General features: G+C 36.0%; 3 protein-coding genes and 1 pseudogene across 3 annotated transcripts; 3 read left to right on the top strand and 1 right to left on the bottom strand.

Moving 5' to 3' along the window:
* LOC113689243 (zinc finger CCCH domain-containing protein 14-like) overlaps window positions 1-99 on the top strand; it is an 865-nt pseudogene extending 766 nt beyond the window's left edge.
* Window positions 100-40,171: 40,072 nt separating this feature from the next.
* LOC113689244 (indole-3-glycerol phosphate synthase, chloroplastic-like) lies at window positions 40,172-44,630 on the top strand. The gene is made up of 8 exons (XM_072050652.1): window positions 40,172-40,391; window positions 41,935-42,008; window positions 42,162-42,202; window positions 42,295-42,459; window positions 42,866-42,944; window positions 43,638-43,720; window positions 43,865-43,933; window positions 44,356-44,630. Exons 2-8 carry the CDS (start codon window positions 41,954-41,956, stop codon window positions 44,413-44,415), a joined length of 552 nt encoding a protein of 183 aa, XP_071906753.1. The 5' UTR covers window positions 40,172-40,391; window positions 41,935-41,953; the 3' UTR covers window positions 44,416-44,630.
* An 11,525-nt stretch (window positions 44,631-56,155) lies between these two features.
* On the top strand, window positions 56,156-57,022 carry LOC140007226 (protein FAR1-RELATED SEQUENCE 5-like). The gene is made up of 2 exons (XM_072049924.1): window positions 56,156-56,392; window positions 56,573-57,022. The coding sequence occupies exons 1-2, from the start codon at window positions 56,156-56,158 to the stop codon at window positions 57,020-57,022; spliced, it is 687 nt and encodes a 228-aa protein (XP_071906025.1).
* Window positions 57,023-67,752: 10,730 nt separating this feature from the next.
* LOC140007455 (uncharacterized) lies at window positions 67,753-69,726 on the bottom strand. The gene is made up of 4 exons (XM_072050178.1): window positions 69,351-69,726; window positions 68,657-69,262; window positions 68,356-68,499; window positions 67,753-68,248 (listed from the first exon to the last, which is right to left on the bottom strand). Exons 1-2 carry the CDS (start codon window positions 69,525-69,527, stop codon window positions 68,693-68,695), a joined length of 747 nt encoding a protein of 248 aa, XP_071906279.1. The 5' UTR covers window positions 69,528-69,726; the 3' UTR covers window positions 67,753-68,248; window positions 68,356-68,499; window positions 68,657-68,692.
* Window positions 69,727-72,089: the final 2,363 nt, after the last annotated feature.

Raw genomic sequence — 72,089 nt, 5'->3', positions numbered from 1 at the left:
GTCTGTGAGAACTTTGTCAAGGGATCTTGTACTTTTGGGGATAGGTGTCACTTTGCACATGAAGAAGAAGAATTGCGATCATCTGGGATATGTATATAAATTCTTGCTATCATGGGGAAGAAGATGTTGCTTCCTTGTTTTGAGTTTTGTGTATTCAGTTTTAGATGATATGAGAGTTACTCTGGCTTTTTTGACTTCTTCTAGTTTAGACATTTTTCGTAAACTTTTTGTCTGGCTTCATGGTTGCATATTGTCACAGTTTCTGAGGCTTTAGTAGTGCATATTATGGAGCAATTCACCTGTTAAATTCTGCAGTTTTTAATCTTCCTGTTGACCTGTGGTTTGTTTTCCTTCTCATTTCTTTTTTTTTTCTTAGTTTTTTATTTTATTAAACTTGCTTCATTATTCTTTTATCATTCTTCATTGCCCTTTTTAATTGCAATACAATTCCAATTATCTCCTTTCTATCCCAAGAAAAGTTATAAATTCACTAAATCCTACCTCATTTCATACTGTGTAGTCTCCCCCTTCTAAACCTCGTCTTATAATATTTGCACTCTGACCTCTCGAACAGACTTCATCTGTTGTATTTGTGTATTGTCACATTTACCCCTTAGTGAAATATCCAGTTGACAAATACAACTTTTTTAAGGGGGAGGATAGTTCAGTCTTTTTAATTGTTGCCTAGGAAAATGATTATCAGCCTCATCTTTCTTTTTGCTGGGCTTTATTTGCGTTGCGTGACAGCGCCACAAGCATGGGTTTGTTTGGATTGTGTTTTATTTCCCCAATTTTATCTGCTTACATCATCATTATAATTTTCAATACACCTTTTTATCTTCCCAATTACCTTTTTTTCTCACACACATCACATCACAAAAAGTGCTACAGTAAAAATATTCCAAATAAAACACAATCCAAACAAACCCATGTGTGGTAAAAACAAGATTCCCCAGTGTAGCTGGCAACCAGCCCAATAAATTAAATCAAAAAATTGAAAATGGGTAGGAGACATTTATGCTACATCATTACAAGTGTATTCTACGAGCAATTATTTAATGGGTTAATCACAAGATGTATTCAACACTATAGGGGTTATGTAAAAAAAAACTATATCATAGGAAGGTAAAGTGTAATTTGCCCTTATAGTCAATATATTAAGGAAATTAAGGAACAATAAATGAGTTTGAACTAATTCTGAATTAGATTCACAGCTCAAATATTTTGTGAGTCAAATATAAGTTTTTTATTTATCAATCCGAAACTTATAATTCGAAATCCTAAAATGATACTAACAACATGAGACGAATATAAATTTGTTAAAATCTGACTCAAATGGCCTGATTGATAGGCCTATGGTTAGAGAGCTTTATTGTTTCCATGCAATCTAGACCACCTATTTCAAATATAGACTACACAGTGCAACTATGTTGGGGCTTATTAACAGTTCAGATCGCATGGAATAATAAGACAAAATGTAACTCCTGCAACCTACCAATGAACTAATTTTCTATGTACACTCAGGCATTTGGAATTCTTAAGATGATAAAATAAAAAAGGAATATGAAAGACAAATAGTATTACTATTTGCCAGCCAAGGGAACAAGTAAAAGATAGTTTGGTGTTAAGAATATGAAGTGATTTGCTACCTTTGAATTTGATACATTAAGCAGTATAATAAATGGTGGGTGACAATTGACAAAAGGATATGATAACTACTGTTTGTCATTTGATTTTTTTTTTGGTTTAGAAGTTTGTAGAACCTGAATCTGATTTATCATGATGGAAAAATCATGTTAATCAAATAAAATTGGGTTGGTTATTATCATTCACCAACTGTGAGAAGTTGCTCAGTTCAAAAAAGATATTGTATTTCTGAGTTCAGAAGGGCAAAGAAATTTGTTTTGAAATTTGAACCATCGAAGCAAACCAAGAGACAAGTGACGTGACAAACTATAGACTCAATCCAAGAACGCGGACTGAAATTGATGTTAGTGAAAGTAGTAGACAAACTGTAGACTCAATCCAACAACGTGGACAGAAATTGATGTCAGCGAAAGTAGTAGCAATGCTGGTACACTTGCTAGAGACAGTTATCCTGTTGGTTCATCTTCTGCATCTACAAGAAGGAGAGCAACATCTCCATTTTTGGAGAAGGCTTATGATATGTTGAGGAAACCTAAAACTGATTCCATCATATCTTAAAATTCCACAGGCAACAGTTTCATTGTATGGGATTGCCATAAATTTGCTGCTGAGATTCTTGGAAAGTATTTCAGGCACAACAACTTCTCAAGCTTCATTTGTCAACTCAACACATATGAGTATCCTTGACCTGATATTTCTTACTGTTTTCTTTCGTTTTCTCATTTTTGTTTAGTCTTCTTTAATGAGTTAATAATCTTTTGCCTTGTGTATGTGATTTCTGGACCGATCTTTTCTGTAGTAGCAATTTGTAGTGCTATATTAAGAGTTCTCTCTATGCACTTCAAAGTTGCATATTTGAAGCAACAAGTCTAGAATGCCAAATGAATTGCCTACTAATATTAATGGAATGTGTTTGAGGCATCATTTTTTGCATCTTCTGTGCAATCTTCTCTCACTAAATGGTCCACTATCTTAGTTCTTTCCTTTTCAGTCTTTTTTTTTTTACTTAGTGATATGAGCCAAGTAACGCAGTATTCTTGGAATTAAGTTTCCGATATTAGAAAGATTGAGAGATAGCTGATTGGTTCTATTTTAACATTCTAGAGTTCAAAAAGATCAATTGGGATAGGTTGGCATACCAGGATGAATGGTTTCAAAAAGGGAAGAAGAGTTTGGTTAAAGAAGATTAAAAAAAGATATCAAGGAACTCAAAACATGTATCATCCTAGGACAACAGAATCTGTAGGGGATTCGAATTTGTGTGAAAAGCAGAAGAAATAGGAAAATTGAATGCACGAACATGATGCATTGAAGGTGGAAATGATGAATTTAAAAGAGATGCAAGAAACTTTAGAGAGTGAAATTCTACTCCTTTAGAAACATGCTCAAAGTATTGTGTTCAAGCAACAAAAAGTGCTAAAGTATATGTTCAAATAAGTTATTATGACAAAAAAGGGCCTGCAGAGCACTGATGCTGTAAATGAACAAGGATCAAATGGACAAAAATGCACTGAGAGCTTGGAAGGGCACCTGTATGAAGGTGAAACATCACATAGAAGCTCGGGAAAGTCTCCAATGATAGAATCAGGTATGGAAAATGTACTGTCAAATATTGACTTGAGCACTCTTAACTCACAAAAAGGAAAAATGCACGATTTCTTGATATCACTATTGTAGATTATTCATTGCTGGAGAAGTAGCTAATGGATTATCTAAACTTTGAGAGTGTATCTGAACTTTGAGAGTGTGTCTGAGGAGGAAAGAGCAAAGCTTCAAGAGAACCATGTCATTCCTTTGGAAGATTTGATTAAAAGATCTGTAGATTGGGTTGGTTTGTGAAAGGCCTGAGCAAGAAAGCAAGGAGTTGAAGAGTTTATTAAAATGGTATTATCTCGAAAAAATGTCCTGTTATTTCTTTTTCACAATGTGAACACTAGTATCTCTGGATTGCTTTTATCTGCTAATCTGTGTCAGTGAATAATCTTGGAGGTTTACTGGATTGTCAAAACATCTCTTGCAAAACTAGTTCAGGAGCAATTTAATTCCTTTAGGGATATCAGATTATGTTCAACTTTTATTTTGTGTCTCGTTTTCTTTATTTCTCCTTTCTTGTATTTCTTTCCTCATGTGAGCATTTGAACTTTTGCACCACTGAATTTGTACTTCTCAAGACCTGCTTTAGTTTTAAGGTAAACGATGCCTTGATTAGTTGAAGCAATATTTGTTTCCAGCTCTTTTTGAATGCCTTATAACTGTAAAACTTTGAATCTATGAATCAAATTTATTTTTATTTATCTGTTAGGATTCTATTGTCCATAGCAGTACTGTTAACTTGAATAAAAGAACTTCAATTGATAAAAGCTAGTATTTTGTTATATACAAATATGTATCAATCAATTATAGTTGCATTACACCTTTTCTTTGAACCAAACAAAGCATAATTGTAAGTTTCTTTCTGTCCTGATCAGCCCATCTCTTATACTATTGCAAAAGCTCCCATTTTTCAGAGGAAATGTTCCCAAGTCATGGTCTGAACCCTACTGCAGTAAACATTCTGAACTAAGATGACCAGGGCAACGAGTCAAATGCTTTTGTTGAATTACATGGACCAAGAATACTAGTTTGAGCTGGAGAGGGTTGCTTATAAAATTATACATGAATTTGTACCTTGTTTAAAAAATATGATTAATCTTTTATACACTGACAGTGTATTCATCATCACCATTGAATGTATGACAACTCATCTGAATTTAAAATTAAAATTCAAATTTTGCTCATGTGTCATACATCCAACCGTGATAGTGTATGCATCATTCCAATTTAACTCGTCCAATATAATTCCAATCTCCACCTCATATATATATATAAATTTATTATTCAGCCCCCACATCTAGGCATCTTCAATCTGGTATGTTCACCATTAAGATACAAAAATGACGCAATAAGGGATTAAGAAGGCCTTGGCACAAAAGATAGCAACATCAAAATCACTTGCTTGTTTTCTATTGATACTTGGAATGGCAAGAAAACTAGATAAGTTAATTGTTGATCTAGGAAAGCCTAGAGTACACCATTTGGGTAACTTCCTCTATTAACAACCCATATGATTTCCAAGAGGAATCATCTTTTGGTGAAATAAGGCAGTAAATAAATGTATCAGTATCATTCTTGCTAATTTACGTTTGGAAAATATAGTAAATTGGCGTTTGTGATTTCATCACAAAGGCGTATAACTTTCTTGATGATTTTCCACTTAAGAACAGCCACTGCAAGTAAGGGAAACTTGTTCTGTCCATTTGAACTTCTCTAAACAGAAATACTTTGGCTGAATCTTCCAACTACCCCAAAGAAGTTGAACCATCTAATCAGTGAACAATGGAAGAATGCAGTGGAGGAATGGTAGGTAACGGTGGAAGCGTTAGGCCATCACTGCCCTCTAAGGAAGCCTCAAAGAAGATGGAATTTGTGGAGAGAGTATGTGGTTCTTCTCCACCCCCTTTGTTGACAAAGACCTTCACGATGGCTGATGATCCGGAAATAAACAACGTGATATCTTGGAATTCCGAATGTACCAGCTTAATAGTCCGGGACCATCTCAAGTTTGCCGTGGAAGTTCTACCTATAACATTTTAGGGATAGAAATTTTTAGAGCTTCATTTGCCAACTTAATAACCATGTAAGTTTACACATTTCTTGTTTATTACATACCTTAGCGTACATAGTTTTCACAGTATGCACATGCCATATCATAGCTGACCTTGGATGATCACGATTTTAAGTCCATACAAGGATTTGACAAGTCTGTCATAACTCATAAACCTTGGTAAAGGCCATTTTTGTGACGCCCCCACTTCTCCCTAAGGCGAACCAAAGGGTATCCGCGGGACGCCTGCCTAGCTCTCGTCAGGACTCAAGCAATTCCATTCAACTTATATCCGGACCACACAAAAAAAATACAAATCGATAACTTAGATGCAATAATTGCGGGAGTGTTCAAACTTAATAACAGTTATCCATTCTTCAAACCACCCGTCAATATACATAATACATTTCGTCCAAAGGTTACGTTTCCATACCAAAAGTACAATCCAAAGCCAAAGGCATAAACAAAAGTAATAGCAACCCTAAAACAAAAGCACATCAGGAGGGCTGCTCCATTTTACCTCCGAACTCAACCTGTTAAGGAAAACAAATCTACAGGGTGAGCAAAACGCTCGTGAGGCCAAGAACACACATGCAACCACATAGTTCAGATAACAAGCCCAATAACAATTCAGGTATTATCTTGCAAGTAATTAATAACACCAATAAACTGTAACCAGAAACAATTCAAGGATATAGAAGCTCTCAGGAGCTAAGTTCCACATTTGCCGATACCGTTTATATATCTTTCCGTGATGACTCTCCGTCAACCGGATTGATATTTTCATATCCGTAGTTCACCACTTACTTCCCATCCGTCCACCATACACCACTTCGGGCCCGCACTACATTTATAAGGCGATACTATACGAGTATGCCAAGCGAGATCTCTCAATAGATCAAGCTTATCATTTGAGTCTCATGGCTCACCGAGGTTCCCGACCAAACTCATGCCGGCTCGAGTTCCAAGGTCGGCCTATGAGTTTGGGCGTCCCCCATTTGTCATGTAAATGTCGAGGAGATTCACTCCATCGACGTATGCAATCATAGCATACCATTTCATGTATTCAAGCATTTGATAGGTTTAAGCAGACATTTCAAGTCATGTAAACCAAGCAAATCATGTTAAGCATGAGTCATTCGTTTCAAATGAGAACGAGTGCGATCAAGTACACACTCGACTCCATTTTGTCAAAATCAGTTAAGCTAAGCATGAAATCAGGTGAATCAAGTATGAATCAAGACTTTAGGGTTCAAGTAGGCATACACTTGACACTCACCAAGTTATGCAAGCAAGTAAATTGGAGGAAGAGTTCAAACTTCCACAGTAGGGTCCTCTTGGAGGTCCTCGTGCGTGCCTGAGCAAATAATAGTGAATTATCACCCATATCCCAAATATCGAGGAATAATTCGTTCACTAGTATTACTTTAGGAAATTCCGTGAAAATGAACCTCAATTACTCGTAAATCGAGGTTCGAGAGAGGTTTGATAACATTCAACAATATTTAAGTCTTTATCTAGGAAATCGGGGATAAAACGTTTAGATAATATCAAAAGAATAAAGAGTTCTTGAAAAACTCTATTTCCTTGAAAGTTGGAAAATTTTCAGTTTTGTTATGAATCTTTGAAAAATCGTAACTCACTCAGCATAAGTCGAGAATTGGAAAACTTTATACCGTTGAAAACCTCTTAGAAAGTACTGCAAGTTCCTAGAAGACACTTTTCCATGAATCGAAGTGAATAGTGCTCAAAAATGAGCCTAAAGTTGCTGTTCCAAATCACCCAGGATTGAGCCGGGGTTGATTTTTCGCTAACTTTGAAAATTCGGCAGAATTCACTCGTTGCAAAACAGCCCTTGAAATTGATAGCTCAATTAGAGGTGCAAGTAAGATTTAGGTCGGAACAAACGGATCGAGAATCGGAGTTTCGAGCACCAAGATATGGTAGCTCAAAGTTGGGAAAAATTCAAGACTGTTACAAAATTTCCAGATTTGGTTCCAACTTTGGACCTTTAGTTAAGTGCCGAAACGGACTTGGATTGACACAAAATTTTGCAGTATAATACTTCCATATGAAGGTTATCTCTCTATCAAATTTCACGGAAAAATACCCTCGGGAGGGGGGTCATTCAATCAACCAAAGTTTGGAAAAATCCTTAAGGCAATCTGTCCAAATCTAAGATTTTCAAAACGAGCAGTCACCGTATTTTGATCATAACTCTCTCAATTTAACTCGGAATTGGGAATGGTTGATAGTGTTAGAAAATAAATTCATAGGGCTACAATTTCACAGAAGAAATCGTTCAAGTTTCAGCATGCAACTGGTTCAAAATCAAGGCTCAAGTTGTAGCATCATCAAATCATTTCGGCAGAACGGAGAAACAGGACAGCCGACTTCAGATGAATGGTGTGGCTCACACACATAAAACCAGGACGTGCATTATACACCGATAAAAACATGGAAACGTCTAGTTTCAAATGCCGCTAACGACACCTAATTTTGAGTGGAGTACGGAGTTATGGACGAAATACAACCACTGGTCTGAATTACGGCGAAACCGTTTTCCAGTTTACTAGTTTTTGAAATAAATTCGTTTGAGCAACCAAAACTCAATATTTTTCAACGAAATTTTGTACACAACTTCTACAACATGTAAACTACACAATCAAGCCATTAAATCCTCAATTTCTGCAATAAAATGACCGAACAGAGCAGGGGCAAAATGGTCAAGTTTGGCCCTTGCTCTCTACGTGAGTTTCCTGCAGTTTTTCTTCAACGAAACACTAACTTAAACACTAATCCGTCATCATAAACTTCATCAAGCACAGAATCAGCAACAACCCAAGAGTGGGAATTCATAGAGCCTACTTTTTCCAACAATACAAGCTACTAAAGTAAAGATTCCAACTCAAATGCGTAAATCAAACTCCATAAACAAGTTTAAGAAGTTAGATGGCTACCTACTTTGATGGCTGTTCAAATCAGAAAATTTCGGTCCCTATGAAGCCTGAAGACAGCCGTGAAACTCCTCCCTTTTCCAGCCTAAGTTGTTGTCCAAGTGAAAAGCTAAACGAATGTGAAGTTTGGTGAGAATCTATGGAAGTTTTGGTAGGAATTTGGTTGAGTTTTAGAAGAAAAGAAATTGTGACTTTGGTTGTTCCTTTGCTGCAGTCTAGCCGGCCATTGTAGCAGAGAAAAGGAAATGAATTTCGGCTCTGTAGCCTTTGCGTACAAAAGACGCTTGACGTCAAATCCTTTGATACGTCAAATCAATTTTAACTAGTACCCTACGCGCGCGTTTTGTATCCGATTTCTCTTACGTTTGTTGCACTAGTGCACTAAACCTCTAGGGCCCTTACATTCATATAAATATTATTCATTTTTAATTGTCCCAAAATAGTGGTCCAAAGTCCCTCAATTAAGCGCGCACGTGAAAACACGTATTTCTAATTTAGGCGTAATAAAAATTAAAACCTTTGAAAAATTCTTATAACGATCGTACCACTAGTTATTACTTGTGTGTTTAAACCTAAAATTGTCTATTTTAGGTCCATTGTATAGGTCTTAAATTTTTAGCTTATTGTAATCCCAATTGGCTAAAGTTTTTAGACACGTTTCCACTTTTTCGCTAAATAGGCTTATAAGAAAATACTTGTTTATTTATCTATATTTTTATTTTATTATTTTTAAAATGAGACACTTTAGAAATATAACGAACTATAAAATCATGTACTTAGGTCTAATAGGCTAGAAAATATTATTCGTGGCAAAAATCCAAATAAATAATTATTTTAGCCAAAATTATGGATTTTAAAATAATGGAATTTTCGAATCCTCACATTTTTCTTGTACCTTTTGCCGCAATTCAAACCAAGACTTTAGGCATGTATCTATGACATGCTTACCACCAGACCACTTTGCCATATGTTAGTTAACTACCCTTCTTACACTATATGAAAGTTTTGTCAATTTTATCTTTATTCTTTTTTTGTCTAAAACAAATTTATTTGGAATCCTTTAATAAAACTTATGACCCCCCAAATTCTATAAATTATAAAATGGATTTAAAAAATAACATATTACATAATTTACTTTAAAGAAAAATACTATTTTTAATAATTTTTTGCACTTGAAATTCATAAATAATCTAGATAATTACACCAAACATAGATAAAATTTTATACTTGAAATTTGGTGGATTACTAATTAAATCTATGTTTTGCTGATTCTTATATGAATTAATTATTCTATAGCGAATTAAATCAAGTGAGCATTTGCTATGACATTGTTTATTACAATTTATATCATATATCCTATATCAAAAATTATGAGACATAATATTTAAGGGATAATTTTGCAAACCTCCCCCGATGTTTTTAACAATTACAAAGAGCTCCTCTCAGGTTTTAAAAATTACATATACCTCCCCTACTTTTAATGTTTAGTAACAATGTAGGTCCAATAAGCTAGATTTTCTCTCAAAAATTCTAAATCGTCCTTTGTACAAAACTAAGAAAGAAAAATATAATATATTCAATCATTTTTTTCACTCTTTGCATAAATCAATAAGTCTAATCCCCAACAATCGTCCAAGTATAAGTTGTAAAATCAAGTAGCCAACCAAAATATCCCAAATTGCATGTACAGTATCATTACTTGCCACACTGAAAAACAAAAAAGAAAAAAAACACATGAAACCCCATTGACAACCAATTTTATACCCTCAAATTAAATGTCAATACTCAAATACTTTTTTAATACAAGTTAATTTGGCCTAAAACTACCATTACAACCCTTCTATGACTTTAAAAATATTAATATTTCAAAAGTAGAGATTAAATTCTAGCTCCACAATAAAATCATAATAAAAAATTTCTAATCCAATGAAAGAAATTCTTATATAATTATTGACATTTTATAAAAGTTTTTCTTGATAACAAATAAAACATGAAAATTCAACATTTTTAGATCTTTTTCCTATTTCAATAATCAATTTCATTATTTATTTCTCTATTACTATGAGCCTCTTCATTTTCTTCTAGTTTGACACATAATCTACTCCTTTAGTGATTTTGTAATTTTAATTTGCTAATATACAGAAAAGTAAAGATAATAACAAGAGATTATATTAACTAGAAAATAGACAAGCAAAAATAAACTGAAGATGTTTTTAGTTTTGTAAATTTATTGCCTTAAATTTAAAATTGTCTACTAAGTGGAGGACATTATAGGTATTTTACTATGTCAAGGAAAGTAAGTGTAATTTCTTAAACTTGAGGGGAGTCGAGTGAAATTATCAAAAATCTCAAGAGAGGTTTCTGAATTTAAATATATTTAATGACCCGCTGATTCAACCACTCAACCACTGATTGAACTAATAACTCGTTGACTCACCTCTTTCGCCGAATTCCTTTTTGAACCGGGTTTAATAACTATGGTCTAAACCTTGCAGGGGTTCTAGAAGATAGTACTGAGTCAATATGAATACCAAAATAAATGCTTTTAGGCAGGGCATAAAAATTTGCTTATGAAGATTATGTTTGGAAAGAGATACCGATGCAAGCACACAATATCAGAGTTAATCCAGAACAAATTACTCTTTTCCCAGATATCAGTTAAAATAAAAATAAACCAAATCACCAAATAATGATGCCAACAGTAATAATAAAATGCAGAAAAAATAAAAGGCACAGGACACCAATATTTTTATGTGAAAAATCCAATTTGAAAAAAATCACGGAACGTAATCCAGTCGAAAAATCTCCATTACCACAATAATGAGAATATACAAGTTTACCCGAAATATTCGAATGACAACAATATCACCAATATCAATCAAGTTAAATCGCTATAAAATCACTCTCAAAAACTACAACTGTCAAAGAAGTAGGTTTGAAAGGGTGCTACCGAAAAAAGGAAATTCAAAATTTGAACCAATAGATGGGTAGAGTTTAACGAGAGGATCACGTGGTTAAAATTTAGTCTCAATGGGGTTTTGAATCACCCTCCAATCAAGACCTTAAAACTATTTCTCTCTCTCTAGTTTCTCTCCCAATTTCTCTCTCTTCGTTTCTCTCCAAACCAATGGCTGCACCTTTTTCTTTCCTTGGTTGATGAATCATGCGGTTGAAGCTTTTCTTTGTGTTTCCAAGAAAGAAAGGTATTAGTCAACCTAATGGATTTTGTTTTGTGGTTTAGCCCAGCAAATGGGTTGGACCACACAAACCCAATAATCTCCCCCTCCAGCTCATTTGGGAGGTTCCACAATACCTATTTCTTATATGTAAAACAAGAGTTTTTCTTCAAACAATGTCTTAATCAACATAGCAGCACCATTGTCATCAGTATGAACTTTGTCAAGTATCAACAACTTGGAATCCAACATCTCGAATCCAATAATACCTCACATCAATGTATTTGAACCGAGAGTAAAATGTAGAATTCTTATACAAATGAATGGTACTCTGACTGTCACAGTGAAGACTGTACTTCTCTTGTTTCATACCCAACTCCTAAAGAAATTTCTACAATCAAAGAGTCTCTTTGCATGTTTTAGTGGTTACGATATAGTTTGCCTCCGTACTAGAAAGAGCGATACACTTCTGTAACTTACTTTATTGTGACACTGCTCCCCCTGTAAAAATCATCAAATACCAAGATGTGGATTTTCTATTGTCGAGATCATCTACCATAGCTGTATTTGTGTACTCATCTAATATAGTTCTGCCATTGTTGAATCACAAACATAATTTGAAAGTTCTCTTGAGATACCTGGGAATCCATTTGACAGCATTCCACTACTCCTTACTAGGATTAGAGAGATATCAATTGACTACCCAAAATGCATGAGCTATATCTGGTCTAGTGCAAATCATAACATACATCAAACTACTAACGGCTGACACATAAGGAATCTTTTTCATTTTTTTTTATTTTTCTCACTTGTAGGACATTGCTTAATGCTTAATTTGAAGTGACCTGCAAGTAGAGTAGAGACTTCCTTAGTTTTACTTATGTTAAACCTGTCAAGCACCTTCTCAATGTACTTTTCCTTTGACAACCAAAGTTTTCCATTTTGCCTATCCCAAGAATCTGTCGAGCTGGACCCAAATCTTTTGATCTTTCATTGCAAAAGATTTACTTAAATTCTTTTTCAACCTGTCTATTTTCATAGCATCACAGCTAACAATCAGTATGTCATCAACATATAATAAGAGAATAATAAAATCATCATCAGAAAAATTTTTCACATAGACACAATGATCAGATGTAGTTCTATGGTACTCGCGGCCTGTCATAAAGGAGTCAAACTTCTTGTACTACTGTCTTGGCACCTGTTTCGATCCATATAAATTCTTTTTGAGACGATATACAAGGTTTCTTTGCCACTTTCTTTGAACCCTTTCAGTTGCTCCATATAAATTTCTTCTTCCAAATCACCATGTAGGAAAGCTATCTTTACATCAAGTTGCTCCATCTCTAGATTCAAACTAACTAAAATTCCAAGAACAACCCGGATTGACGACATCTTTACCACATGAGAGAAAATTTCATCAAAGTCTACACCTTTCTTCTGACTGAATCCTTTCACAACTAATCTTGCCTTGTACTTTGGCTACGAACTATGTTCTTGAGTTTTCAACCTATAGACTCGTTTGTTTTTGAGTGCTCTCTTACCCTTAAGCTGTTTCATCAAGTGATAAGTATGATCTCATATAAAGACATTATCTTCTCTTGCATAACTTGCAATTACTCTTCTTTCCTCTCGTGCTTTAGAGACTCACTATAGGATTCTGGTTCTCCTCCATCTATCAACACACATATTCATTAGAATTATATCTGCTAGAAGGTCTCCCTTTTTCGCTAGATCTCCTAAACTCATCTTGTGGTGGTGGTGGAGTTGGTGGTGTCTCTTACTCAAAATCATTAGTAGCAATGTCATTACCATAAATATCCTCTCTTTGTTGCCAACTCCCCCATGATCACAATCAACTGGTTGTGGAAGTGGTTTTGGATCTAGATTTGAACTAGCAGGATTATCATCTGAGAATTTTGGATTGTCACCTTTATCAATATCCTCAATGGTTTGATTTTCAATGAAGACAACATCTCTGCTCCTGATCACCTTCTTTTCAACAGGATCATATACCCTATAGCCAAAATCTTCATACCCATAATCCGAGAAAATACACTATTTTGATTTTACATTAAATTTTGACCTCTCATCTTTGGAAATATGAACAAATGTCCGGCACCAAAAAATTCTCAAGTGTTTAAAGGACACATTTTTCCCTATCCATACTCTCTGTGGGATATTACCATCCAAAGAAACCGATAGAGAAAGATTAATCAAATCAACTGCAGTCCTGATTGTCTCACCCCAAAATGATTTTGGTAGTTTAGCATTAGAGAGCATTCATCTAACCCTTTCAGTAATGGATCTGTTCATCCTTTCTGCTACTCAATTCTCTTGAGGAGTTTTTGGTAGTGTCTTTTCTAGCCTGATCCCATGGGACTTTCAATAACTTTCAAATGATTCCCTATATTCATCACCATTGTCAATACGAGCACACTTTAACTGCTTGCCAGTTTCCCTCTCAACTTTGTTATGAAAATTTTTGAACACATCCAAAACCTGATCTTTGGATTTCAAAGCAAAATACCATATTTTTCTAGCAAAGTCATCAATAAAGTTTACAAAATAAACAACACCACCAAGAGACCTATCTTTCATATAGCAAACATTAATGTGCTTCAATTCTAATGGATTCAATTTTCAAGATGGAAAATTTTTTTTGAAATGCAACTCTGTGTTGTTTCCCATAAACGCAGTCAGTATAAGATTTAAGTGCATTACCTCTAACTTCAGGTAGGAGTTGTTTACGAACAAGTGTCTGAATCCCCTTTCACCCATGTGCCCAAATCTCCTATGCCAAAGGTCAATTGAGGAATCACAAACTGCATTCACTTCTCTCTTCCCTAACTTGGCTTGCATCAAGTAGAGGGTACTCTGCTTCTTTCCTCTGACAACAACAAGATTTTGGGCCTGTTTGGAACCTGAGTTTTTTGGAAGTTTGTCTAAAATTTTACTGTAGTGTACTGTAGAAGTTTTTGAAAAATTTTTGTAAAAATTTTTGTAAGATGAAAAAATTTGTAGAAATTTTTGTAAGGTTTTTTTTCCTTTCTTTTTTTTTTCTTTTTCTCTTTCTCTTTCTTTTTCTTTTTCTTTCTTTCCTTTTTCTTTTTTTTTTTTCTTCTTCTTCTTCCCCGTTACCTCCGCCGCCCCCTGCAAAAGCTCCCCCGTCGCTCCCCTCTGCCCGCAACCCCCTCCCCCACCCCCTGCAAAAGCTCCCCCTCTCTCTCCCTCTGCCCGCCACCCCTCTGCCCGCAACCCCCCTCCCCCACCCCCTGCAAAAGCTCCCCCACTCCAATACTGCCAACGACCTTTCTGCCATTGCACCCTCCAAATCCGCCATTGCGTCCACCACAACCCCAACTGCCCCCGCTTCGACTGCGCCGACTTCCCATATCATGCCACCGCATCTCCACCGTCCGCAACTGCGCGTGGGTTTGGAACGAGTGACTTTTCTAGCAAGTGTAACGCGCCGAGCTTGTCTTCATCCGATCCAGAGCTGAAACGAAGCTCCGCAACGTGAAAAGTTTCTTCCAACTTGGTAGCGGATAGTTGCGGCGGTGGCAGAGAATCATGCGCTTTTCTTGGTGGGGTGGGCTCCGAAATCTTCGGCTTTTCTTGAGTTTGCTGATACGGGTGTATAAAATGGTGAGAGATGGGGGAGTTAGTCAGCGGGAACCTCCATTGGGTGAAGCTCTGAGAGGTGTTTGAGGAAGATGAGGATGATTCTGAATCGGGTTTGGTAGGTGCATGTGGTGGATGAGAGGAAGACGGTGGAGGAGGGAGAGGAGGAGGAGGAGGAGGTGCTGGTGGTGGTGATGTTGGTTTTGGCGGTGGCTGATCAAAGATGGCTGGGAAAGGGAGTGCTGGAGAAGTGGTGGTGGTCGGACTGAGCACTGTTTGAGTACAGTTGCGAAAAAACCCGCAAGAAAAAAGTGGACGTGGGTGCAATTTTTAGCTTGGGGTGTTGAGATTTCATTACCGGCGCCGGAAGCGGTGGTGGAGGTTGTGGCCGGTTGGGTAGGGGAGAAAAAAGAAGAAAAATTGAAGGGAAAGTTTTTTGTGTATTATTTTAAAATGTGTAGGTAAAAAACTTTGATAAGTTTTTTGGGGTTCCTGTAGCAAAAGTTGTTAAAAAACTAGTAGGTAAAAAACTTGGCCAAAAACTTCACTTCCAAACAAGCCCTTTATTTGCTGAGTTTTTATTGCCTCTACCTTGTGAGTTATGGTAACCCTTGTCATCAAGTTTTCTTGTAGAAACAAGATTAGAGCGAATATCAGGAACATGTCGAGCAATTCTTAAGATCAGCTGGTACCTGGTATTTGTGTTCAAATATATGTCTCCCATGCCAACAACTTTGCACGAGAGTTCATTTTCCATCCTAACATAGCCAAAGTCTCCTTTGGTATAGGTTAAGAAGAAATGCCTGTAACGAGTAACATGGTATGAAGCACCTGAATCAACTACCCAATCATTGTAATAACAAATAATATTCATATGGCAATCATCACATAACACAAACATATCATCATGAGTTACTACAATTGCTGTGGTCTCCTCATCATCTTTTTCCTTCGTTTTACCATTTTTCTCAACTTGTTTCCGTTTTAAAATTCTGCACTCATTCATATCATGCCCATTTTTTTTTGCAATAAAAGCATGCAATATGTTTTCACGACTCAGACTTGCCTCTGGATTTGTCATTCCTGTTGTGGAGTCCTCTGCTTTTGCTTCTCTCCCTTCTTTCTTTCTTTTCTATCACTACGGTCTGGGATTCGTTTACAATTTCTTGTTCCTTCCTCCTAAGTTCTTCATTCATTACTGCTTCTTTTGTCATATCCATAGTTAACACACCATTTGGAACTGAATTACTAATAAAGACCACCATTGTCTCCCAACTATCTGGCATTGAACTGAACAATAGCAAAACATGCATCTCATCATCCAAGTTCAAGTTCAATGTAGTTGCTTGGTTTATTAAGCTCAGAAAATTACTGAGATATTCAGTCATATCTGTACCATTTTTGTATCTCATCAGAGTAATTTGTTTCAGACAAGAGACTTTATTTAAATTGGTCTTTCTTTTGTACATTCTAACTTTTTCCAAAGTACATCAGCTTTAATTTCATTAGCAAAGTGCTAAAAAATATTTTGATCAATCCACTTTCTAATATTACCAACAATTTTTCTTTGCATAACAGTCCACTTTTCATCACTCATGTCACTTGGTCTACCCTTATCCCCTAGAACAGATTCAAACAAATCTCTACAATACAGGTAGTATTTCATTCTACATTTTCAAATCGAATAATTAGTTGTATTCAATTTTATCATACAATCACTATCCAAATCATCCATTTTAATCAGTACAAGTGAGTAGCCCAACCTGATAGCTTTGATACCATTTTGTTGGGAAAGGGATACCGTTGTAGGCACATAATATTAGAGTTAACTCAAAACAAATTACTCTTTTCTCAAGTACCAGTTAAAATAGAAATAAACCAAATCACCAAACAACGATGCCAACAATAATAATAAAATGCAGAAAAAATAAAAGACACATGATACCAAGATTTTTACGTGAAAAATCTAAATTGAAAAAAATCACGAGATCTAATCCAGTCAAAATATCTCCACTATTACAATAATGGGAATACACAGGTCTATCCGAAATATTCGGATGACAATAATATCACCAACCAAATTAAATCACTACAAAATTACTTCCAAAACTACAACTGTCAAAGAAGTAGGTTTGAAAAGGTATTACCAAAAGAAGAGGAAATCCAAAATTTGAACAAATAGATGAGTAGAGTTTGACGAGAGGATCATGTGGGTAAAATTTCATCTCAATCGAGTTTCGAATCATCCTCTAATCAAGACCTTAAAGCTATTTCTCTCTCTTTCTCTCTCTCTAGTTTCTCTTCCAATTTCTCTCTCTTTGTTTCTCTCCAAACCAAGACCTTTTTCTTTCTTCGGTTGATGAATGATGCAGCTGAAGTGTTTCTTTTTGTTTCCAAGAATGAAAAGTATTAGTCAATCTAATGGGTTTTGTTTTGTGGGTTGACCTACCAAATGGGCTGGATCACACAAACCCAATAGATTAGAAGGTGGAATGATGAACTTCCAACAATCCAAAACAAACAAGGACCGAAGAATCAATGCTTAATTAAGAGCTGAGAGGTCAAAAATGGAGGAACAACTGAAAAATTTTGAGGATAAAATCAATTCATTGAAGGTAGAAATGGCAAAGCTAAATTGTCACGTGGGGCAGTTTGAGAGTCGCATAGCCACCTTGAAATAAAATGTCAAGAACATGAAGAGTAAGTCAAAAGAATTGATTGTGTTCTTAGCCCGAATATTAGGCCTCTCCTTAGTTAACATGACAATTCAGTGCATGGAGGTAGAACAAGAACCTGGAAGCTATTAGAAAATGAAGGGAAGAAAATTGATTACACCAAAAGGTTTGAAAGCATATCTAAGTCCATAAATGAGGAGTCAATGGCAAGGACCAAGATGATCTGGAGGCAAATGCCTCGGTCAGAACATCAAACGAAAACTGATACCCAAAAACTGTGGAAGGAGTTCACGGAAGATGATTCCATTAGTGAGAATGAATCAGAGCCAGTGCTATCCAAACAACAACTCAAGATTGATAGGGCTTTAGTCTTTCAATGACTTGATGGGATCCAAAATTGTGCATTCAAAGGAACCTTATATGGGTGTGGCGGATCAAATTACTTTTGAACTGTGGATAACAATCATCAGTATAATTCTTGCTTGATTTTTCATCTATTCTATTGCACAATGATTTATTATTTTTCCAGTTGCTCAATTGGTAAACACAACCGAGTGAGCTTGAGGTCACTAATTCAATTCTCAAGCCATCCTCCCTTCCCCAATGTAAAGTTTAGAGTCTTCTCTTGAATTAAAAAAAAAAAAAAGAATTGAGGTGAGATAAGCCTAGGAATCGTTTCCCATTTTCCCTACCCCTAATTGCCTAAGCCACTAACCAGGAAAAGAAAAAATGCATTTAACCATTGCCTCGACAAACAAATAGTGATAAGAATAGAAAAATTATTTAGGCGTAGTTTGGATTGAAGACTGGAAGGGACAGGCAAATACATGAGTAGGAGGGATTGGTCGTTTGCATTTAATTGTAATTCTTGAGGAAGGGATGGAAGGTTAGAAAGGAAAGGGTTTAACTATTTTGTCTTAAATTTAGTTTTCGTCAAAAAATATGTGAGTGTACATAAATGAGACACACTTGCAATTAAATTTCTTTTACTGCCTAATTCATAAATTGTGAGGACTTGCAAAATTCCTTATATTTTTCTTAAAAATTCCCTTTTATTTGGAAATTATTACTTTATAACGGCCCTACAACCCAATCGTCCCGTAATAAGTGCAAATGAACATAGAATTAACGGTTTTTCCTTTCGTTTTCAAGTTATCAAAAATTAGGGTTTTTACGCCTATTCATAGTGTGACTATCCGGTACGGAGTGTGTATCCAATTTGGTGATTAAAAGTGAGTTTTAGATGATATTAAGTGTGTGATTATAAGTAATGATAATAAGTTAGTGAATTATAAGATAAAATCCTAGTATACGCGATTTAAGGAAAAACGGCTTGAACCGACGGGTACCGTTCACTACCGATTGAACATACCATTTGACCAACATTTTTAGTAAGTTAATCTCATTGTTATTAGAGCCAAAATATCAACTCTAAAGCTGATCAAGGGGGCCGAAATATTTGACCCAAAAACTCAAGGAAAAGAAAAAAAAATGAGATGTGATCTTGTGTGGGCAAGTGGCATCCATCCAAGGACCTTTGACCCAAACCATGACTAAGCCATAAAACCATCTTGGAGCTTCATTCTTCTTCATTTTTTCAGCTTGTAGCCGTGAGGTTTGAGAGAAAAACAAGAGAAAGAAAGCTCTAAATCCATCTTGGGTTTTGCTTGATTTAGGGAGAAAACAAGAAAACTAAACCGATTAACTTGCAAATTGAGAGCATGGGAAGCTTAGGGAGCTAAAAATCACAAGGAAAGGTGAAGGATAACTCTTCAAGCCCTTTTATTGAGGTATATTGGCTGTCCATCACATTTATTTCCCTTAGTCTTGCTTAAGTTGAGTAATAACTTGTAAACTTGCTTGTGATGCCTACTTCAAGTGATTTTGGATAATTGTGGTGATGAATTTTGAGTTAGGGTTTGAAAGGTTACTTATAATTTTTGTTGTTTGGATGGTATATATGGTGTATATAATCTTGTATAGGAGGTTCTAGTAGCGGTTTAAGCTAGAAAGGTGAAGTTATACCTTGAACTCCTTAAATTCCAGAAATGAAACTCTTCACTGCCCTGTTTTGACTGGTTCTATTTGACCATGAGAGAGGCCAAATTAGGCTTAGCACAAAACATAAAAGTTGTAGAGAATGACTTTTTATAGCTTCCTACAAAATCTCAGCTCAATACGAGCACTGTAGCTTGATAAAACACAAATATACCCCTAACTACCATAGGTAGAGCTTCATGGACAGTTTTGACATTTCACCAATCTGACCGCGTCTGTTCACCCTGATCCATACTAAATTAGCATTTGTTCAAAACACAGAAGTTGTAGTGCTATGTCATAGGTTTTCAAAGGCTCTAAAAACACCTCAATCGGACTTCGGTAGCCTGAGTTATTGTCATTTACGCATAGTACGGTTAACTAGCCTGATTGTGAGATTCTAGTTTTGTAATTTGAAATTTTGACCTAGATAAACTACGAACTGGACTGAGTGATCTGCATCAAAGTTGTAACTCTTTATATTAGCTTCGAAACGGTCTAAATTACACACCAATTCAATAAGCATAGCTTCAGTTGTGTTCGATACGCTAAGCGACGTCAAATCTGTCTTTTGTTTTAGGACTTAAACTTCATTTCTGGACATTTTATTAACTTGATTTTGTACTTGTACGACATTGAGGCTATTGTATGGCTATTGAAATGAAATGATTTTGTGTGCAATTTTGGGACTGATTGAGGAAAAGGCGTATAAAGGCGTATAACTTTCTTGATGATTTTCCACTTAAGAACAGCCACTGCAAGTAAGGGAAACTTGTTCTGTCCATTTGAACTTCTCTAAACAGAAATACTTTGGCTGAATCTTCCAACTACCCCAAAGAAGTTGAACCATCTAATCAGTGAACAATGGAAGAATGCAGTGGAGGAATGGTAGGTAACGGTGGAAGCGTTAGGCCATCACTGCCCTCTAAGGAAGCCTCAAAGAAGATGGAATTTGTGGAGAGAGTATGTGGTTCTTCTCCACCCCCTTTGTTGACAAAGACCTTCACGATGGCTGATGATCCGGAAATAAACAACGTGATATCTTGGAATTCCGAATGTACCAGCTTAATAGTCCGGGACCATCTCAAGTTTGCCGTGGAAGTTCTACCTATAACATTTTAGGGATAGAAATTTTTAGAGCTTCATTTGCCAACTTAATAACCATGTAAGTTTACACATTTCTTGTTTATTACATACCTTAGCGTACATAGTTTTCACAGTATGCACATGCCATATCATAGCTGACCTTGGATGATCACGATTTTAAGTCCATACAAGGATTTGACAAGTCTGTCATAACTCATAAACCTTGGTAAAGGCCATTTTTGTGACGCCCCCACTTCTCCCTAAGGCGAACCAAAGGGTATCCGCGGGACGCCTGCCTAGCTCTCGTCAGGACTCAAGCAATTCCATTCAACTTATATCCGGACCACACAAAAAAAATACAAATCGATAACTTAGATGCAATAATTGCGGGAGTGTTCAAACTTAATAACAGTTATCCATTCTTCAAACCACCCGTCAATATACATAATACATTTCGTCCAAAGGTTACGTTTCCATACCAAAAGTACAATCCAAAGCCAAAGGCATAAACAAAAGTAATAGCAACCCTAAAACAAAAGCACATCAGGAGGGCTGCTCCATTTTACCTCCGAACTCAACCTGTTAAGGAAAACAAATCTACAGGGTGAGCAAAACGCTCGTGAGGCCAAGAACACACATGCAACCACATAGTTCAGATAACAAGCCCAATAACAATTCAGGTATTATCTTGCAAGTAATTAATAACACCAATAAACTGTAACCAGAAACAATTCAAGGATATAGAAGCTCTCAGGAGCTAAGTTCCACATTTGCCGATACCGTTTATATATCTTTCCGTGATGACTCTCCGTCAACCGGATTGATATTTTCATATCCGTAGTTCACCACTTACTTCCCATCCGTCCACCATACACCACTTCGGGCCCGCACTACATTTATAAGGCGATACTATACGAGTATGCCAAGCGAGATCTCTCAATAGATCAAGCTTATCATTTGAGTCTCATGGCTCACCGAGGTTCCCGACCAAACTCATGCCGGCTCGAGTTCCAAGGTCGGCCTATGAGTTTGGGCGTCCCCCATTTGTCATGTAAATGTCGAGGAGATTCACTCCATCGACGTATGCAATCATAGCATACCATTTCATGTATTCAAGCATTTGATAGGTTTAAGCAGACATTTCAAGTCATGTAAACCAAGCAAATCATGTTAAGCATGAGTCATTCGTTTCAAATGAGAACGAGTGCGATCAAGTACACACTCGACTCCATTTTGTCAAAATCAGTTAAGCTAAGCATGAAATCAGGTGAATCAAGTATGAATCAAGACTTTAGGGTTCAAGTAGGCATACACTTGACACTCACCAAGTTATGCAAGCAAGTAAATTGGAGGAAGAGTTCAAACTTCCACAGTAGGGTCCTCTTGGAGGTCCTCGTGCGTGCCTGAGCAAATAATAGTGAATTATCACCCATATCCCAAATATCGAGGAATAATTCGTTCACTAGTATTACTTTAGGAAATTCCGTGAAAATGAACCTCAATTACTCGTAAATCGAGGTTCGAGAGAGGTTTGATAACATTCAACAATATTTAAGTCTTTATCTAGGAAATCGGGGATAAAACGTTTAGATAATATCAAAAGAATAAAGAGTTCTTGAAAAACTCTATTTCCTTGAAAGTTGGAAAATTTTCAGTTTTGTTATGAATCTTTGAAAAATCGTAACTCACTCAGCATAAGTCGAGAATTGGAAAACTTTATACCGTTGAAAACCTCTTAGAAAGTACTGCAAGTTCCTAGAAGACACTTTTCCATGAATCGAAGTGAATAGTGCTCAAAAATGAGCCTAAAGTTGCTGTTCCAAATCACCCAGGATTGAGCCGGGGTTGATTTTTCGCTAACTTTGAAAATTCGGCAGAATTCACTCGTTGCAAAACAGCCCTTGAAATTGATAGCTCAATTAGAGGTGCAAGTAAGATTTAGGTCGGAACAAACGGATCGAGAATCGGAGTTTCGAGCACCAAGATATGGTAGCTCAAAGTTGGGAAAAATTCAAGACTGTTACAAAATTTCCAGATTTGGTTCCAACTTTGGACCTTTAGTTAAGTGCCGAAACGGACTTGGATTGACACAAAATTTTGCAGTATAATACTTCCATATGAAGGTTATCTCTCTATCAAATTTCACGGAAAAATACCCTCGGGAGGGGGGTCATTCAATCAACCAAAGTTTGGAAAAATCCTTAAGGCAATCTGTCCAAATCTAAGATTTTCAAAACGAGCAGTCACCGTATTTTGATCATAACTCTCTCAATTTAACTCGGAATTGGGAATGGTTGATAGTGTTAGAAAATAAATTCATAGGGCTACAATTTCACAGAAGAAATCGTTCAAGTTTCAGCATGCAACTGGTTCAAAATCAAGGCTCAAGTTGTAGCATCATCAAATCATTTCGGCAGAACGGAGAAACAGGACAGCCGACTTCAGATGAATGGTGTGGCTCACACACATAAAACCAGGACGTGCATTATACACCGATAAAAACATGGAAACGTCTAGTTTCAAATGCCGCTAACGACACCTAATTTTGAGTGGAGTACGGAGTTATGGACGAAATACAACCACTGGTCTGAATTACGGCGAAACCGTTTTCCAGTTTACTAGTTTTTGAAATAAATTCGTTTGAGCAACCAAAACTCAATATTTTTCAACGAAATTTTGTACACAACTTCTACAACATGTAAACTACACAATCAAGCCATTAAATCCTCAATTTCTGCAATAAAATGACCGAACAGAGCAGGGGCAAAATGGTCAAGTTTGGCCCTTGCTCTCTACGTGAGTTTCCTGCAGTTTTTCTTCAACGAAACACTAACTTAAACACTAATCCGTCATCATAAACTTCATCAAGCACAGAATCAGCAACAACCCAAGAGTGGGAATTCATAGAGCCTACTTTTTCCAACAATACAAGCTACTAAAGTAAAGATTCCAACTCAAATGCGTAAATCAAACTCCATAAACAAGTTTAAGAAGTTAGATGGCTACCTACTTTGATGGCTGTTCAAATCAGAAAATTTCGGTCCCTATGAAGCCTGAAGACAGCCGTGAAACTCCTCCCTTTTCCAGCCTAAGTTGTTGTCCAAGTGAAAAGCTAAACGAATGTGAAGTTTGGTGAGAATCTATGGAAGTTTTGGTAGGAATTTGGTTGAGTTTTAGAAGAAAAGAAATTGTGACTTTGGTTGTTCCTTTGCTGCAGTCTAGCCGGCCATTGTAGCAGAGAAAAGGAAATGAATTTCGGCTCTGTAGCCTTTGCGTACAAAAGACGCTTGACGTCAAATCCTTTGATACGTCAAATCAATTTTAACTAGTACCCTACGCGCGCGTTTTGTATCCGATTTCTCTTACGTTTGTTGCACTAGTGCACTAAACCTCTAGGGCCCTTACATTCATATAAATATTATTCATTTTTAATTGTCCCAAAATAGTGGTCCAAAGTCCCTCAATTAAGCGCGCACGTGAAAACACGTATTTCTAATTTAGGCGTAATAAAAATTAAAACCTTTGAAAAATTCTTATAACGATCGTACCACTAGTTATTACTTGTGTGTTTAAACCTAAAATTGTCTATTTTAGGTCCATTGTATAGGTCTTAAATTTTTAGCTTATTGTAATCCCAATTGGCTAAAGTTTTTAGACACGTTTCCACTTTTTCGCTAAATAGGCTTATAAGAAAATACTTGTTTATTTATCTATATTTTTATTTTATTATTTTTAAAATGAGACACTTTAGAAATATAACGAACTATAAAATCATGTACTTAGGTCTAATAGGCTAGAAAATATTATTCGTGGCAAAAATCCAAATAAATAATTATTTTAGCCAAAATTATGGATTTTAAAATAATGGAATTTTCGAATCCTCACATTTTTCTTGTACCTTTTGCCGCAATTCAAACCAAGACTTTAGGCATGTATCTATGACATGCTTACCACCAGACCACTTTGCCATATGTTAGTTAACTACCCTTCTTACACTATATGAAAGTTTTGTCAATTTTATCTTTATTCTTTTTTTGTCTAAAACAAATTTATTTGGAATCCTTTAATAAAACTTATGACCCCCCAAATTCTATAAATTATAAAATGGATTTAAAAAATAACATATTACATAATTTACTTTAAAGAAAAATACTATTTTTAATAATTTTTTGCACTTGAAATTCATAAATAATCTAGATAATTACACCAAACATAGATAAAATTTTATACTTGAAATTTGGTGGATTACTAATTAAATCTATGTTTTGCTGATTCTTATATGAATTAATTATTCTATAGCGAATTAAATCAAGTGAGCATTTGCTATGACATTGTTTATTACAATTTATATCATATATCCTATATCAAAAATTATGAGACATAATATTTAAGGGATAATTTTGCAAACCTCCCCCGATGTTTTTAACAATTACAAAGAGCTCCTCTCAGGTTTTAAAAATTACATATACCTCCCCTACTTTTAATGTTTAGTAACAATGTAGGTCCAATAAGCTAGATTTTCTCTCAAAAATTCTAAATCGTCCTTTGTACAAAACTAAGAAAGAAAAATATAATATATTCAATCATTTTTTTCACTCTTTGCATAAATCAATAAGTCTAATCCCCAACAATCGTCCAAGTATAAGTTGTAAAATCAAGTAGCCAACCAAAATATCCCAAATTGCATGTACAGTATCATTACTTGCCACACTGAAAAACAAAAAAGAAAAAAAACACATGAAACCCCATTGACAACCAATTTTATACCCTCAAATTAAATGTCAATACTCAAATACTTTTTTAATACAAGTTAATTTGGCCTAAAACTACCATTACAACCCTTCTATGACTTTAAAAATATTAATATTTCAAAAGTAGAGATTAAATTCTAGCTCCACAATAAAATCATAATAAAAAATTTCTAATCCAATGAAAGAAATTCTTATATAATTATTGACATTTTATAAAAGTTTTTCTTGATAACAAATAAAACATGAAAATTCAACATTTTTAGATCTTTTTCCTATTTCAATAATCAATTTCATTATTTATTTCTCTATTACTATGAGCCTCTTCATTTTCTTCTAGTTTGACACATAATCTACTCCTTTAGTGATTTTGTAATTTTAATTTGCTAATATACAGAAAAGTAAAGATAATAACAAGAGATTATATTAACTAGAAAATAGACAAGCAAAAATAAACTGAAGATGTTTTTAGTTTTGTAAATTTATTGCCTTAAATTTAAAATTGTCTACTAAGTGGAGGACATTATAGGTATTTTACTATGTCAAGGAAAGTAAGTGTAATTTCTTAAACTTGAGGGGAGTCGAGTGAAATTATCAAAAATCTCAAGAGAGGTTTCTGAATTTAAATATATTTAATGACCCGCTGATTCAACCACTCAACCACTGATTGAACTAATAACTCGTTGACTCACCTCTTTCGCCGAATTCCTTTTTGAACCGGGTTTAATAACTATGGTCTAAACCTTGCAGGGGTTCTAGAAGATAGTACTGAGTCAATATGAATACCAAAATAAATGCTTTTAGGCAGGGCATAAAAATTTGCTTATGAAGATTATGTTTGGAAAGAGATACCGATGCAAGCACACAATATCAGAGTTAATCCAGAACAAATTACTCTTTTCCCAGATATCAGTTAAAATAAAAATAAACCAAATCACCAAATAATGATGCCAACAGTAATAATAAAATGCAGAAAAAATAAAAGGCACAGGACACCAATATTTTTATGTGAAAAATCCAATTTGAAAAAAATCACGGAACGTAATCCAGTCGAAAAATCTCCATTACCACAATAATGAGAATATACAAGTTTACCCGAAATATTCGAATGACAACAATATCACCAATATCAATCAAGTTAAATCGCTATAAAATCACTCTCAAAAACTACAACTGTCAAAGAAGTAGGTTTGAAAGGGTGCTACCGAAAAAAGGAAATTCAAAATTTGAACCAATAGATGGGTAGAGTTTAACGAGAGGATCACGTGGTTAAAATTTAGTCTCAATGGGGTTTTGAATCACCCTCCAATCAAGACCTTAAAACTATTTCTCTCTCTCTAGTTTCTCTCCCAATTTCTCTCTCTTCGTTTCTCTCCAAACCAATGGCTGCACCTTTTTCTTTCCTTGGTTGATGAATCATGCGGTTGAAGCTTTTCTTTGTGTTTCCAAGAAAGAAAGGTATTAGTCAACCTAATGGATTTTGTTTTGTGGTTTAGCCCAGCAAATGGGTTGGACCACACAAACCCAATAATCTCCCCCTCCAGCTCATTTGGGAGGTTCCACAATACCTATTTCTTATATGTAAAACAAGAGTTTTTCTTCAAACAATGTCTTAATCAACATAGCAGCACCATTGTCATCAGTATGAACTTTGTCAAGTATCAACAACTTGGAATCCAACATCTCGAATCCAATAATACCTCACATCAATGTATTTGAACCGAGAGTAAAATGTAGAATTCTTATACAAATGAATGGTACTCTGACTGTCACAGTGAAGACTGTACTTCTCTTGTTTCATACCCAACTCCTAAAGAAATTTCTACAATCAAAGAGTCTCTTTGCATGTTTTAGTGGTTACGATATAGTTTGCCTCCGTACTAGAAAGAGCGATACACTTCTGTAACTTACTTTATTGTGACACTGCTCCCCCTGTAAAAATCATCAAATACCAAGATGTGGATTTTCTATTGTCGAGATCATCTACCATAGCTGTATTTGTGTACTCATCTAATATAGTTCTGCCATTGTTGAATCACAAACATAATTTGAAAGTTCTCTTGAGATACCTGGGAATCCATTTGACAGCATTCCACTACTCCTTACTAGGATTAGAGAGATATCAATTGACTACCCAAAATGCATGAGCTATATCTGGTCTAGTGCAAATCATAACATACATCAAACTACTAACGGCTGACACATAAGGAATCTTTTTCATTTTTTTTTATTTTTCTCACTTGTAGGACATTGCTTAATGCTTAATTTGAAGTGACCTGCAAGTAGAGTAGAGACTTCCTTAGTTTTACTTATGTTAAACCTGTCAAGCACCTTCTCAATGTACTTTTCCTTTGACAACCAAAGTTTTCCATTTTGCCTATCCCAAGAATCTGTCGAGCTGGACCCAAATCTTTTGATCTTTCATTGCAAAAGATTTACTTAAATTCTTTTTCAACCTGTCTATTTTCATAGCATCACAGCTAACAATCAGTATGTCATCAACATATAATAAGAGAATAATAAAATCATCATCAGAAAAATTTTTCACATAGACACAATGATCAGATGTAGTTCTATGGTACTCGCGGCCTGTCATAAAGGAGTCAAACTTCTTGTACTACTGTCTTGGCACCTGTTTCGATCCATATAAATTCTTTTTGAGACGATATACAAGGTTTCTTTGCCACTTTCTTTGAACCCTTTCAGTTGCTCCATATAAATTTCTTCTTCCAAATCACCATGTAGGAAAGCTATCTTTACATCAAGTTGCTCCATCTCTAGATTCAAACTAACTAAAATTCCAAGAACAACCCGGATTGACGACATCTTTACCACATGAGAGAAAATTTCATCAAAGTCTACACCTTTCTTCTGACTGAATCCTTTCACAACTAATCTTGCCTTGTACTTTGGCTACGAACTATGTTCTTGAGTTTTCAACCTATAGACTCGTTTGTTTTTGAGTGCTCTCTTACCCTTAAGCTGTTTCATCAAGTGATAAGTATGATCTCATATAAAGACATTATCTTCTCTTGCATAACTTGCAATTACTCTTCTTTCCTCTCGTGCTTTAGAGACTCACTATAGGATTCTGGTTCTCCTCCATCTATCAACACACATATTCATTAGAATTATATCTGCTAGAAGGTCTCCCTTTTTCGCTAGATCTCCTAAACTCATCTTGTGGTGGTGGTGGAGTTGGTGGTGTCTCTTACTCAAAATCATTAGTAGCAATGTCATTACCATAAATATCCTCTCTTTGTTGCCAACTCCCCCATGATCACAATCAACTGGTTGTGGAAGTGGTTTTGGATCTAGATTTGAACTAGCAGGATTATCATCTGAGAATTTTGGATTGTCACCTTTATCAATATCCTCAATGGTTTGATTTTCAATGAAGACAACATCTCTGCTCCTGATCACCTTCTTTTCAACAGGATCATATACCCTATAGCCAAAATCTTCATACCCATAATCCGAGAAAATACACTATTTTGATTTTACATTAAATTTTGACCTCTCATCTTTGGAAATATGAACAAATGTCCGGCACCAAAAAATTCTCAAGTGTTTAAAGGACACATTTTTCCCTATCCATACTCTCTGTGGGATATTACCATCCAAAGAAACCGATAGAGAAAGATTAATCAAATCAACTGCAGTCCTGATTGTCTCACCCCAAAATGATTTTGGTAGTTTAGCATTAGAGAGCATTCATCTAACCCTTTCAGTAATGGATCTGTTCATCCTTTCTGCTACTCAATTCTCTTGAGGAGTTTTTGGTAGTGTCTTTTCTAGCCTGATCCCATGGGACTTTCAATAACTTTCAAATGATTCCCTATATTCATCACCATTGTCAATACGAGCACACTTTAACTGCTTGCCAGTTTCCCTCTCAACTTTGTTATGAAAATTTTTGAACACATCCAAAACCTGATCTTTGGATTTCAAAGCAAAATACCATATTTTTCTAGCAAAGTCATCAATAAAGTTTACAAAATAAACAACACCACCAAGAGACCTATCTTTCATATAGCAAACATTAATGTGCTTCAATTCTAATGGATTCAATTTTCAAGATGGAAAATTTTTTTTGAAATGCAACTCTGTGTTGTTTCCCATAAACGCAGTCAGTATAAGATTTAAGTGCATTACCTCTAACTTCAGGTAGGAGTTGTTTACGAACAAGTGTCTGAATCCCCTTTCACCCATGTGCCCAAATCTCCTATGCCAAAGGTCAATTGAGGAATCACAAACTGCATTCACTTCTCTCTTCCCTAACTTGGCTTGCATCAAGTAGAGGGTACTCTGCTTCTTTCCTCTGACAACAACAAGATTTTGGGCCTGTTTGGAACCTGAGTTTTTTGGAAGTTTGTCTAAAACTTTACTGTAGTGTACTGTAGAAGTTTTTGAAAAATTTTTGTAAAAATTTTTGTAAGATGAAAAAATTTGTAGAAATTTTTGTAAGGTTTTTTTTCCTTTCTTTTTTTTTTCTTTTTCTCTTTCTCTTTCTTTTTCTTTTTCTTTCTTTCCTTTTTCTTTTTTTTTTTTCTTCTTCTTCTTCCCCGTTACCTCCGCCGCCCCCTGCAAAAGCTCCCCCGTCGCTCCCCTCTGCCCGCAACCCCCTCCCCCACCCCCTGCAAAAGCTCCCCCTCTCTCTCCCTCTGCCCGCCACCCCTCTGCCCGCAACCCCCCTCCCCCACCCCCTGCAAAAGCTCCCCCACTCCAATACTGCCAACGACCTTTCTGCCATTGCACCCTCCAAATCCGCCATTGCGTCCACCACAACCCCAACTGCCCCCGCTTCGACTGCGCCGACTTCCCATATCATGCCACCGCATCTCCACCGTCCGCAACTGCGCGTGGGTTTGGAACGAGTGACTTTTCTAGCAAGTGTAACGCGCCGAGCTTGTCTTCATCCGATCCAGAGCTGAAACGAAGCTCCGCAACGTGAAAAGTTTCTTCCAACTTGGTAGCGGATAGTTGCGGCGGTGGCAGAGAATCATGCGCTTTTCTTGGTGGGGTGGGCTCCGAAATCTTCGGCTTTTCTTGAGTTTGCTGATACGGGTGTATAAAATGGTGAGAGATGGGGGAGTTAGTCAGCGGGAACCTCCATTGGGTGAAGCTCTGAGAGGTGTTTGAGGAAGATGAGGATGATTCTGAATCGGGTTTGGTAGGTGCATGTGGTGGATGAGAGGAAGACGGTGGAGGAGGGAGAGGAGGAGGAGGAGGAGGTGCTGGTGGTGGTGATGTTGGTTTTGGCGGTGGCTGATCAAAGATGGCTGGGAAAGGGAGTGCTGGAGAAGTGGTGGTGGTCGGACTGAGCACTGTTTGAGTACAGTTGCGAAAAAACCCGCAAGAAAAAAGTGGACGTGGGTGCAATTTTTAGCTTGGGGTGTTGAGATTTCATTACCGGCGCCGGAAGCGGTGGTGGAGGTTGTGGCCGGTTGGGTAGGGGAGAAAAAAGAAGAAAAATTGAAGGGAAAGTTTTTTGTGTATTATTTTAAAATGTGTAGGTAAAAAACTTTGATAAGTTTTTTGGGGTTCCTGTAGCAAAAGTTGTTAAAAAACTAGTAGGTAAAAAACTTGGCCAAAAACTTCACTTCCAAACAAGCCCTTTATTTGCTGAGTTTTTATTGCCTCTACCTTGTGAGTTATGGTAACCCTTGTCATCAAGTTTTCTTGTAGAAACAAGATTAGAGCGAATATCAGGAACATGTCGAGCAATTCTTAAGATCAGCTGGTACCTGGTATTTGTGTTCAAATATATGTCTCCCATGCCAACAACTTTGCACGAGAGTTCATTTTCCATCCTAACATAGCCAAAGTCTCCTTTGGTATAGGTTAAGAAGAAATGCCTGTAACGAGTAACATGGTATGAAGCACCTGAATCAACTACCCAATCATTGTAATAACAAATAATATTCATATGGCAATCATCACATAACACAAACATATCATCATGAGTTACTACAATTGCTGTGGTCTCCTCATCATCTTTTTCCTTCGTTTTACCATTTTTCTCAACTTGTTTCCGTTTTAAAATTCTGCACTCATTCATATCATGCCCATTTTTTTTTGCAATAAAAGCATGCAATATGTTTTCACGACTCAGACTTGCCTCTGGATTTGTCATTCCTGTTGTGGAGTCCTCTGCTTTTGCTTCTCTCCCTTCTTTCTTTCTTTTCTATCACTACGGTCTGGGATTCGTTTACAATTTCTTGTTCCTTCCTCCTAAGTTCTTCATTCATTACTGCTTCTTTTGTCATATCCATAGTTAACACACCATTTGGAACTGAATTACTAATAAAGACCACCATTGTCTCCCAACTATCTGGCATTGAACTGAACAATAGCAAAACATGCATCTCATCATCCAAGTTCAAGTTCAATGTAGTTGCTTGGTTTATTAAGCTCAGAAAATTACTGAGATATTCAGTCATATCTGTACCATTTTTGTATCTCATCAGAGTAATTTGTTTCAGACAAGAGACTTTATTTAAATTGGTCTTTCTTTTGTACATTCTAACTTTTTCCAAAGTACATCAGCTTTAATTTCATTAGCAAAGTGCTAAAAAATATTTTGATCAATCCACTTTCTAATATTACCAACAATTTTTCTTTGCATAACAGTCCACTTTTCATCACTCATGTCACTTGGTCTACCCTTATCCCCTAGAACAGATTCAAACAAATCTCTACAATACAGGTAGTATTTCATTCTACATTTTCAAATCGAATAATTAGTTGTATTCAATTTTATCATACAATCACTATCCAAATCATCCATTTTAATCAGTACAAGTGAGTAGCCCAACCTGATAGCTTTGATACCATTTTGTTGGGAAAGGGATACCGTTGTAGGCACATAATATTAGAGTTAACTCAAAACAAATTACTCTTTTCTCAAGTACCAGTTAAAATAGAAATAAACCAAATCACCAAACAACGATGCCAACAATAATAATAAAATGCAGAAAAAATAAAAGACACATGATACCAAGATTTTTACGTGAAAAATCTAAATTGAAAAAAATCACGAGATCTAATCCAGTCAAAATATCTCCACTATTACAATAATGGGAATACACAGGTCTATCCGAAATATTCGGATGACAATAATATCACCAACCAAATTAAATCACTACAAAATTACTTCCAAAACTACAACTGTCAAAGAAGTAGGTTTGAAAAGGTATTACCAAAAGAAGAGGAAATCCAAAATTTGAACAAATAGATGAGTAGAGTTTGACGAGAGGATCATGTGGGTAAAATTTCATCTCAATCGAGTTTCGAATCATCCTCTAATCAAGACCTTAAAGCTATTTCTCTCTCTTTCTCTCTCTCTAGTTTCTCTTCCAATTTCTCTCTCTTTGTTTCTCTCCAAACCAAGACCTTTTTCTTTCTTCGGTTGATGAATGATGCAGCTGAAGTGTTTCTTTTTGTTTCCAAGAATGAAAAGTATTAGTCAATCTAATGGGTTTTGTTTTGTGGGTTGACCTACCAAATGGGCTGGATCACACAAACCCAATAGATTAGAAGGTGGAATGATGAACTTCCAACAATCCAAAACAAACAAGGACCGAAGAATCAATGCTTAATTAAGAGCTGAGAGGTCAAAAATGGAGGAACAACTGAAAAATTTTGAGGATAAAATCAATTCATTGAAGGTAGAAATGGCAAAGCTAAATTGTCACGTGGGGCAGTTTGAGAGTCGCATAGCCACCTTGAAATAAAATGTCAAGAACATGAAGAGTAAGTCAAAAGAATTGATTGTGTTCTTAGCCCGAATATTAGGCCTCTCCTTAGTTAACATGACAATTCAGTGCATGGAGGTAGAACAAGAACCTGGAAGCTATTAGAAAATGAAGGGAAGAAAATTGATTACACCAAAAGGTTTGAAAGCATATCTAAGTCCATAAATGAGGAGTCAATGGCAAGGACCAAGATGATCTGGAGGCAAATGCCTCGGTCAGAACATCAAACGAAAACTGATACCCAAAAACTGTGGAAGGAGTTCACGGAAGATGATTCCATTAGTGAGAATGAATCAGAGCCAGTGCTATCCAAACAACAACTCAAGATTGATAGGGCTTTAGTCTTTCAATGACTTGATGGGATCCAAAATTGTGCATTCAAAGGAACCTTATATGGGTGTGGCGGATCAAATTACTTTTGAACTGTGGATAACAATCATCAGTATAATTCTTGCTTGATTTTTCATCTATTCTATTGCACAATGATTTATTATTTTTCCAGTTGCTCAATTGGTAAACACAACCGAGTGAGCTTGAGGTCACTAATTCAATTCTCAAGCCATCCTCCCTTCCCCAATGTAAAGTTTAGAGTCTTCTCTTGAATTAAAAAAAAAAAAAAGAATTGAGGTGAGATAAGCCTAGGAATCGTTTCCCATTTTCCCTACCCCTAATTGCCTAAGCCACTAACCAGGAAAAGAAAAAATGCATTTAACCATTGCCTCGACAAACAAATAGTGATAAGAATAGAAAAATTATTTAGGCGTAGTTTGGATTGAAGACTGGAAGGGACAGGCAAATACATGAGTAGGAGGGATTGGTCGTTTGCATTTAATTGTAATTCTTGAGGAAGGGATGGAAGGTTAGAAAGGAAAGGGTTTAACTATTTTGTCTTAAATTTAGTTTTCGTCAAAAAATATGTGAGTGTACATAAATGAGACACACTTGCAATTAAATTTCTTTTACTGCCTAATTCATAAATTGTGAGGACTTGCAAAATTCCTTATATTTTTCTTAAAAATTCCCTTTTATTTGGAAATTATTACTTTATAACGGCCCTACAACCCAATCGTCCCGTAATAAGTGCAAATGAACATAGAATTAACGGTTTTTCCTTTCGTTTTCAAGTTATCAAAAATTAGGGTTTTTACGCCTATTCATAGTGTGACTATCCGGTACGGAGTGTGTATCCAATTTGGTGATTAAAAGTGAGTTTTAGATGATATTAAGTGTGTGATTATAAGTAATGATAATAAGTTAGTGAATTATAAGATAAAATCCTAGTATACGCGATTTAAGGAAAAACGGCTTGAACCGACGGGTACCGTTCACTACCGATTGAACATACCATTTGACCAACATTTTTAGTAAGTTAATCTCATTGTTATTAGAGCCAAAATATCAACTCTAAAGCTGATCAAGGGGGCCGAAATATTTGACCCAAAAACTCAAGGAAAAGAAAAAAAAATGAGATGTGATCTTGTGTGGGCAAGTGGCATCCATCCAAGGACCTTTGACCCAAACCATGACTAAGCCATAAAACCATCTTGGAGCTTCATTCTTCTTCATTTTTTCAGCTTGTAGCCGTGAGGTTTGAGAGAAAAACAAGAGAAAGAAAGCTCTAAATCCATCTTGGGTTTTGCTTGATTTAGGGAGAAAACAAGAAAACTAAACCGATTAACTTGCAAATTGAGAGCATGGGAAGCTTAGGGAGCTAAAAATCACAAGGAAAGGTGAAGGATAACTCTTCAAGCCCTTTTATTGAGGTATATTGGCTGTCCATCACATTTATTTCCCTTAGTCTTGCTTAAGTTGAGTAATAACTTGTAAACTTGCTTGTGATGCCTACTTCAAGTGATTTTGGATAATTGTGGTGATGAATTTTGAGTTAGGGTTTGAAAGGTTACTTATAATTTTTGTTGTTTGGATGGTATATATGGTGTATATAATCTTGTATAGGAGGTTCTAGTAGCGGTTTAAGCTAGAAAGGTGAAGTTATACCTTGAACTCCTTAAATTCCAGAAATGAAACTCTTCACTGCCCTGTTTTGACTGGTTCTATTTGACCATGAGAGAGGCCAAATTAGGCTTAGCACAAAACATAAAAGTTGTAGAGAATGACTTTTTATAGCTTCCTACAAAATCTCAGCTCAATACGAGCACTGTAGCTTGATAAAACACAAATATACCCCTAACTACCATAGGTAGAGCTTCATGGACAGTTTTGACATTTCACCAATCTGACCGCGTCTGTTCACCCTGATCCATACTAAATTAGCATTTGTTCAAAACACAGAAGTTGTAGTGCTATGTCATAGGTTTTCAAAGGCTCTAAAAACACCTCAATCGGACTTCGGTAGCCTGAGTTATTGTCATTTACGCATAGTACGGTTAACTAGCCTGATTGTGAGATTCTAGTTTTGTAATTTGAAATTTTGACCTAGATAAACTACGAACTGGACTGAGTGATCTGCATCAAAGTTGTAACTCTTTATATTAGCTTCGAAACGGTCTAAATTACACACCAATTCAATAAGCATAGCTTCAGTTGTGTTCGATACGCTAAGCGACGTCAAATCTGTCTTTTGTTTTAGGACTTAAACTTCATTTCTGGACATTTTATTAACTTGATTTTGTACTTGTACGACATTGAGGCTATTGTATGGCTATTGAAATGAAATGATTTTGTGTGCAATTTTGGGACTGATTGAGGAAAAGAATAAAGTTATAAATGGCTGGAAAATAAGTAAATACAAAGGGCGTGCTGGCCAAATTTACGCTTGAGAGCTAGGTCGATATACTTGCGACTTGAGTAAGGGTTGAGGATGAAACTAACTTGGATCATTTAAGGTATTCAAGTTTTCTTTAATAGAGGGTTATCAGTTAGAATTCTGCCGAAACTTATACCCTTGAAAAATGAAATTTACGACTAATAGAAATACGTTTTCTCCATTTCTTCAACTCAAATGGTATTTCAGAGTATAATTGCTTCAAAGTTTCAAAGCTTTAAGAGCGAGCATGAATTTTTTGGAATTTGATAAGTATCATGAATACTACTTAAACGAGTTGCATTTACTTGCTTTTCTTGAAGCGAAACTCCTATGTTTTGATCTCTACAGAGTTTTACAATCGCAAATGATATTTTATCGCAGATTTGGACTCCAACCAAGGAGTTGGACCTAAACGTGACTTTTGAGAAGTACTAGACCTTTGATGAGTGCTTCCAAATACCTGATTGAACTAGACACTTGTTTTCAATATTTGACTAATGTGATTTAATGATATGTCATTTGTTTGATCGGGCAAGAATGTACTTTATCGCATTTGCCCAAATATGAGATATACTTGTTTATTGTTGCAATGAATTTGATATATTTGTGTATATGGTGCACACTTCATGGAATTTCAGAAACCCTATGGTGAGTTACTCGAGTCGAGCCGGCAAGGGTTTGGTCGATTGGGTAACGAACCCTGGATCTTTTGTTTTGTCGAGTAGAGTGATATCTCCTCGACTAATCGGTATACTCGAGTATTATCACCAGTGTTTATTGAGGATTTTGGGCCCAGTAGGGGGTTTGGATGGTGGACGGAGAGTAGTTTATGTGGTGCTCTATTGGATTGGTTACTTACTTGAAAGTTGACGGAGTGTCAACTATTACTTGATCAAGCTCTGGTGATGCAATGGAAATTTGACTCTTGAGAGCCATCCGTATCCTTATACTTTGGAATGATTAGTACTTATTGTGTTATTGTTTCGTTTTAAAAGAAACCTTTACGCTCGTTCATTTTGAGATTTGCTAATTAAAGTGTTATTGCCCACTTTTATAAACTTTCATACTCATTACTTTGCTACATTGAAACTTGTACTTGTAAACAATGGTCGATTTGGTATTTGGAACCTCACTGGATTTTTAGCTTATTCTACGTCATTTGTTTCTTTACAGGGGATACGAGCGAGGTGTGAGACGTGTACAGACTAGCGTAGTCTAATTGTTTTAAATTTTAAATTTGTACTCATGCTAGTACCCGACCAGGGTTGATTGTACACTACAAGAAAATTGGTCATCAGTGACAACTTTTCTCTGTGACGAAACAAAGTTGTCACAAAAGGGGATCCTTTATTGACGACTTTCTAACTCGTCACAAACCTCTAATGGGAGCCAACTCATTTGTGACGACTTAGAAAAGTCGTCACTAATAAATTCCCGCCAAGATTTAGCAAGAGCGCGGGAGTGTTTAGAACACACAATAGTGACGACATTAAGAACATCATCACTATTGCTTGGCCTATTTACGGACGACTTTTTGTTGTCGTCACTGATCACCAAAAAAAAAAGTTATTAGTGACAACATTTTTTATTGTCATCACAAAAGGAGCTTCTTTAGTCGCGACACTTAAAGTTGTCACAATTACATCAAAGCAACTAAATATTTAGTGACGACCCGTTATTTTCGTCACAAACTACACTGCAAGAAATATGGTCATTAGTGACAACATTTTTTAGTGATGACAAAAGTCATCACAAAACGTGGTTTTTTAGTAACGACAAGTATAGTTGTCATAATTGCTCAAAGCAACTAAGTCTTCAGTGACGACCTTGAAAAACATTGTCACTAAAATGATCTATATAGTGACAACTTGTAATATCGTCACTGTCACTCTACCGATTCGGATTTAGTGACAAGAATTAATCGTCACTGTTTAAAGTACTTATTTCTAAGTCACTTTCAATAATTCTACTGTGCCACCCTAACTTTTGCGATGTAGTCCCAAATGTTGTAAAAAATTCCATTCATTCCATTATGATACCTTAACTTTTACAATTTAGCCCCATATGTAGTACACCGATTTCTTTAATTCTATTATTACTCCCTAACTTTTGTAATTTAGCCCCATATGTAATTCACCAATTTCATTAATTCTACTATGGCACTCTAACTTTTGCAATTTAACCCCCATATGTAATACACCAATTTTATTATTTCTATTATGGCACCCTAGCTTTTACAATTTAGCCCCTATTTTTTATTAGGAAATTGCGAATGGTATCTTGATAAACTATGCATAAATATTTTATAATTTTCTCAAACTTAAGTAATAATTTGTTATAAACTCTAAAGATATATCTTTCATTACAATAGTTATAAGGCAGCCAGGTCTTTTTATCAATGGAATAAGAAATTTATGCCAGATTTATCCTTTGTACTACGTGCCAAGTAGTATTAGCAAAGGAATAACAAAGTACTACAAAATAATTAACAAAATAGCCTTCAGGGAGTGTAGTTTATGGGCAAATGAGTATTATCTATTCAAAGTACCAATTTTTTATGGGCATTTTACTCTCAAACATATAATTTATGATAAATTTATAAATGTTTGTAAGTAAAATTAAAAAAGTGTTACACTGATTTCTTACAAAACGAAAACTGGCAGGTTATCTTTTCAACATAAATTAAATTTTTTTTTAAAAAAAATGGCCCATAAAGTACCAACTCTTTGTGGGTTTCCTCCATTACATGAACAAATATTCTGCTCTTTATGGGCATTTCACTCTGAATCATTTAATTTATGTTAAATACATAAATGTTTGTAAGTAAATTTCAAAAAGTGTTGCACTAATATTTTTATGAAAGGGAAACTGGTAGGTTTTGTATTTAACATAAATTAAATATGTGAAAGCAAAAAAAAAAAAGAAGAAATTACCCATAAATCTATGTCTTGCAAATCTATACTAGTAAAATAGTTTCAAACAAAATTAAACATTAAAATAAACTGTAATTTATACACATTAAAATATCTGTAATTTATACACATTTTGCAACTATTACTTTGTGTTTTCTCTGTAATGAATTTTTTAACTATTGAGAACTTAAGTTTTGTCATGCAAATCTATACTAGTATAATAGTTTTAAACAAAATTAAACATTAAAATAAATGTTTGAAAAAGAACAAAAGTACATTTATCACTTGCAGTAATGTAACAAAAATTTCTCAACCATTATCAATATTTTTACAAAAGGATTAAAAACTAGCAATTGACAATATTAAAAACTAGCAATTTAATTAGTGACGACTTTTCTTGTCATTATAATCTTGAATAAATTAGTGATAACATTATGTCATCACTAAATTTTCTTTGATTTTGACTTAACAATAATGTCTTATTAATAGCATTTGATTATTTTTAATGAAAGTCTGTTATAACCATAGAATTTGACTTTCGTTATTTTCAATTAATGATGTACTTTAGTGTTGGAATTATAAAAAATTGCAGGGCTAAAACATTTGCAAATTATAAAAGTATATTTTCACTTATATGTAATTAACAAATTTTGCCACCTATATTGATGAAAATTTGTGTTTTTGTACTAAAAAATAAAGAATAATACTATAGCAATAAAATCTATGCTTCAAACCAAATTAAAAATAAAAAAAGCATGATGATCGGTCTCAAATGTTGGGAAAATGATTATTTTTATTGAAACTATGTTATAACCATATAATTTGAGTTTAATTATTTTCAATTACAAGATGTTCTTTAGTGCTGCAATTATAAGAAATTAGTATAAAATATTAGCAAATTATAAAAGTACATTTTCAATTATATGAAATTAACAATTTTTGCCACCTATGTTGATGAAAATTTTTATTTTTTGCTAAAAAATAAAGAATAATACTATAGCATTAAAATCTATGGTTCAAACCATATTACAAATCTAGAAAAAAACATGATTTTTGGTATCAAATGGAGGGAAAATGAGTGAAATCAAAATTTTGATCAAATCATAGTGAAAGTGCCGCGCAACAAAAACAATATCCAAAGCAAGACCAAAGCAATATCCAAAGCAACGGAACACTTGAGACAAACCTTCACCGAGCTGAAGTAAACAAAAGCTTCTGCACTAAGCACCAAAACAGAGCTTCCGTACTGAGCACAAAACAGAGCTTCCGCACGGCCTGATACTTTCACCCACACTTCTCTGGCTTCTCACTAGCATCACCATGGCTGTCCAGCATTAAAGTACAAGGTTTTCAGGTGGAAAGGTTCGTTTTCTCTCTCCTATACATTTTCCCCAATTTTTCCAAATCCCTAATATGTAAGATCCTTTTTGTTATCGCTACTGAGTCGCCTGGATTAAGCTGTGTAGCTACTTGTTTTAGCTTCAATATTTCGGGTTATCTGACCACAGGTTAGGGTAGTTTAGGATGGTCCGAGGAGCCAGTGCTCCTTATTTTCTGGAATGCATTAAAGAGGGAGGAGACAGAATTGTTGAAAATTGGAATGGAAGCCTATGTTGGGCATTCCGAGAGAAGGGATCGAGTTTTGTTTAAATAACTGGCCAATTAGGTGAGTAGTTCAAGGTTATTTCATTGACAGCGCAATTAATTTTTGTAGGCTTACCCAGTAAGCGAAGTTTTGAGCTTCCATGGTTTTGGTTTGCTGTCGTTGGAAATACTGATATATTAAATTTTTGTGGCCCTATTGCTAATTACGTAATACATGTCTTGGTTGAGAGTTAGGTGTAACCGTGACCAAAATCTTTTTCGTTTTCTTGGGTATATACCCCCTTATCCGATAAGGTTGCCATGAAAGGGGACAGAAATTGAGGGAATGGACGAAGAATCATTTATGTCCACTGCCCAGTTCTTGTGAATTAGCAGCAACCAAGACTCTAGTCTCAGTGGGTCTATTTTGTCTAATATTTTCAGTTGCATTGCAATAAATTCTGGTATTGTTTTTTTAAAAAGAAAATTCTGGTTTTTGTATATAGGGATCGAAGGGTTAAATTAACACCCTATATCTGAAATCTGCACTTTTGATGGCTTAATAAGTAGCATAGTTATATTGATTATGTACAGCATTAATCCTCCGAAGTGGAGCATAAGCTATGGATTTAGTTGACAAATTGATAAAGTCAAATCGGTCATATTTTATTCAAGTATAATTCTCAGAAGTATGCATGTTAAACAGTGTATATATTTATTCTTTTCCCAAAAATACCAGTTAGGATGATCAAGAAAAAAATGAACCAGCAATCTAATTTTTGTTCTTTTCTAAAAATCACTGAAGAAATAGATAAGCTAACAATCTAATTTTTCTACAATAAGTTTAACGTTTTGCTTTTGAATAAATGGTCCTCGTTTGATTACTCTAACATTTAAGTGGCACTAGACTATTAAACCACTCTATGGAGATATTAGATATACATATTCTACAACATTTTTAATCCTGGCTGTCCTACATATTATCACATCACTAAATGACTTTCTGATCTTAGCCGGTGACCACAATTTCATTTAGCTATGGTTTGTTTCTCAATTTACTTGACCGAGCTCAGGTAGGACATTAGGAACTGTGATGAGTCAATTTCAGGCTAATTGTAAAGCGCATAGCCATCAGTGGAAGCTTTAAGGACTTTCACTAACCTGGAATTGGATGTTCTCATATTTAGTTCAAAGTCACGTATTCCTTAAAAGATATGAGCAATTTGAATAGGTTACTGTGGGTTATAATATCTGAATACAATTCTTAAGATGTTGACAGTGTTATCTGTTTGCATTAATTCTTGGTTGTCTATCATAACAGGTTGAAATTGCTAAGGCCTATGAAAAGGTGGAGCAGCATGCCTCAGTGTATTAACAGACCAGAAATACTTTCAAGTAAGGATTTAAACTCTTCAGTCATTTGGTGACTTTTTTCTTCAGGGTCATATAAGCCTGTCTCTGCAAGTCAATGTATTTGTTTTTAAGTTAATTCTTACTGCTAATTATCATCACTACTTTTTTGTTTCTGTGCTCCATAAAATAAGGGAGGCTTTGAGAATTTGGAGAAGATAAGGAATTCAGGAGTGAAGGTATTTTTTTTCTTCTTGATGCATATTTCTGCTGAATATTAGCTCGAAGTATTATTTTTGAAAGTGATTGCTGAAACAATTTACATGTGCAGTGCCCTTTGTTATGCAAAAAGTTTGTTATAGATGCTTGGCAAATATACTATGCTCGCACAAAAGGCGCAGATGCAATCCTGTTAATTGCTGCTGTTTTACCAGATCTTGATATCAAATACATGACTAAGATCTGCAAATTGCTTGGTTTAACACCACTTGTGGAGGTATGGTTATTGTTTTCTTCTTTCTTTCCTTTTGCTGTCTTAACAATTAATAGAACTCAATTCCCTCCTCACTTTTAGTGTTAGATTTAGGACGTTTAAGTCAGGGTAATTTTCATTTTCTTGTTTGTGATTTGTACAAAAATCGGAATATCAACAAAAATCTGTAATGATATCTCAAGTTTGTTTTTCGTCTTCTTCATGAAGAAAAAATTTCTTTTTTAAACATATGTAGGTTAGTGGTCCTTCTGTTCTCATGAAGGCTGTCTAATAATTATCTTGGTACTTTACTTGAAGCAATTTTGGTTTTATTTTTTCCTGATTTTGGTTTTATTTTGTTTTTCTTGTCAAGTAAAAAGTTTGAAGTATCAATGATTTTGACCTTTGTTTGTCATATCTCATTTTTTAGGTACATGATGAGAGGGAGATGGGTCGTGTTCTTGGGATTGATGGGATTGAACTTATTGGAATAAACAACCGTAACCTCGGTATGTTTCTAAAGAAAATTCTATATCGATCATTTAAATCTTCTCCTTCTTGATTGTGCATTTAAAGTTTGATACCTTGATATTTTGATTCTGAAGCTGCTATCGAGTTTACATTCGATTGTAGCTGTATTTGGACAAAAATTAGTTCCTTGTATTCTTACTAACATCGATGAGAAGGCCTACATATTTTCAAGTAGCTAATCATTTGCTGAAGTGTATATCATTTGCACTGTGATGCTATAAATAATAATACCAGCAAATTAATTCTGTTATGACAATCCCCTACTTCCCTTTTTTTTTTTTTAAACTTTCTAGGAATTAACTTCTTTGACATATTTCCGCACGGCACCAATTGCTAGATGCCAAAATCTGGTGCTGGATACTCTTCCTAGTTATATCTCGTCTTGCTTAGTGCTGATATTCAATATGGTTGCATGATATAACCTTTTTCTCTTAGAATGGTAGTTCGTAAACAGTCAGTCAGGAAAAAATGAGTTAGGTAACCATGGGTAAAGGTGCTCATCTTGAGGATGGGTGAGTGGAAACAAGCTATAAATCCGAAAAGAACAAGGATGAAGATGATAAAAAATGCACAACCTAGAAAAATGTTAAAAGAGCAATGAGTAGCTTACAGAATCAGTACAAGTCATTTGTTGGAGTCTTGCAAGTTAATTTAGCTTTGTCTATCTGCAGAAACATTTAAGGTTGACATCAGCAATACTAAAAATCTTCTTCAAGGAGAACGTGGGAGAATAATCCGAGAAAGAGGCATAATTGTGAGTATCCTATTTCTGCACTTTTCTCATGCCCTTTAAGATTTCTCCTTCTTTGTTAAATTGTTGACAGAGGCACATGACTGCCTCACATATTATTTTGTCTAATCACCAATGTATTCATTTTCCTGTCTTCAAAATCTTTAGGTCATTGGTGAGTCTGGACTTTTTACACCTGCTGATATTGCATACGTGCAAGAAGCTGGCGTCAAAGCGGTATGTTATGAATGTTTTGTAGGAAAGTTGTGTACTTTTTCTACTTCCACAATCATTTCCCATTCCCTTGAATGTATGAGAAGGGGCAGGAAAAGCTGCAAGCAGGCATCGATTCTAGTTGTAAACAATAATTACTGTGGGAGTCCAATTTAATTGTTCAATAAGTTGAGCTATTTAAAGAAGAAGAAAGAAAATAAAAAAAAAACTGTTTTAGAGAGCTCTTTAGTTGAGCTTATGCAGTGTTGTATTTGTATAGATTGGACTGTGATTTCTAACTTCTTGCTGGTGTTGTAATATGTGGGCCCAAATTATATGAGGTTCTTAATGAATTGTAATTTTTGTCTTAATAATCTAAGTCTCATTACTTGTTCTTTATTATTGTACTCCTCCCCTTACCTACTTCTTTTACTCTTTTATGACAGATAAATGCTATTCATACTAGCTTTTGGAAGATATCTATGGTTATGGTTGAAGAATGTTGAAGACAAAATTGCCTTTTGCTCATGGAGTGGTTCATTTAGATGTTCTTCAATTTCTTAAACTGTGATTGCTTTTGTAAATGTACCTTATGTACAAGTGATATTTTGGACAAATGTTATTTTTGTAGGCATTAGTTGGGTAATGTACACTTGAATTTGGCATTTGAGACTGCTATATTATTAACATGTAATCTAATGCAAATACTTTTGGTTATCAATCGTTCATGTTTATTTGTATGGTTTGTTTAAAATCAATGATTTAGCAATGATTACAGGCTAAATTATGACTATTAAGCTATTGAGAAATTATCTAATAACAAAAAAAAGTTGTCACAAAATAGAAAATAAAAACTCCTTGTCACAACAGAGATTGTCATTAAATCTAAGCGACATTTGTGACAACAATTGTTGTCAGTAAAATAGTTATATACAATGGCTTTCGGTGCTTTTTAGTGATGACTTTAAATAGAGCATTTTTGACAAAAGATCAAGTCGTCAATAAAACACTTCCGGATTGTCGTCACTAATGACCACTATTTAGTGACGACAATCAGGTCGTCACTAAATAGTTGTCATTAGTGACGACAATCTGAAAGTGTTTTATTGACGACTTGATCTTTTGTCAAAAATACTCTACTTAAAGTCGTCACTAATGACAACTATTTAGTGACGACATTTTAGGTCGTCACTGTTTACTTTTACCGACGGGGATTTAGTGACGACTTTGTGACGATCAAAAAGTCGTCAATATAAGGTATTTGTGACGATATTTGTATGTTCTGTAATGACTTTGTGTTGTCACTGATGAACAATTTTCTTGTAGTGGTACTTGAATTGTAAACACTTTGAAGTATTTTGGTGTGTAGAAGTTTTGTATCTGGATTTAAGCATCAATGTATATATTAAGTTGGAGTGGATGTGTTATTTATTTTCTATGGATGTACGTTATTTTTCTTGATTTATGAGTGAGTGAGTCCTGGCGATAACTGGACAAGCGACCCGCCGAACCCTAGGGGGAGGTGGGGCCGTCACAAATGGTATCAGAGCTCCTATCGAGCTCGTGCCTGGGGAGGGTTCTCGGACTGTGGGGATTTGCTTGTTAAGTGTGGAAAAAATGTTTATTGTTGGGGACCTTAGATATGTATGTTGGGTAGGAATCTCAAAAGTAGTTGATTTCCTCTTGAGCGTAGCTAACTCGAGCGGGGAATGATCATATTTTCTGATTCTTGTACCCGAATACCAAAGAGTGATATCTTTATGATAAGTCGATATTCCGAGTAATATGAGAATAAGTTTGAATGGCCAAAACCAAGGCACTGGGGATGTGAATAGTCTGGACTTAGGATATATTGAAGATATTAGTGAGATTGGGAACCCTTATTCTTTACGCGTACGTATTTGGTTGTACTTCGTCAAGTCTTGATTAAGTGTGGTGTTTGAGCAATACCTAGGGTTCATGTCCCATAGGATGTGTGAATTGCTATGATATGTATATAAAGAAGTATGTTATTTTCAATGTGATTTATTAGTTCTCATTTTATGATTTGAAAATGCTTTTATTGGCCTTTATAGTTACGTTATTTTGCTTATATTTATACTTATATAGGAAAAGAGGTATAGAGGGTAGACGGAGTCAAGGACGTGGAACTACCCGAGGACGCGGTTCTACCCGTGGCTGTGGGCTAGACAGGCACAAGAACCAATACGGGAACTGAGAGAGGAGAGAGGTGAAATGGTTGAACCACAGCTTGGACCCCGAGCTGAAGGGGGGAACCAGGTAGCAACAGTAATTCAGCAAATGACCAATATACTTGCTCGACTGGTAGAACAGCAGGGTCAAACCCCTGTTAATCAACCCAGGGATCCTGAAATGGGACAAGATAGAGCTCTAGAGAGATTCCAAAAATTCTCTCCTCCTAAGTTTTTGGGAGGGCCGGACCCTGAGGTAGCTGAGCGGTGGTTAGAGTCGATGATCAATATTTTCGCTGTCTTAAACTATACGGAGGATGGGCAAGTGCATTTCGCTGTATTTCAGTTCGAAGGACCAGCTAGAGCCTGGTGGAATGTGATTCGGGCTAAATGGGAGAGAGAGGGAACTGCCTGGACCTGGTTAAATTTCGTGCGGGAGTTTAACGAGAAATATCTGCCGCCGATAGTTCAGGAGAAGAGGGAGGGCGATTTTATTAAGTTTCATCAAGGAACTCTGAGTGTATTTGAGTATGAGACTCAATTCACGAAACTATCTAAGTTTGCTCTCGAATTGATATCTGCGGAGCAAAGGAGGGTAAGAAGGTTTGTCTAGGGACTAAATATGGAAATACAGGAGGTTTTGGCGGCGGCGCAAATTAATACTTTTACGAAGGTTTTGGAAAAAACCCAAAGGATAGAAATTGATAGAGCACAAGTGAGGGTTTTTCATGTAAAAAGGAGAGGTATGCCTGGTGGAAGTCAAGGGCAGGGACAAGACGATCTAGCTATGCCACCCTCTAAGGTGGGTCGAGGGAATGGTGGTAGGCAAATTTCGGGGACACCTAAGGAAATTACTGCAAGCGGAGCCTCGAGTGGAAAGACACAAGCAAGAGGCGCCTCGCAAGGAGGTCAGACCTCAGCACCTCGAGTATCTTGTGGGTACTGTGGAAAGACCAATCGTACTGAGGATGATTGTTGGCGAAATGCACGAAAATGTTTATGGTGTGGTAGTGCCGAGCACCAACTTGCAACTTGCCCCCGTAGGTCACACCTAAACCTTGAACAAGCAAATGTAGGAGGGACTAAGCCAATGGTACCAGCTAGAGTGTACGCCTTGGACCAACAGGCAGTACCTGAACCATTGGAGGTAGTAGAAGGTACGAATCGTATTTTCTATTGTTTAGCTAAATTGTGGCTATGGTGAGACTTGGGAGCTAGAAACGGATATACAAGGAAAATACCCTAAGTTGTTTATGACTAAAGGTATGAATTTCGAGGTCGAAATTCTCTTAAGGCAGAGAGATTGTGAGAACTTGCAAAATTCCTTATATTTTTCTAAAAAATTTCCTTTTATTTGGAAATTATTACTTTATAATGGCCCTACTACCCAATCACCCCGCAATAGTGCAAATGAACATAGAATTAAGGGTTTTTCCTTTCGTTTTCAAGTTATCAAAAATTAGGGTTTTTATGCCTATCCGTAGTGTGACTATTCGGTACGGAGTGTGTATCCAATTTGGTGATTAAAAGTGAGTTTTAGATGATATTAAGTGTGTGATTATAAGTAATAATAATAAGTTAGTGAATTATAAGATAAAACCCTAGTATACATGATTTAAGGAAAAACGGCTTGAACCGACGGGTACCGTTCACTGCCGATTGAACATACCATTTGACCAACATTTTTAGCAATTTAATCTCATTGTTATTAGAGCCAAAATATCAACTCTAAAGCTGATCAAGGGGGCCAAAATATTTGACCCAAAAACTCAAGGAAAAGAAAAAAAAAGTGAGATGTGATCTTGTGTGGGCAAGTGGCATCCATCCAAGGACCTTTGACCCAAACCATGACTAAGCCATAAAACCATCTTGGAGTTTCATTCTTCTTCATTTTTTCAGCTTGTAGCCGTGAGGTTTGAGAGAAAAACAAGAGAAAGAAAGCTTTAAATCCATCTTGGGTTTTGCTTGATTTAGGGAGAAAACAAGAAAACTAAACCGATTAACTTGCAAATTGAGAGCATGGGAAGCTTAAGTAGCTAAAAATCACAAGGAAATGTGAAGGATAACTCTTCAAGCCCTTTTATTGAGGTATATTGGTTGTCCATCACATTTATTTCCCTTAGTCTTGCTTAAGTTGAGTAGTAACTTGTAATCTTGCTTGTGATGCCTATTTCAAGTGATTTTGGATGATTGTGGTGATAAATTTTGAGTTAGGGTTTGAATGGTTACTTATAATTTTTGTTGTTTGGATGGTATATATGGTGTATATAATCTTGTATAGGAGGTTGTAGTAGTGGTTTAAGCTAGAAAGGTGAAGTTATACCTTGAACTCCTTAAATTCCAGAAATGAAACTCTTCACTGCCCTGTTTTGACCGATTCTGTTTGACCATGAGAGTGGCCAAATTAGGCTTAGCACAAAACATAAAAGTTGTAGAGAATGACTTTTTATAGCTTCCTACAAAATTTCAGCTCAATCCGAGCACTGTAGCTTGAGAAACGACAAATATACCCCTGACTGCCATAGGTAGAGCTTCATGAACAGTTTTGATATTTCACCAATCTGACCGCGTCTGTTCACCCTGATCCATACTAAATTAGCCTTTGTCCAAAACATAGAAGTTGTAGTGCTATGTCATAGGTTTTTAACGTTTTTAACGGCCCTAAAAACGCCTCAATCGGACTTCGGTAGCCTGAGTTATTGTCATTTATGCATAGTACGGTTAACTAGCCTGATTGTGAGATTCTGGTTTTGTAATGTGAAATTTTGACCTAGATACACTACGAATTGGACTGAGTGATCTGCATTAAAGTTGTAGCCCTTTATCTTAGTTTCACAATGGTATAAAGTGCACACCAAGTCGATAAACGTAGCTTTGGTTGTGTTCGATACGCTAAGCGACGTCAAATCTATCTTTTGTTTTAGGACTTAAACTTCATTTCCGGACATTTTCCTAACTTGATTTTGTACTTGTACGACATTGAGCCTATTGAACGGCTATTGAAATGACATGATTTTGTGTGTGACTTTGGGACTGATTGAGAAAAAGAATGAAGCCATAAATGGTTGGAAAATAGGTAAATACAAAGGGCGTGCTGCCCAAATTTACGCTCGAAGGCTAGGTCGATATACTTGCGACTTGAGTAAGGGTTGAGGATGAAACTAACTTGGATCATTTAAGGTATTCAAGTTTTCTTTAATAGAGGGTTATCAGTTAGAATTCGGCCGAAACTTGTACCCTTGAAAAATGAAATTTACGACTAATAGAAATACGTTTTCTCCATTTCTTCGACTCAAATGGTATTTCAGAATATAATTGCTTCAAAGTTTCAAAGGTTTAAGAGCGAGCATGAATTTTTTGGAATTTGATAAGTATCATGAATACTACTTAAACGAGTTGCATTTACTTGCTTTTCTTGAAGCGAAACTCCTATGTTTTGACCTCTAGAGAGTTTTACATTCGCAAATGATATTTTATCGCAGATTTGGACTCCAACCAAGGAGTTGGACCTGAACGTGACTTTTGAGAGGCACTAGACCTTTGGTGAGTGTTTCCAAATGCCTGATTGAACTGGACACTTGTTTTCAATACTTGACCAATGTAATTTAATGATATGTCATTTGTTTGATCGGGCAAGAGTGTACTTTATCGCACTTGCACTAATATGAGATATACTTGTTTATTGTTACAATGGATTTGATATATTTGTGTATATGGTGCGCACTTCCTGGAATTCCAGAAACCCTGTGGCGAGTTACTCGAGTCGAGCCGGCAAGGGCTTGGTCGATTGGGTAACGAACCCTTGGTCTTTTGTTTTGTCGAGTGGAGTGATATCTTCTCGACTAATCGATATACTCGAGTATTACCACCAGTGTTTATTGAAGATTTTGGGCCCAGTACGGGGTTTAGATGGTGGACGGAGAGTAGTTTATGTGGTGCTCTACTGGATTGGTTACTTACTTGAAAATTGACGGAGTGTCAACTATTACTTGATCAAGCTTTGGTGATGCAATGGGAATTGGGCTCCTGAGAGCTGTCCATATCCTTATACTTTGGAATCATTAGTACTTATCGTGTTTTTACACTCGCTCATTTTGATATTTGCTAATTGAAGTGTTATTGCCCACTTATATGAACTTTCATGCTTATTACTTTGCTTCATTGAAACTTGTACTTGTAAACAATGGTCGATTTGTTATTTGGAACCTTACTGGGCTTTTAGCTCATTCCACGTCATTTGTTTTCCTTATAGGGGGTGCGAGCGAGGCGTGAGACGTGTACAGACTAGCATAGTCTAGTTGTTTTAAATTTTGAATTTGTACTCATGCTAGTACCCGACCAGGGTTGATTGTACTCGAATTGTAAACACTTTGAAGTATTTTGGTGTGTAGAAGTTTTGTATCTGGATTTGAGCATCAATGTATATATTAAGTTGGAGTGGATGTGTTATTTATTTTCTATGGATCTACGTTATTTTTCTTGAGTTATGAGTGAGTGAGTCCTGGCGAGAGTTGGGCAGGTGACCCGCCGAACCCTGGGGTACGGCCTAGGGGGAGGTAGGGCCGTCATATAAATAATATTTTCCTTTCCCTTCCCAGTTAGTACATTATATATATTTTAATTGCATTCATATCACTAATATTTGTGTCCTCAAATCTTTCTCTAGCAACAAATGAGATCTCGTGGGTGGCAAAGCAACATTGGCAAGATTTGCCAAAATTGTGGAGGTTGATAATCAAGTGGCATCCTTAGACTGTCGATGCTTCTACTATTTGGTTTTGAGTAAAGAACCCAGGATTGTGACGAGTTTGCAAACTAAGCTTTCACTAAGTTAGCGCTAATATGTTGCAATTGTTACATCATAAAGGAAGCAACAGACATAGGCAGTTCATCTTCTTGAGATGAGGATTTACGGGGACTTTCCTCAATGTTCTTGCAGTTATCTTTCTTGGTGCTCGAATCTAAAGATTTGCGGTTACACTCTACGTCACTGAGAATCTTTAAATTACTCATCAATTTTGTGATTTAGAGATCTCTCTTCTATGAGACTTTTCATGTTGTCAATCACCTTTAACATCTCCAAAACTTACTCTTCCAATTGACAGGTATTAGCTACCGTAGATGGCATGATGTCCCTGCAAATATTCTGTTGTAGTAAGAAGAGAGGGCCACTTTCTCAGAAGATTGGCCAAATCTAGCAGATCCCTCCAAGATTGCAGACTTTCTTTCGTGTGCAAATAAATTTCCCCTTGTTGGGCTATTTTTGCAGCGAGTGCATTAACCTTAGCGCGTGTCATAGGACCAGCATACGGATCATCAGCAATCATCATGTTCCTTTGAGCAAACAAGTTTCCTTGAATGGCAATGATACTTTTTGAAGCAGAAGAGATAGAATGTTTTGGTCCGACTGGGCATGCCATAAATTTGTTCTGACAAATTTCAAGTATGTAGAAGTATAGGAACAAATTAACAAAGAAACATAGATCTATTAATTTCAAATCTGATGGGCACACCACTCTAAACTTTTATCTTTTACAAAAAATGAATAATAAAACTTCCTTGATTCTTACTCCTTCTAATGGAGATTTAGGCACAAAGATAGACAACAAATCTGCCTCAATAATGTCCAAAAAGGTTGTAAGAAAAACACTTGAGTGTAGAACTCAAGAAAGAATGCCTCGTGATCCATGGGAGTCTTAGCAGATCTTGAGGAAGAACGTTTTAGTGATTGTAGGTTTGAGCGCTTGAAAAACTCCAAGAAGTTTTGAAGAATTCTTGCCACCTATGCCTATCTATTTTATATATATCTACGTGTATTTTATTTAACACAAGAATACCCTATCTATAAAATGCTTGTGTTTCCTAACTCCTAATGGGTTACTTGTGATTCAAGATTTCCATCAGCAAATACAAGGCATTAAGTTAACCCATCAACATGGACATGGCTCCAAATGTCCAGCTAGAGCGATTGATATTAATTCCAACTTTCACTTTGGGCCAAATTTAACTAAATCCAATAACTTATTTTGTAATAAATGGACTTTAATTTGGATAACCACTTTAATTATTTAACCAATAAAATAAATTTTAATTATTTTCTTCACGAATTAAATTTCAAATTTTCGATAACAACTTCCAAGTTGGTCATGTATCTCATGCAATCTCTTTTGTTTTTCTTCTTTTCTTGAAAAGATTAAGCAAATGAATGACTGGCAATGCTTGTGTCATAGTTAGCTAGGAGATGGGTATGTCGTAAGTATTTTCTCAAATTCATATTGACACATGGTTATTTCATTTATTTTTCATTCTTTTGTGGCTATCATTTTCTATTACAGCAAGATGTTTTTGTAAAATTTTGTCAGCATTAACCCAAGGGCTACCCCTATATCTAAAGTAAAGATACATGAACATTACAAGGAAAATTATTTTCTTTGACCTCTTGCATTCAACTCGTAAAAGCAAATTTAGAATTTCAAAATATAAACAGAGTCGCACTGTAATGCCAAATTCAACAATGGAAAAAACAAGGGATAATTTCAAAAACCTCCTCTGAGTTTTGTCATAATATCACTCAACTCCCCTAAAGTTTTTAAAATCTCATTTATCTCCCTTGTCAACTTGACAAGACTAGATATTTCTATCAAATGTCACAAATTAACAACATTACCCTTGCTCTTAATAACTATTTAACCAAAAAGCCAACACAAAATAAAATTTGAAAACCAACAAATGTAAATTAAAAAAAACAAATGATTAGCTAATAATGGTCCATATTTCTTTATATTGGGATCGTGGTAGGATGGCAAAGGATGTGGATAAATTTAATATAAATCAAAGTTAGCCACTTAGGATGATTTTTGGTGTGTAATTAATACCTTAAAAGATTTTGTGTAAAGCTAAGTTACAATTAAGGAAATCAAGATATTTTTTTTTGGGAAAATATGTTTTAATTCATAGTATAGTTTAAGTTGTATTGAAAACTAAAATAATCTCTTCATCGTGTGAATATTAAAATATATTTGCATGTTATAAAAATTTAACCTTATTTTATTTTTTATTGTTGTTATAAACTTTATAAGTAGGATAACATAAGGGTAGTATTGGAGCAAAAATTTTATATTTTTTGTATTTCTTCCAAACAAATTAAAATGTTACAAGAAATATCAATTCAAAGGAGGTAAGTGAGATTTTAAAAACCTCAGAAAAACTAAGTGATTTTATAAAAAATCTCGGGGGAAGTTTCTAAAATTATCTCAAAAGTCAATCATCATTCCTTACCTAAGCAATTATCATTAGGAAATATTAATATTAGTATCAATTTTACACTTTTAATACTCATTTATCGGTGTTTTCGTACAAATCAAAATATGCCAAAAGGTACCCTTGTCCGCACTTATGAATTTGCCACATAACTTATAATTGCAAGGTCAATTCGAATGCCATTTTAAGCCAATCTTCAAATATGTGCTCCGCTTGCATAACATTGCTAACTACTGCACCATGATTGCAGGGGTAGCAAAGTTCCCTAATCCCCCCCAATACGGGGATTAGGGGCAGGAGCTGTCCTCTCCTGAACGGAGAGGACCCCTCACAAGACCGAACGTGAGGCGAGAAATGGTCCAAGTCAGCAAGGCTTCCTCTAGGGTAAAAACGATGCCGTTCCAAATAAAAAAAATGTTGACTTCCAAACGAGAATAGACAGAGCAAACGGAAGAGAAGTAGATTTTGAAATTCAAGTTGAAATTTTGAATTAGCCACAGAAAACAAAACTGTGGGAAGAGTGAGGGAAGAGTCTTGGCGTGCTTTTGAAGATAGTCTACTCTGACTGACCGCTCACTGAAGGTAGAAAGCTGAAGTTCGGGTGGAATTCGACCTACTGGGTGTTTCTAGATGAAGTGGGTGTAGTTTACTCTGATGAAGGTAGCAATTGATAGAAAACTGGGTGGAGAGGCAGGCGGTAAGGTAGAAGCAAACAGAGACGAAGCTAGAGTTTGTCCGTAAAACTTAATAGCAGAAGCAGATGTGGTCTTCAAGTGGGTATGAGAGTGTTGTATCCATTTTGAATGCGTGCAAGGCAGGCGGTAAGGTAGAAGCAAATAGAGGAAATTCAGCATCTCACGAAGCCAGATTTTGTCCTTCAACTTAATAGCAGAGCAGCTACGCTCTCCGACTTCAATGAAACATAAAGCGTATTAGCAGACCAAGATAACGTGACTGAACCATGTCAGTAACTGAGGCCAATAATTCGTCACCCAAATGCACATCTGTTAAATGAAGGATGAAATTAAAGTCACTGAAGACATAATATGAAGATGATAGAAGAATAGTGAAGTTGCACTGTATTTGTGTGTGTGTGAGCATTCAGCTTTTCAATGATGGACTATAATGGGATAGTAGTTATTAGAAGACCTAGGGGTATGTATTCAAGTAAACCATCGAACGGAATTAGGGAAAGATGAGAGAAACAAAGTCATATTTAACAAGTGAATTAATGTACATTCTGTTGTAAATTAGTTACATGTTATAGCCACCATATTACAATTAATATGAATCATTGTGCATCTAGTAGTTGGTCCATGCTCATGGGGCAATATTAGTTTGCCCCTCTCCTGACCATGCAGTGTGTATAAAATAGAGGTGTAGAGTTAAATGAGGTAAAGCAGAGGAAAAGATATATATGTGAATAATAAATGGGTGAACCTTGTATTGTAAGTAAATTACATGATGTAAGAAATATATTACAATGAATAAAAAGTGCTTGTTTGGCCCTTAAAATATAGAAATAGTAGAAAATATGGAGTTGGCTTATGCGGTTGTCATTCACGAATGACATAAGGTCCAGTGAGGTAAAGAACCTAGAATCAAAATATAATCATCAGCGTGGATGTACATACAGTTAAAATAGACTTACATTGTATGACCAATACATTACAGTCCGTATAACTTAGTGTACATGGAGTTGTATTTGTACATAGATAATGTCGTTGTCTTAGAGTAAAACTAAGGTGATGTGAATCATTAATCATATCGATGAGCGTAATAATAGGATTTGATATACGAGTAATGTGTGTAACATAACACATTATGAATGGTAATATACATTTATGTTGTCGTTTATGTACATACTATTCATGAACTGTTGCAAATTATTGTGTTTGATGCATAATTGGTATGAGCAGAAATAATGGATTGTAGCAAATTGGCAGAAGATAGGACCCCTGAATTAGGTATGGAGTTCAACAGCGAAGAGGATGCGTACAAGTTTTATAACAAATATGCTTTTAAAATGGGTTTTAGTGTACACAAAGACTATCTAAATAAAGACAAAGACGGCGTGACCACGTCTAGGAGATATAGTTGCTGCAAGGAAGGTGTAAAACACAAGTATGAAGGTGATGTGATGACAAAGAGAACTCGAGCGCTGACGAAAACGGGGTGTGGAGCTAAAATGGTTATCGTGTTGCTTAGAGGGATAATGAAGTACCGTGCGCATGACCTTGTTTTAGAACATAATCATGAGTTGCACATTACTCAATGTTCGCACATGATGCCATCACAAAGAAAAGTGAGCGAGACTCAAGGTTTCCAAGCTGAAATAAGCGAGGATGCTGGGTTTTCATTGAAACAGAGTCATGAGCTTATAGGAAAGGAGGCAGGTGGGATGGGAAATGTGGGATATACTTGGGAAGATCTGAAACGATATCTTCGTACTCGACGGGAAAGGAGTTTGAAATATGGAGAAGTAGGTAGCATGCTGAATTATTTTTAAGAGCAAACACTCAAGAATTCATCCTTTTTTCATGCCATACTGTTAGACTGTGAAAAGCAGATAATGAATATCTTTTGGGCTGATGCAGGAATGTTAATTGACTACAACTTTTTTGGAGACGTAGTCACATTCGATACAACCTACAAAACAAATAAAGAATACCGGTCACTTGGAGTGTTTGTGGATTTTAACCAACATAGGTAAATTGTGATATTCGATACTGCCCTTATGTATAATGAGACTATAGATTCTTTCAAATGTGTGTTTGGTACATTTCTAGAAGCAATGTACGGAAAGCGTCCAACTACCATACTAACTGACCAAGATCACACCATGGCTGCCGCTCTTTCAGTTGTATTGCCTGAAATATTTCACGGTCTATGTACGTTTCACATAAGGCGTAATTTTATGAAACGTCTTGGCAATCACTACAAGGAAAATAGTGATTTTCCATACATGTTTGGTGCCTGCATGTATGAGATTGAAGAAGTGGAACAATTCAACAGGTTGTGGGAGACGATGGTGAAGAAGCACAATTTTGAAAATAATGAATGGCTTTCCGGGCTGTATTGAATTCGTGATAATTGGGCAAGGTGCATGATGAAAGAAAGATGGATCGCAGGAATGCAAAGCACCCAACTTAGCAAAAGTCTAAATGCAACAATAAAAAATCATTTGAAACTGGATCATGACCTTGTGCAGTTCTTTAGACATTTCAATCGGGCGGTTGATGATAAGAGACATAATGAACTTATCGCAGAATATGAAATGAGGCAAAAGCTCCCCATCGTAGGGTTGAGGCAAACACCTATGCTTGTGCATGTAGCAGAGACGTATTCACCAACCGTATTTGTTGCTTTCCAAAATAAATATGGCGAGTCAACAACTATGGTTATATTGAGACAACAAAATGTAGGGATATTTGTGGAGTTTACGGTGATAAGGTATGATGGAGGATCTGAAAGAATAGTGGTATTCAATCGGAATGATCTAAATGTACGCTGTAGTTGCAAAAAATATGAGAATGAAGGAATTTTATGTGAGTACGCATTGAAAGTGTTTGATACCGTGGGCATAAAGACAATTCCTCCTAAATACGTTAAGAGGCGATGGACAAAAAGAGCTCGGGTTGGGGACTGTTTTGATCGATGAGGATGGAAAATTGTGGCTGATCCAAAAGTAATCATTTCAACTCGTTATCGGGAGCTCGCTCCAGCCATGATTAAGGTCGCAACTCGAGCAGCAATGTCGGAGGAGACCAGCAAAGTAGTAATCACCGTCATATCCGATTTGGCAAAGAGAGTTGAGTTCATCCTCTTAGACAGCAAAGAGCAACCTTCAGTAAATCATAAAAATCTGAATGTGGAGGAACGGGATAAAATTGAAATTGTAAATGAAATGGGAGAGGCAATAGTCACAAGAGGCATTAAAAAATGAGGTGGTGGAAAGAGAAGTAGAGTGATACGAAGTTGGGTCGATAAATTTGATAGAGTAAAAAGAAAATCTAGATTGTCAAGAACTACAGAGACTACGGTATGGATCCAATTTTTATGATGGTAAACATTTATGCGAAAAAATTCTTATTATATTACCGTTAAATAAAGTTTAGGTACCATTCACTATGAAATAACATTATTGTCATGTCAAATATACAGGTCTCAGAATCGGAGCCGATTTCAGTTGAATTTGATGAACACATGTTTATGGGATGCCGTTCATCTACTGGCTCAATTTCGGTTAGTATAAAATGATCAAGGCTTTAGCTTTTATTTAGATGTTTCTAACAGTATAATTAGTTTTATGGATGTTACATTATGTGATAATTTTGTTATGTCTGTCATCCTCCCTGATATACTTATTTTGTCTGTTTTATACAATTATTTGACCCTTCAAAACTCGTAGACGCATTCAAGGAGCCAGTCAGTAAATGGCCCTTTAAACGCTGTTGCTCCCGAAATCGAAGAAAGTGAAATGGTATGCATACATTTAGTAGGAAAAATAAAGACTTTGTTGTTTGTATTGTACAACTCCTTTAGGCGTGTTGTCATGGTCCGCATCTGAACGCTTCAAAGCATGTATATTATGTAGTTAACGTACGCTCACTTGTATAAGATAATGTTTTGTATTATCTGAAGGTCCATCGTTTGACTAATCAGGGACCTCCTGCAACAGTCCCTATAGAATGGATGCACCCCAAATTTTCTATTTTTTCCAAGCATAACTCCGTCAGAGATATATTAATGGTTTGATATATCGTTTCTTGCTATAATGTGTACCCCAATTTAGCTTTTAAACCGAGCAATATAGGCACTGGTAATGATTTGTTGACAGTTGAATATTTATTTTATATCATGTAGGAGGAGCGTGCGGCGATTTCAACACACTATGATATTGATGGATATCATGTATTTCACCATCACCGCAGGTGACAAAATTTTATTATTACATCACATATTTATGTAGTACTGTTAATTGGATATTTGGCGACTTGGACATCGTATATTATTAACCGTATGTACCATTAGGTGTATTAACTGATTTGTCATCGTTACACATTTCAGGAAAGAAATAACACCCAGGGATTGCGACTAACTATTGACGTCGCCTCCCCTCAGAGGCAGGTTGATGAATGATGTGTACCTCTAATTTTTTAACGACACATTAATTGGTTGACCAAACTATTGAGTTCCGATTATCCATTCATCAAGTTGACCTCATTTGTTGGTGTTAGTACTTCTCTGTTGAAGATATTATTCAGTTTCAATCGCTTTGCTATTGTGAGTTTCTTTTAATGGACAATCTGGAAATGAATTAGTGCATGTCTTGAACGAGATTTGCGGCGTTTTTGGAAGCTCAGTTGTGATTGGACCTCCATGTCGGCCTAGTTAGGAATGCTGCATATCTATGTTACAAGCAGTTAATAAGGTGTTATAAGTTGTTCATGTGCCTGTACAGGCACCTTCAATATTTCACTGTGTTCAAATCTAGACAAGTGGGTAGAACGTTTATAATCATGTCCAGTGTTAATAGTCATCAATTATTCTGTAATGTGTTGTATGAAGTTGTTAAGAATTTACAAAGTTGACTAAAAATTAGAGTAACATTTTTCAATACGATTGAACGTGCTTCTTTATGATTATGGTATTTTTCATAGAATACCATAACAAATAACTGTCGTGATATATATACCATTGTCCAACATTCAGTTGCAATCGTTAATAACATCTTTATTGCTCGTTGATGGCACTTAGAATGGTTAGATATATCATATAGCAATCGGTCTTTACAAATTCTTATTATTTTGTTACGATGCCTTGCTAAATTATTATGTACTATTTAGTCACCAAAAAAATTACTTTTGGCACTACATATGGGTTAGATTTTCAGAATGGACGGTTCGCACCATTTTAATGATGTACTACAGGCACTTCGATAGGTTTTACAAGAATCTTTCAAATTGAATTATCATCAAGTAACCACACGACCAATAATGAGAAGGTAATAGTTTCGCAGAAGAAAATGATAGTACAAGGGATAGGCTAATTTTCAGCAGATAAAACTAAGTTTTATAATGCAACAAGTATTCATAACGAAGCGTACAGAATGAGTTACAACCAATTAGGTGTATGTTACAATATGTTACAACTATTGATGGATCTTTAACATGCATCATTAATATCCAAATAGGGGGTAAAATGTTGAAGTAGAGATTATAATGATTAAACTTTTCTTGCTACCTTGACGAACACCCGACTACATCTCTCGTCATCTGTTGTATCCCATACAACACCTGGGAATGCCATCATGCATTAGACAATCGGGTATGTACCTCTGAAAGTCATCGTCGCTTGATTCAGTAAAATCAGATAGGTCCGGGTTGGATATTAGCATGGGATCTGCTAAAATATTATCAACATCAAAATCTTTTGACATAGCATGTCTTTTTGCAGCCTCAACCTCGTGAAACCTGTGTAGCCTACGCTCCATCTGCATAACTTCTCGCTGTAGCCTATGTAATATGCTTGCATCATTCACTTCTGGTCCTATAACAAGCTCCGCTGAAAGTGTTCTCGGGACGCGAAAGTTATGTCAGCGACAAAATACCTCTAATTCCAGTCTTCGCTCACGAATAGACTCCTATATGGGTTCATGTTCCAGAATGTAATTACCAGAGGGTAGGTGCTCATGGACGCTATCTTTGAAAATGTGGCCAGCTAGTCCCAGAGAGTTGTTGGTGTTAAGTGGAGCGTTCCTGAAATCGCGTTTGACAATATATAAAATCCTCTCATCTGGTGTTTCGTACCTCCTTAAAGTATTGGTTGGACCTGACGATACTTTCCGTCTTTTTTGCCAAACCTTTGGTCGTGAGCTTGTATGAGATCCTTCGATATTTGATTGCATGACTATGCCAAGACCTACTGTCTTTTGGTTGGATGAAAGGAACGATGGTCTGCCAAAGTATTGGGAACGAGGAGGAGATATAAAAGAGGTATAAATTTGAACCTGTTTTGGTGGGTAGAACGTTTATATGTATATGTATGTAAACATATTTAGTTATTATGTGATATAAATAGCATCACATTTATATTTAGTTATTGTGTGATATCAAAGCGGATGTTCGTGCCATGCATAGTACACATTTAATTTGAATACATTATTAAAATTATCAGGGTCTATCATTTCATCTTGTTCTCCACGAGATAGGCCTGAGTGTTAGCTATGTCTTGGGTCTCTAACTAAGAACGTACAGAGTTGCAACCAGTAACGTATGCATTATAACTAGTTATGAACAGTTTGTGATATTACAACTTGTGATATTACAACGTGCTACAATTACTGATATAATAACTTTTTAAAATCCGATGAACCTTTGCCATTCTCTTGTTTGTGCCATTGCGCTTGGCCCAAACAATAATAACTCCATCAGACAATGCTAATTTCGTAGACACTTAATACTTTATTAAGTGTCTACTGAGAATATAGAGATGATCGTTCCGAACCCTAAAACATTTGATGTAGCGAGACCTTCTCGAACATCTTATTAAATTAGCGAGATCTTTTCGAACATCATTCAACCCATTAGCTGCTATTTGGCATCCAAGAACTTGATTTCTGTGTGACCACTCTATTGATGACGCTGCAAGTGAAGTTTGAGGGGGGGGGAAGACTACTAATAATAAATTTCATATTCGGGTTCATTGCCACCCTTCAGTAGTATGAAATGGGAAGTGTGAAGCAGAATATAATGGAAAGTGTAAATGATAATGAAAGGGGGACGAAAAAACTTTTGTTGTTGAGGGATATAAAACTGCAACCGTGCCCTTTTATAGTCCGTAGGACCCTCTCAATGTCCTAAAATATCAGGGGCCAACGTATTCCAGGCCAACAATTTCGTCACGATAGTGGAAGCTGTAAAGTCACATGCAGCTGGTGAACTATGTCATGATTTATATTAGATATTAAAACAAATTTTGCAGCTTTTATCATGAAATGACCTATACACCAATATTAAGGGTCACGTGGATATAGAGTTACACATCAGTGACCTGTACATTTCACTATGTGCATACACAGTTACACTCTGTACACGTAAGTAAGAAACCCCAAAACAACAGTTTCTTGGCCAAGAGTCAGATGTGTAACACTCTATGCCCTTGGTTCCGTATTGTAAGCTTGTTTTAATCCACAATTAGACAATTAATTAGTGCTTGTTGACTGTAACTCTAAAATTACTTCAAACATTAGGTGTCTAGTTGAAGATTTACAGTGTATAGCACCAGAATTTTCAGACATCCGATGCCTAGCACCAGATTTGCAGTGTATTTGGACGAACAAGATCACTAAATGCAGCCTTGTCGAAAATACCAGGGAATGCCGCATATGTACGTCACAACCTTTTAATAAGCTGTTACAACTTATTAATGTGCTTGTACAGGCACCTTGTCATGTTCCTGTATGTTAAAACTTAGACAATTGGTTTACAAAATGGTATTAATGATGAGTATTACAGATAGAATTTCAGGCACTTCAATAGATATTACTCCTTTAGAACGGAAATGAAGTTACAACTGGCGGCTCGGCTTGGCTCCACACGACCACATAATAAGTAACGGTTTGGCAGATGAACATGATAATTCGTTGGGACAACTAATTTGAAAGTGGGGTAACTAATATTTAAAATGCAGCAAATTGTCATTACAACATGTACATATTGCGTTACAACCAATTAGGTGTATGTTACAATTCATTACAACTACTGAATTTGCAATCGGTAGTTTTTCGTCTTCTCTAGTTAAAACTAGTGATATTACAACTACAAATTCCCCGATGTTACAACTAGTAATACTACAACTAGTTAATATCCGATGAACCTTTCTTCTTCTCTTGTCTGTGCCATTGCCCTCGGTACAAACAATAAATCCTCCCCCCGACACATTAAATTTCTTAGACACTTTATTAAATGTCTATTGAGAATATAGAGATGATCATTCCGAACCCCAAAACAATTGATGTAGCGAGACCTTCTCGAACATCTCATTAAATCAGCGAGATCTTCTCGAACATCATGCAACCCATTTATTGTTTTTTGGCTTCCAAGAACTTGGTTTCCTTGTGAACACTCTATTGATGACACTAGAAATGAAGTTGGAGGGGGGTTGAAGACTGATAATAATATATTTCATATTCAAATCCATTGCCACCATTCAGTAGTATGAAATGGGAAGTGTGAAGTGGAATAGAATGATGAAAAGTGTAAACAATAATGAAAGGGGGACGCTCAAAGTAAAGTTGTTGTGGGATATAAAACTACAACCGCGCCCTTTTATAGTCCGCAAGACCCTCACAATGTGCTAAAATATCAAGGGCCAACGCATTCTAGGCCAACAATTTCTTCACGGTAGTGGAAGCTGTTGATGGCACAAGCAGCACCTGAACTATGTCAATTCATTCCAGACAATAAAACAAATTTTACAGCTTATATCATGGAATGACCTGTACACCAATATTACGGGTCACGTGCATACAGGGTTACACATCAGTGACCTTATGTTTCACTATGTGCATACACAGTTATAGCCTACACGTAAGTTAGAAACCTTCTGCAACATTTTTTTGCCCTAAAGTCAGATGTGTAACACTCTATGCCCTTGCTAAGTTTATAACCCAAATTTACTACCTCTGTGAGTGATTCATACCTACTCAATCGTAATAATAGTGTATTATTTCTTTTTATATTATACAGTACAAAAATTGGCTTTTGCGGTGTTATCGTTTTGGTCACAAAGGTGCATTATCAACATTGACCCTGTGACTCGACGAGATCAACAATAATATTATTTTTAGGTATAAATTATTGTTTGGTTACCACTTACACTGCTACAACACTTGCAGCGCCTGAACTATGTCAATTCAGAATTTTTAGGTACAAAGCGTGAAATTTGTAGTATCGACACTGTTGATAAGTGTTACGTCGCGTGGGTTATCAGTTACAGATAATAAAATAAAATTTGCAACTTTTATCATGAAATAACCTATACACCAACTTCGTGGGTCACGTGGATACAGGGTTACACATCGTTGAAGTTAAGTTTCACTTTGTCCGTACACAGTAACACTCTGCAACTGTTGCACAAATCCTTCTGCATCAGTTTGTTAGCCCGAAGTGAGATGGAAAGTCAACAGGTCTATGGCCTTGTTCAGTTCATGAGGCAAATTTACTACCTCTGAATTATTATGTACCTCATTCTATTCTGTTGCTTTAGTAATTTTTATGAGGGTTGTGTTTGACCTTTAATTTTATGAATATTGTAACTAAGAACGAACAAAGGCGTAAATAAGAATGTTCGAATTGTATTCAGATATGAATTGTTTGTGGATGATGCAAAAAATTGTTGGACTACATTCTACCCACAAGCAAAACTAGTAGGCCACTGATTTCAAATGTAAGAGACTCATTATTTTCCACAACAACTTGCAAGGTTATGTAAGATAAATTATTGAATAAGTACACCGCATCTATGGTTTAGTACATCTTGCTAATCAACTGACAAAATGGGAAGCCAACAGTTGTTAGAAGCACCTACTTTGCGTTAATGCCATACATGGATGACAAACTACCCATCAAATCATTCACGAATACGGGTCCAATCTGGGTAAAGTGATGTCAGCGAAAAATTGCTATTAGTAGCAACAAAAGGGTGACCGCTACCGAAATCATCATGAAGGTTTTCATTTGTCAAATGTCATGTTTGATGTCGTGCATATGGTACGAGAACGAGGTTGAATCATGGAGCACTCTTCCGGGACTGTCGAAGGAGCTTTTTCTGCTTATGGCCTGTCGATTAGGTGAGGTGGGACAATAGTTAGTTTGAACTTGCTCGTGATCCCTTCCTATTGGATGGCACCAAGCAAAGAAAGTACATGCTTTTGTTTCACACACAAAGTACAGCAACCCCTTCATTGGTTTCTGTGACTCGACGATCTTCAGGGCTGCCCTTCTTCCACAACTACAATAGCGATATTGGTACCTTAGGTCAGTAGATCCGCCTCCAGTATTACTAGATGAAGACATTTGAACGATCTAAACCTCCATTGGAGCAGATGTTAGGAATTGATATTTGGTGAGAGGATGAAGTAATGGTATTAGTGCTTGTTGAATGGGATCAGTCACAAAGGTTCGGATTTAGGTATGTGGGAAGAGATGATATAAACTAGCAAAGATGCTTCTCAAAAATTAGCAAGTATGAAATAAGTAACATGTTGACTAGAATCTAACACAAAATCATCTCAGACATCAAACGACACGTTTGCGAGCTGTTGACGGCTAATATTCGGCCAAAAAAAATTGTCCGGTTCAGATATCATCTTGTACCTCATTTTTTAACAATATGTGTGGAACCCTTCTAATTTTGTACTAAAATTACATGTTGTCGAACGGGAGTTACATCATGTGCAAACAGAGTTATGGAGTGTGCAAAATGCACATACCTTCAGCAACGATTGCACTTGAAACCTTTCCTGTGTATGTCCGCAAATTTTGCATTGCTACACCTATGAAATAGGCATGCCAGGAAGTAGGTGACGGGATTGAAATCTATAGAGTAACATCCTTTCTTGGGAATTATGTCCATGTGATTTCAGACCTACTTTGAGTACAAGGCGTATAGGAGATAGTATCGAGACGTTTGATGAGTGTTACGTCACGTTACTAAGCAGTTACAGAAGATTGCAGCTTTTATCATGAAAGGAACTTAACAAAAACTCAACAGGTCATGTGTTTTGGTTGAGGGTTCCTCCCTTCCGTATACCGTTTATATGTGTATAAACTTGTGGATGCAGTATTTGTTAAAAACAAGATTTTTTTCATGCTTTATGCCTTACCTGTACATTATTTCATCACACACTTTATCGTCTTGACCCCATATTTAATATTTGATGCACAAGTAGTTGACGTGGCTTTACACCTTGTTCAAAGAAGTGTTACGTTTCAACAAGTATGGTAGTTACTGACAATAAATGGTGCCCGACTCAAATTGTTCGGGTAAGCACATATTTAGTTATGGGATTGTCCTATATAACGCAGGTTTGGTCCTACTTCAACAATAAGTAACATTATGCGTTCACAATTGTGGAAATTTAGAAGCAAATATCCTATTAGGGGGCGCCTATGTATTAAAAGAGAAATCGCTGATGAAAATGTAACATATAGTAAATGAGTCGTGCTGGGCTGCATAAATGGTACATGCATTTGTGCGAAACTTTGATAATATTTTATTGAATGGTAGCCATTATCTAACAATAATTTTAATGCTTACAACTGCTATAGGCTCGACAATATAGCGTTTGACTCTATTGGTTGTGCTAGTCTCCCCACCCCAGTTTATATGCCGGGCAAATATGTCCATAACCTGCGTAGAGTTATAGCCAAGTAACAGCATTGATTTAGCTACTGCTATTTGAAAAATGTATCGCTTTACTTTACCAAACCAACACAATGTATTATTTCTCGGGCTGAAAAAATATACCTAACCCGAGTCGAGACATGCATGCCATCACAAAGAATCCTAAGGTCATCTCGTGTTAAAGAAAGTTGGAACATTTGAATGAGTGTCTCCCTGCCATTACGCGAGACAATGAGTTACTTTTAAAATTGGCAGTTGTTAGTAACCATGTTCTACAAAAAAATAAATGCTTTATCATAAAGTTATATTCAACTTCAGCCAACAAATACTAGCGCTAATAAACCATGCATTCCCTAATATTTATCAATTTTACTACCTTATGCTAATTCTTCATTATAAAAAGGATGTTCAAGAAACGTAACTCGGGAGAAATTTTACAACCTTATGGTTACAATTGATACCATTTTAGCCTAAATTTAATTCCAATTGGAAGAGCATAAAAATGCATGAATTGATTATGAATGGACTGGAGGGATGCACTTAACAAATAGTGGCACCAATAAATCCTTAAGTACCTGTATCATAACCTTATAATCGTATTATAAATACATAGGAACCTTACTTGGGATTCTTATCTACCTCCCACACGAATACAGCGATCCTTTTGTCATAAATGCTGATTGTCACGTGTGAAGGCAGAAGGTACTGGGCTGACCGTAGCATGCTATTTTTCTTCATTGCTCGAGTTGGCCTGTGCTCATTCTCATCTTCAACAACTGCTGCAGATATCAATACATCAAAAAACAGAGATGTTATGTAGTTCACACTGACAGAATAATGATTAGGTATGCGTGTTATACAAAAATTTAATGGGGCAGCACATTGCAATAACGTTTAACCAATCAGCCAAGTATTCTTCAATTGATATGCAAAAACCGATAAATGTGTTGATCATAATTCAGACTCAATACTATCAAGGTTTCCATCTTCTGGACACAACATAATAAAATAAATTTGTGAGTACTTGTACATCAAATTCAAGACACTTTTTTTTGTTCACTAACCTTTCCTTTTGTGACTATAAGACCGCAACCTTCTCGGTGTGTGTGGCCGATCCAAAGGATGCTCAATTCGAATAGGACCTGTTGAGCAATCATGTTGCATATGTTGTGTGGCTTCATTCGCAATTTGGTTCGAAGTGCTTGTTATATGGTCACTCTGTGCTTCAACGACTCGTGAGTTACCTTGGATGATTGTTGGGGTATCATTTGACTTGTACACACTGTCTGAAATATCTTTCCCATCATTTGTGTTGCCAACATTTTCTGGCCCCTTCCTATCAGTGATTCTCCCACTTTGCTCTTTTTCAATCGTCTTCTGCCCCATCGAATGTCGGTTTGTTGGTTCAGTTTCGTCTATTGATCTGGTTGGTGTCCCAATGTCATCATCATTACCGCCTGCATCGTGTTCTTTTTCACTATCACCGTCATCGTCATCGTTGGAGTCCTTTCCTGCTTCTGCCGATTCATATTCCAAATGATCTTCACTTTCCATATCAAGATGTATTTGCTCTGAATCAGACATCCTCTGTTTCTGCTTTTCATTTGAAACGACCTCTGTTGCTGCTGCTTTGGCCCTAGGATGAGAACACAACAATTCTGCAATCTTTAATATCCTTCTTTGGCAACTCACTGTCATACTGTACACTTCTGAAAGCTCAACCTGCTTATACATTAACAAACCACAATGAATATTCCGTTTCAACTTAATCCGAACAGATGAATTCATATTATGCATTGAAGTGTATTACTTCCTCATGGACCTCACGAAATCTGCCTTTTCGCTTTCAGGTGGTGAAATATTTTTCAAGAAGAATTATGAACACCATATACATAAAAATGACTTAAGGTGTATTTGCCACTCGAATCGCATGAAGTATACAATTAACTTTGTATTTTTGCATGAATAATATTCGTGAATTTTTTTCTCTCTCGTTTCTACCATAAAATATGAAAAAAGCGACACGAGCTGACTACGTTTCAAATGTAGCTAGATTATAGCTGAACACTAGTGTTATTTATGATCGGCGTTTGAAAAATCTTGCCACCTTTTTACAAAACTTAACTACTTCTTTGTCCCATACTCCATTTACAACTAACTATTCTGATTTTGTATGTCAAGCATAGCAAACGCAAAATGATTGTATGTTGTACGTCAACACTTAATGATTGTATTTGGCAAGATTACTTTTCTAAGGTATGTAGGTGTGGCTGCTTACAAATGCTTGTTCAAATCATAAAAAATGTATAACTTTTACTTAAGCAACAATAGCGCATAATGAAGTATCAGTTTTAACAGTTAGGCAGCTTATAGCGATATCATGATGCCCGCTGTCCATCATTATTCCAACTAGCTCAGGGGATAGTTCATTTATCTATGCACCAGATTCAGCCTCTACCTCTTCATGCGCCCCAATCTACGAAAACAAAATCAAACCATCACTTCATAAGTACATGGTATGTGTGGCCTATACATACAAACTAGTAAGTTACAATCCATCAAAAAAAAAATTATCGCTCTTACTAGTTTTCCTTTTCCATAACCTCCGAGATTATCGATCTCCAATGCATCCCGCTCTGAAATTAAAGCATTTGTCCATGCCATTGCTCTTGGTGTAACTCGAGCCACTCTGTGCTTCAGTATTGTCACTCAATCAAAGTAATGCACCTGCAATTCAATTGGAGACTGACACATCAATTATATCACCTGCAATTCAAGTACTATGCATAAACAACTTTCATTTGCCTAATTAAAATTTGTTTCCGTTGCATCCCTTACTACTTAGATCACTTACTAACTTTCAATATCACGTAACTAAACTTACCAGTAGGACAAACATGCAACCCCCAACATATTGGTGCTACTTTCCGCTTTTCTTCTGTACTTCTAATAACCTATTGCATAGTACATTTCTAACGTACTCTGCCCAGTTTAATGAGGGCACCTCAGTAACCACCTTCGTGCAACCCCATAGCCGGATTTTATGCTCAACCCGTGTAGTTGGAGCTAATAGGCATCCACAAGCAAATGAAATAAATTGTCGCTTAAACTCGTCCCCACCGCTCATGGATACTAACTTTTCGGGCAGCTCTTTCCATTTGTATGTTTGGCGACTTGGTCCAGAATCTCCACCCTCACTGCTATCAGTATCTTCAACTGGTAAGGTGCCATCATTTGGGATTCCAAGGATTAAACTGATGTCTTTTGCTATTAAGGGTAGCACACCATCTCTATGTAGCTGAAAGCTGCTTAGTGTAGGATTAAAATTGTCCACCAGCCAGGTTCCTATGTCGTTCAGAATGGAGCGACACTTTATTTCCAGCAGCCCTCCAAACCCCATATCTCTGATTTGCTGTTTTTTTGTTTTATCAATGTTCGATGCTAACCAAACCATCTGATTTGATGAACAGCGAATGGTGTACTTCAGATTCTATAATCAAGTTTAAGCAGAAAAACTAGTTAGCTATATACAGATTATCACATAACAACCTATTTTAGCAGCCATGCTTTGTGCTTACCTTAATCTGCTGTTTTCGCGATATAGTCTTTTCAAGCCGCGCCATTTCTCTCTTGTACTCCTCTTTCTCTTTCGGATAGTTCTCTTTTTGATTCTGGACTTCTTTCTCGCTCAACTTATCATATGCTGATTTGGCCATTTTATTATACTGCATTGGATGCATATAATCGTGAATCATGTTATATGTAATTCAGCATTTTCTAACACAGATTAATATCAGAAACCTCCCCTAACATTTGTTCTAATCACATCTACCACCCCTTAAGTTTTCGAAATCACACCTAGCATCCCCGGCAGTAGGATGTGACAGGTTCTCCTAATCAAAAGATGAGAAATTACCCAAAAATCACCAACATCTATCCCATGCCACAAACAACCTTAACTCGTTCAGAGGCAAAAAGAAATTCGGATAAGCAATGTTATACCATAACCAAAGTTGAACGGTCATAATTTACAAATAATCAATGCAGTATACGGAGACCAATACTCCACTACAAGAACTAAGAAGAAAACTGCATAACAAAAAAGATAAAAAAAAATCAAAAAATTCTTTTGAGAAACTGCTGATAACTGTTCTGAATTATGTAATATTATTTGTACAAAGTGTAACTCTAATTGAACTATCTGTAAAACTTATCAACACAAATACGATTATTACATACTGGACCTATATCTATACTAACAACTTATCACACTTCTGTTGCAAGGATGTATAAGAAGTTTACACAAAATTACAAAATGATCAAAAAATGTTACACTATTTAGGGATGATTGATCTAACAACTGTTCCTATCTCCCTCCCTAATATTAATTAGTCATGGCGTTTCCAGTAATGTTAACTTTTGGCAATGGACATAGTGCCATTGCCAAAATTGCAATTCCTAACTACATAATAACACAATCTAAAGGTAATTCAAAGATGATGGGAATTCATGAGTATATACCTCAAGCGAGCCATTTCTACTACACAATGGGGTATCGCAATCCATATGTTTCCAAAACACCGTCTACAAGCAATAATCTAGACACTGAGGATTGCAATATTAATAACTTACAAACTCCATTCGACTAGGATGCAGAAAAAAGCTATTTATACGACTGCATTTTCCCAAATACGGAAAAGCAAGTTTATTTACAACTACAACCACATTCTGAAACTATTGCTGCCATTATGAGAATCCATACATTTTTTTTTATCTCCGTTCGGATCACTGTAACATTTTTTAAACAATGTGTAACTCTACGTGAATTATTTGTAAAACTTAATAGCATAGACGCAATCTATTATAAAGATATACAAGAAACTTACATAAAATTACAGAATGTTTAAAACGTGTTACACTATTCAAGGATGATCGATCTAACAACCTTCCCTACCTCGCATCCCTCCAAACGATACATATCTTCATACTCTATGGTGTATGAAGATATGTAATTGTGTTACAACCCTGATGGTATCCTATTATTTATTAGATGATCATTTACATATACTAAAAATCAAGATTTAGACCTATTTTACTACTAGGAAATAAACTCGTTTTGGGCTATGGGTACAGGTGGAATAAAAATAAAGTCTCTATCCTACAATTCATTTTTTTGCTATCATTTTGAAATAGAGGGGCTGACAATGACACCAAAGTTGTCATTGCAGGGTTGCTAAGTGTGAATTCGAACACATGAAGGGTGCTAGATGTGATTAGAAGAAACCTCAAGGGAGGTTTCTGATATTAACCAATGTTCTAATTATGTTTTTTACTTTTACCGCGCCACAACTTTCCTCATTAATGCTTTATTTAGTTCTTAATGCATACCTCTGTTGTCTTAATGCCTTTCGTTGGAACGGTGCTTTGATACTCCTTCCTACACACATTAAATATTAACCAATTAGCTGTGCATTCTACTCATGATTATTATTTTCAATAAACATCAATATTACCTAAACTTCATCCACGCATTCAACGGTGGAACTGGTTGTCTAACTTTACTTGTTCCCGTTGCCTCTATTCCTTCATTTTCGCCTAAACTCTTGTTCCTTCTTTCGTTTCTTATCCATGCCATCCGGTTCATGCATAACAACGAATATAATAAATATACACCACTGAAGTCTCAAAAACGACATACCAGTTACACGCTAACATTTCTACTCTGTTTCTTCTATGAACTTGTTAATCCACACCATGTAACACTTATCCAACACTGTGTTTATGCACAATAACTAATACAATCTAACATACGTCAATGCAGTCCCAAATACGACATTCCAATTTCAATCTAACAATTCTCTTCTCTTTCTGGCCGGTACCTGCTAATCCACACCATGTAATATTTATCCAACATCATGTAACACTTATCCAACACTTTGTTCATGCACAAGAACTAATACAATAAACATGCATCAATGCAGTCCCAAATACGACATTCAAATTTTAATATAACATTTCTCTTCTCTTTCTGACCGGTACCTGCTAATACACACCATGTAATAGTTATCCAACACCATGTAGCACCTATCCAACACTTTGTTCATGCACAACAACTAATACAATAAATATACATCAATGCAGTCCCAAATACGACATTCAAATTTCAATCTTAACATTTCTCTTTTCTTTCTATCCTGTACCTATTAATCCATACCATGTAACAATTATCCAACAACATGTAAGACTTATCCAACATTATGTTCATGCACGTGAACTAATAGAGCAGATACACTAATGAAGATCACAAAATGAGACAT

This window comes from Coffea arabica, chromosome 5c (genome assembly GCF_036785885.1).
Source record: "Coffea arabica cultivar ET-39 chromosome 5c, Coffea Arabica ET-39 HiFi, whole genome shotgun sequence".
Classification (NCBI taxonomy): domain Eukaryota; kingdom Viridiplantae; phylum Streptophyta; class Magnoliopsida; order Gentianales; family Rubiaceae; genus Coffea; species Coffea arabica.
This window is presented reverse-complemented; position numbering and strand designations above follow the sequence as displayed.

Bases quoted from the DNA above. Each gene is read 5' to 3' on its own strand.
- LOC113689244 (XM_072050652.1), top strand. From the start codon at position 41,954: ATGAAAAGGTGGAGCAGCATGCCTCAGTGTATTAACAGACCAGAAATA. The intron at 42,203-42,294 runs GTATTTTTTTTC...TTACATGTGCAG, and splicing joins TAAGGAATTCAGGAGTGAAG to TGCCCTTTGTTATGCAAAAA. The intron at 43,721-43,864 runs GTGAGTATCCTA...CAAAATCTTTAG, and splicing joins TCCGAGAAAGAGGCATAATT to GTCATTGGTGAGTCTGGACT.
- LOC140007226 (XM_072049924.1), top strand. From the start codon at position 56,156: ATGTACGGAAAGCGTCCAACTACCATACTAACTGACCAAGATCACACC. The intron at 56,393-56,572 runs GTGAAGAAGCAC...GACCTTGTGCAG, and splicing joins ACAGGTTGTGGGAGACGATG to TTCTTTAGACATTTCAATCG.
- LOC140007455 (XM_072050178.1), bottom strand. From the start codon at position 69,527: ATGATTCACGATTATATGCATCCAATGCAGTATAATAAAATGGCCAAA. The intron at 69,263-69,350 runs GTAAGCACAAAG...ACTTGATTATAG, and splicing joins CGCGAAAACAGCAGATTAAG to AATCTGAAGTACACCATTCG.